The following is a 72,089-nucleotide window of genomic DNA, read 5'->3' on the forward strand; positions in this document are numbered from 1 at the left end:
CTGTTTTTGTCCCTTGCAAACATGAATGTGATTGAAAATATCGATCCTTGTCCTTTTTTCTGTAATACCTGACTCACGTAATCATAATCATGTAAACAATAGAGTACATACAGTCTAAGTCTCTATCCTCGAGCAATGTTATTAAAACGTGTGCATTAACTTCTTTTAACCCCTTTATTCCTACTTCTTATTTGAAAATAAATATCACGAAGTAATAGTTCAAGATCGTATCATAAAAATGATTGATTAGCATTGAAACATATATATCGGATGTAAGTAAGGGACAATTTTATGCTCTTTAAAATATCTCATTCAAGCGAATATTTCTCTGGAAGGGAACTAATAATTTGGGGTGCTTGATTTTTCAATTGACAACCTATTTATTTCTTTTGATCAATGTTTCATAATACTGTCATTGGAACGAAATGTGATCCATATTTATTTATACCGACTAGTTTATTTAATGGTATTAGCAGAATCAATACAAGAGCTTTATTAGTAGGATAATACGACACAAGAGGTGTCTTATATATATTCTGTTTTAATGCCACAAACATACGGCACTATAGTTAAACAGTTCTACATTCTTAATATCACAGACAAGTACTAACAATCTCAAAAGAGTAAATGTAATTGTATATTATAACAAATAAAATATGAAACACATTTGTGTAAATTTCGATTTTATACAAGTGTAAACATTTATAATTAGACCCTTGCCTTACTATGAAGGGGACTGCATATTAAATGATGTAAAAAACTCGGATTCCTTCATGTTCTTTTTGAAGAGTTCAATTATATCGTTGTCACCATTTTTTAAAGCTTCATGCGTAGGAGTTATTCCCCATCTGAATAAAAAAGTAAACAATATTTTCATTTATTTGACGAAGAATCACTTTTACTAACTTAACATGAAAATAGATGTAGCAAGAAAGGAATAAAGTTGAAATGCCGAAGAGAGAACGAAATATGAAGAACTATTTGATTTACAACTTGTAGATCGTTAAATAGCAAACCACCAAACTTTTAATCAAAGTTTTGTTTTGTTAAGCAGAAGTTCTACATGTTCATTGCGCTATAGACTATTGTCAGATGCACCTTAACATCTTTTCTGTCAAAGAAGTCTCAACGAAAAATTTGAGGAACAGTATCAGAACACACTGAAATCTCAAGAGACAATAACAATCAAAACCAAGGAGTAAACAAAGACTCACAAAACCAAAGGACATTTACATCAACAGTCATACATAATAATTAAGAAACAAACACGAACTCCACTAAAAACCGGGAGGGAAATCAGGTGCTCCGGAAGGGTAAGCGTTTCCTTCACCATATACGGCACCCGTCGTGTTATTTCATTGTTGGGTTCGGTAATAATGAAATGTTCTTATGACTGAGGAAGTATATCAGATATGATTTCAGATACACTTTTGTCATTATAGCCAATCAGCTCATGATGGCGACCGTAAAATGTCTTCAGTGATGACCTTAATTTGATTGGTTTAAAGCCCTGTCTTAGCAACTTTTGAGAAAGCAGTATTCCTCGTTCAACAAAACCAACGTACTTTGAGCTAGTTCTAGAGTAACGTATCAATTGAGACACATATACTCTATACGCTGGTGCCGCTGGGATATTGCTACACACATAAATGGAAAGTTGACTTTAGGAACATTAAAAGGTCTAAATATGAGGCAGATTTGTCTGTGTCGGTAGTATCTACAATTTCAAGTTCACTTAGAGATATTAAATGTAAGTGATCACTGAATCTATTATTATTAAGAGATAGTATATCATCAATATACCGAAAGGTGAAATTAAAAGACTGGGCTAATTTCTTTTCTCCTTTCTGTACAACCTCTTGGATAAATTCTGTTTCATAATAATATAGAAACAAATCTGCAAGTAGAGGAGTGCAATTGGTATCCATTGGGATTCCAATGGTCTGTTGGAAGACCAAACCTCCAAATTCAACAAATATGTTGTCAATTAAAAAGTCCAGCCTGGCAGTGATATCCTCGTCGGTATACTTTTTCCTTGACTCTGTATGATATTTCGAAAAGTAAGCTGAATTCCAGCCCAAAACGGGTGCCAGATGTGAAGCAGGATCTGCTTACCATTCCGGAGCACCTGAGATCACCCCAAGTTTTTGGTGGGGTTCGTGTTCTTTAGTTTAGTTTTCTATGTTGTGTCATGTGTACTATTGTTTGTCTGTTTGTCTTTTTCATTTTTAGCAATGGCGTTGTCAGTTTGTTTTAGATTTATGAGTTTGACTGTCCCTTTGAAATCTTTCGTCCCTCTTTTAGAAAGGGCTTTAGTGGAACAATTGGAAGAAACTGCAATTTACCTTTCATTATAAGGATTCTTGTGAAGCTTACGAATCCAATATAAGGATGGAATATTCTGGTCTTTGTCCTTTGGATTAACACCACAGGAGATTAGAACCGATTTGTGATTGTCTATGATCTTCTGTTTCGTATAAAGCGTACTTAGTGTATATGTAGGATTTACAAGTGTGGTATTTATCCACAGTTCCTTAATCAGGCAGTAAATGTAGTGTTTCTTGCAAACAAAAACAATATTGTTTGAGGCTTTGTCAGCTGGAACGATATCATATTTGTCATGGAGGCAATACAACTCTTCTATGACCTGAGATGGAAGGAGCTTTGGTGCTCATTGACTCTTTAAGCTTACTTACTCATTTCTGAATCAATGACCTCAACGATTTAACCCACTCCGAAAGAGTGTCAACCTCAACCTTTTCTCTTTTTGCTTAGTCTTTTGCATAACCGTCAACAGAATCTATTAATAGTTTGAAGTTCTGCTCTGGCGAACTACCATGTGAACGCATTTATGGTCTCTAACAACTTTAATTAGATCCGACAATATGATTATGGTGATGAACTTTAGTTATTTGTAATTGCGAACTTGTAAAAAACTACATGAACTAATAAATATATGATTTATAACTCGTAAATTTATAATTGGCTTAAGGTTATATGAAGAAAATCAAGATAATGTAAGAACATCGATCTTACCTGTCAGGTTTATCGATTTGATATTGATCGATTTTCCCCATGATAAATTCAACTAAATCATAATGTCCTTCTGCAACCGCTAGATGTAATGCAGTTCTCTTGTCATAATTACTACTGCGAAGGAGATCTTCATCCGTCTTTAAGTAGCTATAAAAATAATAAACGTATTGTGTATAACCTAGTCTGTTGTAGTTTGAAGTAACTCAATTATTGTTAACCTAGAAGAAGAGATGGGTCCGATTACTTTCAACGTAATTGATTAAATTACAATTACTTTGTCATTTGTATGATTAAATTAAATTAATGATTACATCATTTCTGAAAGTGTCTGATTACAATAATGATTACATTAGCAAAGTAATAATGATTACATCTGATTACAATGAATTCAAAACAAAACACATTTTAAATGATGTGGTTTGATATATCTAGAGCATTTTTAGAATCGATTTTGTTTGATATATTATAAACTGATAACTTCAAACTTCATCTATTTGATAAACCAAAAAAGTTCACTACGTACACATATGAACATTGTGTCACTGGTTATGACCCATTACACTTTATCATCATTGATCTCTGAATAATTTTGACTTCAATTGAATATAGCTTTATAAACAGTTTGCTGTTCACCTTCTGATCTCTTTCAGACTTTATATGTAGGTCAAAATGCTCTTTATGGAAGTTTAAATATGGATGAAACAAAGTTACCAGTTAAAAACTATGTAAAATTTTAATAGAGATGTGTAATCAAATTGTTAACATAAACAATTACTAAAATCAGTGCATTTCACATGTCCAGTCCAAATACATACCAAAATTTGCTTATTTTAAGCAAGATATTTGTCCAACTTCTAATTAAGTTTGAGCTGATTAGATAAATTTTCACATTTTTGATTGATCTCTCATCATATATATTGTCCTGTAGCTATACTCAATTGGTAGTTACAATAAAAACAAGCCTTAATTAGTTTCCTACCTGTCAATTCAAAGTTGACAAAAATCACAATATGAACTAAAGATTATAATTCAGGGTTAAATAAAGGTTTTACTTAAATATTATCAAATATATATGTTTATCGTTAAATTGTGAATATATGAACAATATATTTTACTAAGGCTAGAGACATATAATTGAAGTATGTCTCTTCTTAGGCTAATGATGACTTTCAATTCTGTAAAAGTTTTTTTCACTGAAATATACAAATCAATTAACATGATTTATAAAGAAAACAAACCTATTTAAACATGTTCAATATTTATCAAATAAAAATAACAAAAAGGTTTATTTATTGACAATAAACTGAGTTTAAGATTTTTTTCATTGTAATCAGAATGTTACCAAAAAGTAATCATGCTTACAGGGTATTTTGAAAAGTAATTGATTAAATTAAATTACATGTAATCAGATTTTTGGCTGATTAATGATTACAATGATTACTTGAAAAATTGTAATCAACAATTACAGCTTATTAACGATTACAATGACAATTACCCCCAGTCTGCCTAGAAGTGAAGTCAATAACGAGGTTGTGTAAGGGGACGACCATTTAACTCTGACGCGTAAATTCTTAACTGTTTGAACTATTGTATTTTGATATACATTTTAAATCAATACTCAATAGTTGTAATCATTTCGGTGGGCATGTATTTTGCAGCTTATGTCATATTAATGTTACTGGAGAGAGAAGGGTTGACGACATCGTTTAGTTACATTATTTTTCCTGATAATCAACCTGTTTCCCCTAAATATGAAAAATCAAGAATTAACAAAAGAATAGGACTGTAGTAGGAAAGTTTGATGCGTAAAGAATTGAAAAGCACAGTATCATTGAAATTAACGTCTTGCCTATATAGAATGCAAATAAAAACCTATACATAATTTGCTTTGGTCTTCTTCATTGGAGTTACATATCATATTAAACAATTATGCTCGGACGTTTACTAATATAAAATAATTCTTTGAGTGATCGTTGTTCTTTTTACCAAATATTCTAGTTAGTTATCCAAGTTTTGAAGATAGCCGTCAGTTGATGACTTTTCAGTGTTGGATCTCTCGATACTTTGTGATAATGTAGATTATTGTGGATTTTCGAATAGTTTTCGGATTTGCAAAAGTAGCCTTGTTGCAAGAATGACTCAGGAATGTGCATATGCATAGCTATTGGGAGAAGACCACGCTCTCTTGACCAAATATTATTTGTGACATACTATTGAGTTGGAGTCAGTATAGTATTTTTGTCTTTATGAACCAGTTAGATTCAAGTATATTACATTTCCAAGTTCATAAAAACCTAGTTTATTCATTTGCTATAAATGGTAGCTGTAAACTAAAATTTAAAATACCTTTTAATTGCTTTTAGATCGCCTTTTGATGCTTTATTTAAAAACATATATATCCTTTCTTGCTGTGATGTATGTTTAAAGTTTTCATCTTCCTAAAATAAGAATAAAAATTACCAAACAAAATCCATAGGTGACCTCCGGTGCCTTGCTTTTGCGTCTTTTCGCATTTCATTTGCGGGCAAACAATGTTGAGATTCTAGCATAGTTCTATTTGTGGGTACCTCTACATAATTTGTCTCTGAATTTCAGCGCATTACAGATCTTAAATACCAAAGATGGATTTCCTTCTCTTTTTGTCTCCAAATGAATTATCGTAAAAACTTTTCCCATAGAATGTGAGACTCAGTTGTTCACTAACTTAACCTATTGTGTGAGATACTCTACAGCATTTATTATATTAGCATCGTATTCAGGATTCAACTCTTAAAACGTTTCCTTTATATTTTTATCTGCAAATTGGCGCAAAAAAGTGTTTTTATATAAGGCAAATGAAATGCAACCCTGTGACGCAAATAAAATTCTGCATTAAAAAAAAAACATTTTAAAAAACAAATGGCGCAAATTTGCAACCGTGAGCTCAAATGTTCCGGAAAGATAAACATTTATTACTAGTGTCACCTATCACGGCTTTGTTCATGGAAAGTTAAAAACAATAAGGAATTAGTCGCATTAAGAAATGGATTAATGGTTTAAAACTTAAGACACTTTGATCTATTGACAAACATGGTTTTAGCAGTGTTATTCACAATGCTATAATCAACAGGTTTAACATTGCTAACTGAGTATAAAAGCTCGGAGCTTACATACATGCAACTATTGATTGATTTTTAAAACCTGCAACATCACTTAGTTTTAGTTTATATACCCATTATATTACAAGATTAGGTAATTAACCCAACCAGAGGTAATAGATGAATGGGACAATAATTAGGATCCAGCATTAACACTTTATATTCATCTTCCTATATCTATAGATCACAGACATACAACACAACTAAATGAAAAAATAAAACAAACGTACAAACTTTGAAAAGGACTTCAAGAATTTTGTTGGTTTTGTTGATAGTGCATACCGTATGTAGTATACACATTTTAGATAAGGTTAACATTCAGTACTGAAAATTTATTTACAAGGGTAAACAAAATATAAACAACACTAAACAAACCCATTGTGTTACTATTGTATACCATGACCTGCCTGCACCACATTCCCAAAATAAAAAAGTGAAAAACCCGATGGCGGGATGTAAAAATACTATGCCACGTCAAAAGTGACACAACCAAATGAAACATAACAGCAAAAAAAACAAAAAAAAACGGGGTAAATAAAGTTAAACAAAACGATACACATCTTCAACACCTGACATCTGTAACTCCAGGGCATCTTGTATTATTTGTAAAGTAGAGTGTTTTTTTTATCTATTAGGTTTTGATACTGTCCACTGAACTTTAAAAGAAAAAAGGACGAGAGGTTTGTTTAATCTTTGCTCAATAATTTGATCAAACAACGATGACGCTTTACGAATTTGAGAAGCAACTAAAAGTTTTGAATATCATATGAGTTTAGAATTGTACATTTCATACACGTGTGAAATTAGTATATTGCTGCTACGATGAAGACATTTCAAAATTAAAATCCGCTCGTTTGTCATAGATTCTGGTACTGAAATGAATATATATTGTCAAATTCGAGTTAATGGTAAAAATGATAGAGAGACAGTTGTAACTGTGGTTTCGTGAGTCGTGAATCTGTCGTTCATGAGGATATGTTAATGGGACACAATCAGCAAAGTTGTGATTGTAAGTCGGCTTCATATCTTGACTTACATCTAGAAATTGACAATGAGGGTCGGTTGAAGACAAAACTTTACGACAAAAGAGATGATTTCAGCTTTCCAATTGTGAACTTTCCATTTCTAAGTTACAACATTCCAGCAGCACCTGCATACGGGGTATATATCTCCCAATTGATACGATATTCCCGTGCTTGCATTTCCTATCATGATTTTCTTGATAGAGGGTTACTGCTCACAAGGAAGCTATTAAACCAAGAGTTACAAATGGTGAAGTTGAAATCATCCCTTCGTAAATTTTACGGACGCCATCACGAGTTGGTTGACCGTTATGGAATAACCGTTTCACAAATGATATCGGATATGTTCCTTACGTCGTAACAACAATCCCCTTCCCTTTCATGAATTTGACCTACCGAATTAGACTTTTTACCCGATTTGTAATCACATAAGCAACACGACGGGTGCTGCATGTGGAGCAGGATCTGCTTACCCTTCCGGAGCACCTGAGATCACCCCTAGTTTTTTGTGGGGTTCGTGTTGTTTATTCTTTAGTTTTCTATGTTGTGTCATGTGTACTATTGTTTTTCTGTTTGTCTTTTTCATTTTTAGCCATGGCGTTGTCAGTTTGTTTTAGATTTACGAGTTTGACTGTCCCTTTGGTATCTTTCGTCCCTCTTTTAATGCTACTTCAAATCGTTTAATACATTTTCCCCTATATTTCATGAGCTTTATATTTTATATGTTCAAATATCCTATTTATTTCTCTTCGACTTTGTTATTTGGAAGCCTTGTGAAGTCAAATATCTTTTATAAATTACAACATTAAGAAATACAGCGTACACTGTTAACAAATCCTGATATCTTTAATTTTTCAGGACAATGCAGATAAAGGAATGAAAATATATATCTGATAATTAGTATTTTTTGAATCAAATTTTAGAATGCAAGAGATGCCCTAATAAGATCTATGAAGATATGACTAGAGATATTGCATTCTTTTATATAATACTATTTGTCTAATGATATAATATATAAACACAACCTGGTGTTAATGTTTCTTAGAAAAAACTTACTTCAACTTGTTTTCCTTTTGCATCTTTTACAGCCGATTCCAGTACATTTTTAACAACCTTAAAGTCTTGTTTTCTAGATGTTTTAATATTTAAAAGAACATCTACAGATGCATTTTTTAAAAGTGTCACATTATTTTCAGGAGCCATGAGTTCCTTCTTCTGCCAATAAAGAATTTTTTCATCCACTAATTGAATCGGTGTTTTCCAAAAGCTGAAAAAGATTAGGCTGCTCTTTATCGAGAATAAATTTCATTTGAACCCTGTAAAAAATGAACACATTATTTTGCAACATAAAAACATTTTAGGTTAATCACATCATATTTATATGAAATTTGATTGACCAAAAGGATAATTTGTAACGGAAAAGTAACACATGATCTCCCGAATGCAAAGCTTTTGGTTGGCATGGATAAAACCACTTCAGTAAAGATATAAAATCGTAGTAATAATCTATTATAGGAAATATAGAATAATCTGTCGTTCGGAACAAATCTTAAATTAAATAGTCGTATGCATATAAGCCCAAATATCACCTATATGTTTTCATAATGATTTGTGCTTTGTTGTTAATAGCGGTTCATTTTTTTTAATAAACCTCAGATTTTCAATTATTTTTGCTACGAGCATCCTTGAAGAGATATCTATAGACGAAATTCAAATCTTGTTGTTCTCCTCTTATATTTAATGCGTTTCCCTCGGTTTTAGTTTGTTACCCCAATTTTGTTTTTTGTCCATAGATTTACGAGTTTTGAACAGCGGTATACTACTGTTGCCTTTATTTATTCAATACAATTGATACTGCTTATGTTTTTACTACCTTGGTCGATGCCTCTGCTGGTGGACTGTTAATATAATCAAATTGATACAGTTGTATAGTTAGAAATAATTGATCATTCATGGTTGTTTTTAAATTTAAAAAATATTTGGTTTGAATGAGGACTGCAAAATTATTACTTTTGGTTCTTACAATCGTTGCTGATATAATGATAAATTCATCATAAACATTTTTTACCTATTTAAGTTCAACAATACACAATAATGTATGTTAATTTTGAGACATAACTAGCTATTCAATGACCATATTAGTATGTTCTTTATGACAAAACAAACTTCTTTTTGATGGGCTTTGACATTCCATATTTCGGGTCTTTGTGTTACCAACTTTTAGGGTTGGTAACTGTTTACGATGCCAAGTTCGATTGTACAGGACTTATTCATTTGGGGACAATGTGCAAGAAAAATCTCTGTTATGTTGTAATTGTCAATCTTAGATGTAATGTAAATGGTTAATATGTACGAAATCACATGTGTTGCTCTATTTTTGACATGATCGGATATTGTTTCTAAACATACTTTTGTGGTAACATGAATTTGTCAACAGTACACGGATGCTCCACTTACCCGTTCATTTGATATGTTCAGTGTATCATGACATTTGGAATGAACATTAGAAAGACAATATCATTTGAAAGATGTGTACAAAGTTTCAAGTTGATTGAACTCCAACTTCATCAGAAACTATCTTGACCAAAAACTTCAACGAAATTTTAAATTGAAGTGGACCAGACGGACGGACAAACGATTAAACGGAAGGACGATCGGACGAACAGATCGACAAAAATAATGGACCTAGGTGGGGCATAACATAGCTAATATTGATGACATCAAAATACTTACCGAATTTTACGTAAAAGCATTATTTTTCATCACTTAGTAGTTGTCACAGGTTTGAATGTCTATAGTTATTGCCACTAATCTGTTCGATGGTATATTGTACTAGAAACCGGCATGTTTTTGACCTCTTAAAATGGTGAATAAAGTCGGGAAAATAGTAAGGGATAATAATTTGACAACGAAAGTGGGGAGGTCAAAAATTTTTAAGCAAAGGATAGTAGAATATCTAAGCACACAACATAAACCATTGTTGTGAATATTTGCAATGGTGCTGTCTTGTTCCAAGAATTTTTAATTCATTGAATAATAATAACTTATTCCTATTTCTCACATCTAGAAAAAAGTAAAATAACAAATATATACTGAACTTTGAGGAAAATTCAAAACGGAAAGCCCTTAATCAAGTGGCCAAATCAAATGATAATAACGACAAACGAATGGACAACAACTGTCATATTCCTGATTTGGTACATACATTTTCAAATGTAGAAAATGGTGGATTGAACCTTGTTGTAAAGCGCTTAACCTCATAGTCGCATCAAATTCCATTATATTGACATATATGCGTGAACAAAGTGTCACAAATAGTGTCAACAACGACACAAACCCCATGAAAAACTGGGGTTGATTTCTTGTTCTCCTGAAGGGTGATCAGATTCTGCTCCACATGTCGCACACATCGTGTTGCTCCACTTATTACAACGCCGGTAACCAGTCTAAATCGGTATGTGATATTCATGAACGGGATTGTAGTAACGAAATAAGGAACATATCAGATATCATCTGTATATCGGATATTCCATAACTGTCAACCAACTCGTGATGGCGTGCGTAAAATATACGAAGTGATGATTTCAACTTCATCATTTTGAACTCTTGGTTAGAGAATTTAAAGGTCACAATTGAGAGGCTGAAATCATCTCTTTTGTCGTAAAGTTAGTTTTCAACCGACCCTCATAGTCAATTTCTAGATATAAGTATTAATCACAAGTCAAAATCAAAAGCTCAAAACACATCAACACGAAAGGAATAGAAGTTTCTTTTCATTAACGGTATTGGTAGATTATTGTATTATGAATTTTCTTTACTATCCTGTCAGCATTTCATATGTTGTTATAATAGTCGAAGGAAGAAAAACAATATGCGTACAGGTAAATTAAGACATATAGTAATTCGCTAAACAGAACATGGATAAGGATTTTTACCTATTTCGAACAAACGGAGAAACTTTCCTTTCATCTAAAAGATATTTGACATCATCTAACTTGGCTTTTGATGCAGCAACATGTAAAGGCGTGTTTTTAAAATAGTCACAGCTATCCATCGGAAAGTATGAAAAGCTGAAAGAAAGAATGCTGTAGAGTGAAATCATGATTATCAAATTTACAAAATGAAAAAAACCATCATCATTTATTCACCAGGATGATTCATTGATAAGATTGGCAGTATTCTACAGTCTGTATGTAATTCTAAAGATTAATAGTTTATATACATTTTACCTAATTGATTAAGTCCAATACCAACAAATGCACAACAAGAGGTACAGTTTGGAAGGTATAACTTATTCGGTCTAATATACGTTTCTAGTGTTTTACTGGCAGGGAGTAGGGGCAATAAGGCCCTTATTTGGCCCAAAAATTACGGCAAATTTAAAAGTTATCATACATATTCTTAAATACATGAAAACTTAACTAAGGTATAAGGTACTAAGAAAAACAAAACAAATTTGACATCGAACAAGTTACCATGGCAACAAATCATAACTTAATTTGCATATTATGTTAAATTTCGTGATTTTCCTTGTTTTTTCATCAAATTTTAAGTATATTTTAGATTGAAAAAGTATGTGCGCACCCAAGAAACAACTTAATTTTTGGTGAGATTATACCAATAATTATAATAAAGCTTCTGTTAAATTATTTTGTTGTTTCTTGGCTGAGCAGGATGTTTCTACAACGTAAATAAAGATAGAAAACTGCATAAATTCTGTATTTTTTATCGTTTTTGTGAAAACAGTACATATTATGACGTAATTGTGACGTCATCAGATAAAAATCTTTATGTTTTTCATTTATATTTCATGACTCAATGAATTTCTTAACATTATGTGCCAATTTGAAATGGCTATCAAACATTTTATTTTCTTGGGCCAAAACTAGGCCTTAATTTTTATCGAGGTTTTCTTGATAATATCAAACTTTACAATTAATTGATAACGATACAAATAACAGTACTTCTCAAATACTAAGGTTAAATAAAATATGATTTTTACTGTATGATAATAGCATTAAATTAACGTAAATTCCATATGTTTCGAATTGATGCTTAGCGGGCTGATATAAAAAGTTTATCACATGCTTCGATTGTTATCACATGCTTTTACGTAACGTTATCGCATGGCATTCCGGTGATACTCCTCAAATTCCGGAAAAAACCCCAACTCAATGCTACGTTCTCTATGAAAACATAACAAAGCAGTGTACAATACAATTATTTGGATACTGGAAAGTATATTGTGTAAAATTATAATAAAAAAAACCCCAAAATACAACAAACAAATTATGAAATAAATGCATTTTTAAAAGTTTCAAACATAATTTAGAAAGTTACTTAAAAAAAGTTGACTTTTCCAAACAGTGTTCATTATGTATACTTTTGTCGATTCGTCCATATTAAAACATTTTTCTTCTCTGCTGAGGCATATGAAAGAAAGATTTCATATCGAATGTATTAAATTTGAGGTCCGACGTCCGTAAACTTTTCACTCTTTGAACTTCTATTTGGGAACTACGTAAAAGGATCAATATATGAATCTGCTATTTTTCCCCATTGTTGAAGCATATGATAAAAAGATAATAACATGTCATTTTTCATATCGCATGTATTATAAACCCTCGGTCAATATCAACCCTCGAGTCATTCGGCTCTTGTGCTGAAATTGAACATAGGGCTGATAATACATGCGATATGAAAAATGCCATGTAATAATCTGATATTTTCAAACATGGTGAACATGTACTTTAACAATGAAACCAATAATGAAACGTTATTTCACTCAAAGTATGTGCAATAGATGCTAACATTTTACGGACATGACAAATATTGATATCATGTCAATAAATTTATCGTAGATAGCAGGGTTAAAATTCTGTAATAGACAGAAGAGTAACATGACTAAAAAAGTGACGAAGGAAAGTTATTTTGTTTCCTATTTAATTCACACAATCATAGGTACAAAGCATCTTTACAGGACAATTTTATCCTATATAAAAAAATCCCAAATTCTTTCTTTTGCACTGATTGTAATTTTGAATCTTAATTAAGTAATATCCCACTGCAGAAAACTTTTACTAAATCATAAACATTACAATACTCAACATTTCCTGGTCTATTAGTATTTGAACCAAGAATTTTATATGCGTTTGTTATCATTGGGCATGGTGTAAAGAGTACGTAGGAAATAAAAACCCATTTATTCACATTTCAATAAAATTAGTGTCAAACTTTGAATATGGATTGTCAATATATTTAGATCTTAAAATTTTAAAACAGTAAAATAAATCAAACATAGAGATGATATAGATTTCTACGAATAAATAGCTAAATGTCACAATATTAAATTTGCAGTGAACAAGCTGCAAATTAATATGACTACGACAACAACATAATATATCTATTTAAGAACACTTAGTAATCCAACTTTCGAATTGCTGACATCAAATGGGTTACTTTAAAACGAAATTACTTAGTAACGCAACTTGGTTATCTTATTTCAGAGGTATCTTGATATGCTAAACATTGACATGCCAGTGATAAATTCAGGTTTTAGAAAGAAAAAGTGTTTATATACCTGTCTTTCAGGTTATGCAGTTGTCCTTTTGAAGCTGCGTCCATTACCATGAGTGTTGTCTGACTACTCGTTGAAGGCTTAAACATGTAATAAACCCATTTTAACATAATACATTAAGTAAATTTTATCTTTGCACATTGAAAATCGTTCGTAAATATAAATCAACGAAAAGAGATCCCTTATGTTCAGATATTTCATATCCTATCATTTATGGTAATATTATATGCAAATCACAAAAATGTCGCCATTCATCTGAAAAGCTAACAAAACATATTCAAAAGGGATATAGTAATAATACTGTTGTCAAGTCATTAATGGTGATATTTTTTTGAAATACATTGATTCACCTATAGAGTCTTTACAACGTAAATAAAGTTCTAAAACCGTTATTATTGGCATTATACGGGTTATCTTCACGTATATTTCATAATGGTATGATACTAAACCTTACGGGAGGAAGTGTGCTTGATTTTCATACGAAGAGGACGTACTCTTTCTATCTGTTTAATTTAGGTCTCGAGTTGGCATGTCAGTTTTTTACCCCACCAAAAACTAGGGGTGATCTCAGGTGCTCCGGAAGGATAAGCACACATGTTTAACCCTGTCGCGATTATGCACCTGTACGAAGTTAGCACGACCTGTCCTCTGTAAATACTTAAAAAATATTACCAAACATGGGTACAAATATCATTGTGGTGTCTAGTTAAAAAAAGTCTCAGCCTGCTCATCTGCCCGACACGGCTTTAAATAAACAAACTTTTTTTTGTTTTGGGCAAAAACTAAAGCGGTAGAGTTAAACTGTATACAGAACAAGTTAATAACAAATATTGTCTTTTTAAATTTTAGTTTCTTGTGTACAATTTGGAAATTAGTATGGCGTTCATTATCACTGAACTAGTATATATTTGTTTAGGGGCCAGCTGAAGGACGCCTCCAGGTGCGGGAATTTCTCGCTACATTGAAGACCTGTTGGTGACCTTCTGCTGTTGTGTTTTTTTATTTTGGTCGGGTTGTTGTCTCTTTGACACATTCCCCATTTCCATTCTCAATTTTATACTATATACAAAAAAGGGGGACTTTGATAACACATTATTAAGTCTGCAATGGTGCAGATGGTAATTGTTGTTAACTATGAACATATACCGATAAGTGATCGACGCAGGCTTTTAGATCCCCTAGTTATGCAAACATAAATTTAATGGGATAATAGATCGTTAAAGAAAATTCTTCCAAAATATATATCAAAGTTCATTCTTACTTGCCTTTGATTATTTCCCGAATGAAATAAGTCTCTGATGATTAGAAAATATCACATTTATCCGGTGTTCACAAATCACGTGAAATCTAGAGTGTATATAAAAAAGAAGATGTGGTATGGTTGCCAATGAGACAACTATCCACAAAAGACCAAAATGACACAAACATTAACAATTATAGGTCACCGTACGGCCTTCAATGTATGAATGTTTGTTCAAATTGGGATTGTCATTAAAATAAGACCAATGATCTCTTCTGTCCTTCCGTGCCACGATTTTTAAGTTTCAAATGAAACTCACATGATACATGTGGTGTTTTTTAAAACCTCTTATTCAAGAAACTGCTTATCGTTTTCAAGGAAAAATTACAAAACTATAAGATAGTTTCCATAATGCACATGTTGTTCTATTAGTAATTGATATAATAAATATATTTAAGAATCTAAAATGTTTATTCATCAGCTTACTCACCTTGACATATGTAGAGTTTTTAAGTTCAGTTTTTGAGGCTCTCAAAAGACTTTTAATTTCTTCTTTTTTAGCTTCATCTAAAGGTCGTCTATTTTCCCTGAAAAGAATAAAAATCTTTTACAAACGTCGACCAAAAGTTGCTTAAATATTTTTTTGACATTTGATATTTTAGTACATATTTAGAATAAAATTAATAGAATGTCATGGTAAATGCGACAATTGGAATAGAAGTTCGAAAGAAGTCAAAAGATGATAAAAAATTAACGCATTTGAATTTCTGTGAATTTTATTATGAGTGACTGTTGTGATATTAAAGTTATATACATTATAATGAACTTAAAGTGAGGGTGTTGTGACAAAGTGTCTTTATACTAGAAGACTTAGAATACTAGGGGCCGTAAAAATGGATTTCTGATTATTATAATTATATATGTATATATTCAATAGTGTGTATTTTGTACAAGGAATGTGCTTTTTAATTTGATAGATGTCTTGAGATTGATACACAGTGATGACTATAGTACCCATATTTTGACTATTTTACCGATTATGTCTGTTTTGTTCACGCATCGTTGTAAAAAAAACGAAATTTGATGCGACTGTCATAAAAGTGAGATGTTTAGCGCTATAAAACCAGATTCATATTTAACTACAGTATCGCATTAGCCTGTGTCGCTCATCTTTATTGACAGATGCTTTAGAAATCATGTAAAATAAAGTTAAAATCATAATTAAAAGTATAAGTTATTAGAAATGATTAGATACTATAATGATATGTCAGATAATAACATAAAAAGGCAAAATTTCAATACAATTATTAACTAAGGCGCAGCAAACCAATAACGGGTTGTCGGATTCGTCTGAAAAATTTACAACAGATAAATCTAAATCTCATACACACTCTGAAGTTACTTCCAAATTTAATCAAACTTGGCCAAAGGCATCACTAGGGTTATCTAGTTTTTAAAATGTATCCGATTACTCCGCCCGACATGGCTAAAAATAGAACATAGGGGTAAGCCAGTTTATGGCTTATATCTCTTAAACCAAAGCATTTATAGCAAATCTGACATGGAGTAAAAATGTCTATCAGGTCAAGATCTAACTGCCCACAAATTTCAGGATTAATCAGACAACCCGTTGATGGGTTGTTGTCTCTAAATCTTGAATATAATTATATATAGAGATGAATATAACATCAAAATTAAAAAAAATGGATAGAAAAGTACCGTGACACGTCTTATAGTAATGTGAATTCACACTCAAATATAAAATGAAACAAACGACACAACATAAATTCAACGTTAAGATGTTGAACACATAGAAACGAACTATAGTATAATAATTGAAACAGCAATAATGTACAGCAAAGTAAGATCTACAAGCAATTCAACACGACCAAAATAGTCAATTGACTTCTTAAGGAGTTATTGCCTTTTATAGTTTTTTTTTTATTTACAATTTACATAAATTTGGTAAATTTCTGTAATTTTTATAAGAATTTCCCTCTGAAACTACTGGGCCAAGTTCATTGTAGACAGATATAGTTGTAAGCAGCAAGAATGTTCAGTAAATTAGGATGAAAGACACATCAGCATCACCAAAACACATTTCTGTCATGCAATCATGTTTGTTATTTATTTGATATGCATATAGACCAAAGTGATCGACACTGGCTCTTTAGAGCCACTATTTTCAGAACAGATGCTTACCTATCAGGTATAGATGTTTCTACGTTTGCTTCATGTACAAGAAACTTTACAGCCTCCAATTGATTTTCAGCAGCAGCTAGATGTAATGCTGTTCTTCCATCATAGTCTCTTAAATTCATATTAACTTTCTTGCTATGCAATCTGTAATTAGACATTTAAAATATGCTGCACCTTAGAAAGCCAAAATAAAAAAGTGAATGAAAGTATGTCAATCAATGTGGGCATAATAAATTGGACAGTAACCAACACAAAGCTTAATATAAATATACAGTTTCAATAATAGACGGATGTACTTTTCTTCTAAATCGTTCTGAGACTTAACAGTTTGCATATAAGATTCACAAAAGCTATCGAAGACTAATGCTCAACACAAACTACTCTAAATTAAAAAAACAATATCAAGAAATGACACACGAGACAAACACTGAATTAACTGTTACTATAAACTATGTTTTATCAAAGTAAGCAATTTGTATGAGAGCAATTTATGACTATGTATTCAAGTTTTGAACAATTTATCACGTCTCTGTGATATCATTTCGTGTGTATTGAATTTGTGAAAAGATTTTTTATCTCGAAATCGGAAAAGGTCTTTTGTCAAGCAGAAATTCATCTCATTATCCTATACGAATATGTACTTTTTATTTACTGACTACCATTTAGCCCTATGAACAAGATAAAAATCACTTTATTTCCCTTAAACCTAAATCTTAAACTACATATTTGCTCTTCTTCTAAGATATTGCGAATAAAAATCATGAGAGCTAGTTCATGGAAATAAGTTCGCATAAAACAGATAATACGAAGATGGAAAATCTTTTTGATATATTCGAGTTACAAGAAAAGACATATTTTCATTTGTAGAGTCGAAAACAATAAAATTTTAAGGGCAATTAAACCATTTGCAATATTTATTTTAAAGTGTTATGCAATGAGAACTTAATTTTAGTTCTTTAGCGGCGGTATTCAACCAACAACTGTAGCTCTTTCAGTAATTTTCCTGTAGTAGCGATCACAGTTTGACCCTCCTCTTCCATTATAGTCCCCCTCTAGGTAGTTATATGTGTATCGAATAATTAAATATTTATAAACTGAAGATAAATACCTTTCAAGTACTTCTATTTTCCCGTTAGCACCAGCATCAAGAAGTTCATAAGTTCTATATTCGTCATTTTCAGTATCTACTAATATCTATACAGATAAAAAAAAAAAGAAGAGTCACATCGATAAAGCTCTGAAAACGATGTTTTTGTCAATGTGTTTAGTGTTCTCGATACCATCCATTTATAAGCCTAAACACAGGGATAAAAAAATGTTTTGGCTTAACAAAATTCTAGTCTTGTGTGCACTTAAAACATGCGCCATGGGTAATGAACACGATTAAAAATGTATGTTATATTGTTAAACCGATTTTTTGATATAACAGTAATCACATTCATTCATTCAAAATTCTGTCCGCAGTGAAAGAGGGTCTTCAGAAATACTGTGAAACTGTTTACTCGCGTAGTGGTATTGTTAATGTTTTTGTCATTTTGGTCTTTTGTGGATAGTTGTCTCATTGGCAATCATACCACATCTTCTTTTTTATATTAATCATAATGGGATTCTTAAAAATTCTAAAGAACTTCTAGACAATTTTAAATCTCGTTTTTTTTCTTTCTGAAATTAGTTCTATTAACACTTTTGATTTTTCAACCCTGTATACCACCATTCCCCCGGAAATAGATAAATCGCCTAAAAGAAATAATCCACAATGCCTTTCAACATAAAAATGGTAACATACGCTATGCATTTATTACTTTGGGATTTCATAAGGCATATTTCGTTAATAGTGACAAAGAAAAAGGTAAAACATGCTACACAGAAGAACAAGTGGTCAGCATGCTGGAGTTTCTTATCGACAACATATTTTTTTAGTTTGGAGGTAGACTTTTCCAAAAAATTGTCGGCATTCCTATTGGAACAAACTGTTCGCCTCTTCATGCCGACCTCTTCTTATTTTCATATGAATCGGAGTTCCTCCAGACACTTGTCAAAAACAAGAGGATCAAAGAAGCCAGATTATTTAATTTCACTTTCAGATATATTGATGATGTTCTTTCCATAAACAATCCGAATTTTTCTGATTGGGTTCCATTAAAATATCCCCCAGAACTAGAGATTAAAGAAACAACAGACACGGCTTCCTCCGCCTCATTTGTAAACTTATATCTCGAATTTGACTTACACAGTCATCTCAGTACCAGAATCTATGACAAACAAGAAGATTTTAATTTTGAAATTATAAATTTCCTCCACCTTAGTAGCAATATACCAACTTCACCTGCATATGGGATATATATTTCCCAACTTATTCGATATTCAAGAGCTTGCAGCTCCTACTCAGACTTTGAAAAACGCCATAAGTGTCGGAGTAGAAAGTTGATGAACCAGGGGTATGTCAAAGAACGTCTCGTCCTTTTTCTAAAAGAAGTTCATCGGAAGGTACCAAGACCTTGTTGATAAATATTCCGTATCAACTTCTCAAATAATACACGATTGTCTTGATGTATAGATGCTGCGTACTGAAGTTGTTTATCATCTTAACAACGTGTTTTTATTGTTCTTTCATTTGTCTTTGTTCTATTATTAATATTACTTTTATTGTTGGATGGTTTTATGTGATATCCGTTTGACGTGGCTCGGTACTTAAACATCTCGTCAATGTGTTTGTATTGGCTTTCATTTTTTAGTGGTTTGTTTTGTGTATGCGACTTTTTGTATTTCTATTGTTCTTATAACGTGACTCTGTACGTTAAAAGATCCCGTCAGTATGATATTGTTCTATTATTTGTCATAATGATATATTTCTATTATGAATTACTATATACGTTGAACCACAAACGTCAAATTCATTTCATCGCGTAGTGGAATCCACTATTTTTGGATTCTTATAAATTCTATATATAACTTTTGGACTAGTTTAAATCTCGATTTATTTCTGAAATTTATTCTTACATACTTTTGATTTTTTAACCCTGTATGCTAACATAGCCTATGTAAATTTTAATATTGTTTGTATGCACATTGAACGACAAATTTGTGTGACGTATTAAATATTTCTGACGTCAGACACTCAAATCAATCAATGTAATCGTAGATAGTAGATATTTTTGTGTTCTGTTAAATTGTTCCTTTTAAAATTGTTTTACGATGATGACTGATGTACCCATATTTTTACTATTTTATTGTTTATCTAACGCATCAATATAAATATAACGGAATTTGATAAGACTGTCATTGAAGTGAGAGGGTTAGCGCAATAGAACCAGGTTTAATCCACCATTTTCTACATTTGAAAATGCCTGTACCAAGTCAGGAATATGACTGTTCTTGTCCATTCGTTTTTGATGCGTTTTGTTATTTGATTTCGCCATGTGATTAAGGACTTTTCGTATTGATTTTACTCTAAGTTCAGTATTTTTGTGATTATTTTTTCAAGTATATGTTCTTACTATACGATGCTTCAAAAAAACTTTGTACACCTCTTCATTACCAGGCTCTTTTGCAATTGATAATGGGGTATTGTTCCATCTAAAATAAGAAAGTAAAATAATGTTACAACTTAGTACATAAATGCTTTGAGCAACATAAAGTTATTACCAATAAATGAAGGCAACAGTAGTTTACCACTGTTAAAAAGTCATAAATCGATTCAGAGAAATTAAATACGAGTTACAAACCACACCAACTATAAAGCATAAACATAAATGTAAATGGACTATTAGATAACAACTGTCCCATATCTTAATTGGTACAGGACATTTATGAAAAAGGTTGAGTTGAATCTATTTTTTGCTTTGCGCTTGATGGCAATGTTATATATACCGCTAAAATGACAAAATTACATGACAGAAATACTACAAATGAATGCAAGAACACTCAGGACAGAGCAATACATTTATACATTATATATTAGTATAAAATTCGACAACAGAATAACAACGAATACCCTACATGATTTAGGACAGTACACCAAAACAGCAAACAAGATTACGAACTGTCTGTGGCATAATTGTTTCAACGCCATAGAAAGTCACGTCACTTGTAAGTTTCAGAAAATTGGATATAAATCACGATTAGGTTTGTAATTATGTTATTTGATGTACTTTATAACAATTGCAAACATATCAATACAGAATTGTTTTAGTGACTGTGCAATAATTGTATTCTTAGCTATGTCGGCATTTCTTTTAAATCAATATGTAAACCAAATAAATCCTGTAGATAAAGTTGCTTTAAACTAAAACCATATAAGTAAACTAGGGAATTAATCATCTTTACTTGTAAATAAAAACAATAGAATTACAACTGCAGGCGATGAAACATAAAACAATATTCGATCAGAAATACAGATAAAACATCATAATTAAATACATGAATGTTGGATGAACAAATACCGAGACACGTCTTAAAACAATGTGAGTTCACACGCAACAAAACAGTCATATTCGGAAATAGGTCATGTTCGGTACTAAAAAGAATAGATGACGTAAATGATAAACCACAATTTGATGACGTAGTTCAATGTCCTTAGTTATTTGTTGAAACAGACACATCGTATGGACCAAGCAGTTCGTAATAGTGTCCATAAAATATACAGAGTGTCATTTCTAACCTTTCCCCTCATAATTTTGTTGAAGCAGTTTCAGTTTTATAATACTGCTGTTTATCCTTTGCCGACTTATATATTCAAATGTCCAGGTATATATAAGGTTTAGCCAGCTATAAAACCAGGTTTAACCCAAATTTTTTTCGCAAAATAACTGTACTAAATTAGGAGTATGGTAAGTTTTTTGTACTTTGTTTCTTTAATTTACAGGGTTTGATTTTGTCAGCTTTTCTGGACTCCCACTTTTTGAATTTGCTTTGGAGTTCGGCAACTCTGATATACTTCTTATTCTTTCATATCACCATTGTCAATATTTTGGCAATGGCACAGTTTAGGTTAACTTGACATTTAAAAATGAATCTTGATTCCAGCTTAATTCTGGTTGTGTTTCATTTGAAAGCTGACATATTGTTATGCAGTTTCGACTTTCACACTACCGTCCTTATATGTTGGTATAGTAGGTCAGAAATAATTATTTTTTTCAACATTTTTAAATAAGTACATTCGTACGAATACGCAATAAAACATCAAGTTTTTATTATCTAACACTTTGAGGTTGTGTATTTTCAGAGTCAACGCACGTTTTTATTTCATGTCGATATTTTTTTTTTAAAAGTAAGTCAAAGTAACCAGAATGATTAATGCACTAATTGATAAGTCTAGTACAGCCTGATTGTATAGATATTTGTCTTTAATCGGCACATAATATCTTCTGGCCTTTCGTCAGGTTTTGTCTTTTCGTCATCCGCATTTTGTACTTTTGTATATCTAATAAGTCAAGCCCCTTCGCACTCGGTTTAACAGCTGTGCTGCTACACTACTGTGCTATTTTAGGTATAGGGTTGAGCGCTCGCAAACGTGGTTAATCAAGTTACATTCTTCATAAACGTGTTTCTGTCAGAAGCTATATACAATTTCTACTCATGTTCGTAACGAACGAATTACTTAGAATTTTCTCCCAACTGTCTTTTGGTTTTCTCATAAACATCTAGTTTCAATAAAATACCTGTCTTTCATATCACGTGCTACATTTTGAAGATTGCACTCGCCCAAAAGAAAATCGACAATATGTTCCTGGTTGTCACTGACAGCGATATGTAAAGCTGTTCTGTTATCATAATCACAAAGGTCCATTTCATAATTGGATTCTTTAAAACTGCAAAAGGATGTGAAAATATGCGGAAAGAGAAATGAAAACATTATGTCCTAAAGGAATTGAAAAACAGATTTTAATCATAAAATCATCAAATTTTAAATGCAACAAACCATATACACATAATGTATACCGGTCATTTTGATAGTCAACAGATATTTTTATAAATTTGAATGCAAATAAACAATAATTTGAACGGGGGATTGTGTAAATATTGTTTTGGTCAATCTTTATTTGCATCACATCTCTGATTGGTATTATTAAAAACTAGTGCATTTTCTTGCAATAACCGACCTTGTCAATTCAACGGTAAATAATAATATGATTCCAACCTTCATTGACATTCACACATTAACATTATGATACGCAAAGAAATCAACATTAGCAATATGCTATTTGCGGTATAGCGTAAACATGTTATTTTTTTCTATTTCGGAGATTTGGTATCATCTATAATTCATCGACGATCGTGCGAATTGCATGTAGGGGATTTTCATGGTCTGAAATTAGTACGGAATCGTATTGTTTTTCAGATAAAAAAAAATATATATGGTAAACAAATAATATTTTCATTTTCTGCAACAAACATGAATATTCTTCACTGATAAACGTATCGTGGATTTTGAGCTTGCCAGTTTGCGATATTGTATTGAAAACTAATTACTAGTATATGTTTGTTTATTTTATCGTAAGGTTGCTGTTTCATACGGGGCGCCGAATGGGACTCTTATGGTTTTGTACAAAATTCAATTTTGTCATAACAAAATCATTTTTGTCTTACAAAACTATGTGCTACAGACTTGTTTTGTGAGAACTTCAATTTTGTGATGACAAAATTCATTTATGTAGACAAAATTCATTTTTGTCATTACAAAATTCATTTTTGTAGACAAAATTCATATTTGTCATGACAAAAGTCAACTTTGTCTAAATGGTATGCAAATATAAACATATTTGCATACAAAATTGACTTTTGTTACCTGATATGGAAATTAAATCACAAAAGTCAATTGTGTGAGGTAAGATTCAATTTTGTTAGACAAAGTTAACTTTTGTGAGACAAAATTCAATTTTGTCAATTTTGTTGAGACAAAAGTCAATTTTGTTAATTTTGATGAGACAAAAGTGAATTTTGTCAATTTTGTTGAGACAAAAATCAATTTTGTTGAGACAAAAGTCAATTTTGTTAATTTTGTTGAGACAGGGCGAATTTTGTCAATTTTGTTGAGACAAAAGTCAATTTTGTTAATTTTGTTGAGACAAAAGTCAATTTTGTCAATTTTGTTGAGACAAAAATCAATTTTGTCAATTTTGTTGAGACAAAAGTCAATTTTGTTAATTTTGTTTTTGACAAAAGTCAATTTTGTCAATTTTGTTGAGACAAAAATCAATTTTGTCAATTTTGTTGAGACAAAAGTAAATTTTGTTAATTTTGTTGAGACAAAAGTCAATTTTGTCAATTTTGTTGAGACAAAAGTCAATTTTGTGACGACAAAATTCATTTTTGTGACGACAAAATTGACTTTCGTGAGACAAAATTGACTTTCGTGAGACAAAATTGACTTTCGTGAGACAAAAATCAATTTTGTTGAGACAAAATTCAATTTTGTCAATTTTGTTGAGACAAAATTCAATTTTGTCAATTTTGTTGAGACAAAATTCAATTTTGTTGAGACAAAATTCAATTTTGTTGAGACAAAATTCAATTTTGTTGAGACAAAAGTCAATTTTGTCGCACATTGGTCAATTTTGTCTCACAAAAGTCAATTTTGTCAATTTTGTTGAGACAAAAGTCAATTTTGTCAATTTTGTTGAGACAAAAGTGAATTTTGTCAATTTTGTTGAGACAAAAGTCAATTTTGTTGAGACAAAAGTCAATTTTGTTGAGACAAAAGTCAATTTTGTTGAGACAAAAGTCAATTTTGTCAATTTTGTTGAGACAAAAGTCAATTTTGTGTAACAAAAGTCTATTTTGTGTAACAAAAGTCAATTTTGTGTAACAAAAGTCAATTTTGTGTAACAAAAGTCAATTTTGTGTAACAAAAGTCAATTTTGTGTAACAAAAGTCAATTTTGTGTAACAAAAGTCGATTTTGTATGCAAATTAGTTCACAGAAACCAAACTTAACTAATTTGAATACAAAATTCACTTTTGTCGCCCAATTTTCAAATTAGGTAACTAAATTCAATTCTGTGTAACAAAAATGAATTTTGTCATGACAAAAGTGACTTTTGTCCGCTGATAGATAATTTTGTATGACAAAATTTTAAATTAGTAGTATGATACAAATTTTGTTAAACTGAACTCATTTTTGTTGAACAAAAGTCACTTTTGTCCGTACAAAATTGAATTTTGAGTACAAAACCACAAGAGTCCCATTCGGCGCCCCGTATTTCATTCATTTATAGTTTACATTTTTAAAGTGATACCGAAGCCATGAACTATAGAGTATGTTTGCACCAGAAATACTAGGATACGATTCGTTGATTATAATACTTATATTCCACCAAAGCTACGGGGCGCCGAATGGGACTCTTGTGGTTTTGTACTCAAAATTCAATTTTGTACGGACAAAAGTGACTTTTGTTCAACAAAAATGAGTTCAGTTTAACAAAATTTGTATCATACTACTAATTTAAAATTTTGTCATACAAAATTATCTATCAGCGGACAAAAGTCACTTTTGTCATGACAAAATTCATTTTTGTTACACAGAATTGAATTTTGTTACCTAATTTGAAAATTGGGCGACAAAAGTGAATTTTGTATTCAAATTAGTTAAGTTTGGTTTCTGTGAACTAATTAGCATACAAAATCGACTTTTGTTACACAAAATTGACTTTTGTTACACAAAATTGACTTTTGTTACACAAAATTGACTTTTGTTACACAAAATTGACTTTTGTTACACAAAATTGACTTTTGTTACACAAAATTGACTTTTGTTACACAAAATTGACTTTTGTTACACAAAATTGACTTTTGTTACACAAAATTGACTTTTGTTACACAAAATTGACTTTTGTCTCAACAAAATTGACAAAATTGACTTTTGTCTCAACAAAATTGACAAAATTGAATTTTGTCTCAACAAAATTGACAAAATTGAATTTTGTCTCAACAAAATTGATTTTTGTCTCACGAAAGTCAATTTTGTCTCACGAAAGTCAATTTCGTCTCACGAAAGTCAATTTTGTCGTCACAAAAATGAATTTTGTCGTCACAAAAATGAATTTTGTCGTCACAAAATTGACTTTTGTCTCAACAAAATTGACTTTTGTCTCAACAAAATTAACAAAATTGACTTTTGTCTCAACAAAATTGACAAAATTGATTTTTGTCTCAACAAAATTGACAAAATTGACTTTTGTCTCAACAAAATTAACAAAATTGACTTTTGTCTCAACAAAATTGACAAAATTGATTTTTGTCTCAACAAAATTGACAAAATTCGCCCTGTCTCAACAAAATTAACAAAATTGACTTTTGTCTCAACAAAATTGATTTTTGTCTCAACAAAATTGACAAAATTCACTTTTGTCTCATCAAAATTAACAAAATTGACTTTTGTCTCAACAAAATTTACAAAATTCAATTTTGTCTCACAAAAGTTAACTTTGTCTAACAAAATTGAATCTTACCTCACACAATTGACTTTTGTGATTTAATTTCCATATCAGGTAACAAAAGTCAATTTTGTATGCAAATATGTTTATATTTGCATACCATTTAGACAAAGTTGACTTTTGTCATGACAAATATGAATTTTGTCTACAAAAATGAATTTTGTAATGACAAAAATGAATTTTGTCTACATAAATGAATTTTGTCATCACAAAATTGAAGTTATCACAAAACAAGTCTGTAGCACATAGTTTTGTAAGACAAAAATGATTTTGTTATGACAAAATTGAATTTTGTACAAAACCATAAGAGTCCCATTCGGCGCCCCGTAAAAGCTATTTAGCTTTTATTTTGAATAAAATGTGAAAAACTTACGATTTCATGCGTTGAATATTTCCCCTAGATGCACAATTCAACAAACGAACAATTTGTATTTGTTTATCTGGTGGTGCGTCCTATTTATGGAAAATACAAGTTTTACTGGAAATTAAAAAAAGTAACACAAAAATACAATAATAAGGACCCCCGAAAAAAAGAGAGAGAAGGAACATCATTTGGATTCCATATCCTTTCGAGAGAAATTATAAATTATGTCAATACATGTATGGGATTTAAAAGGTCAATATTCATCAACATCACATTTATCAACCTTCAAATCTGTTCTTTTTGTTTTATTAATCCTTCGACGAGTTATCAAATTATATGAAATCGATGTTAAGTATCTCAAGGTTACTTTATTTAAGATAATAAAACAATAATCAAGAGATTGCACATGTTAGGGGTATACATACATGCTTTGTATTTTCGTAGTTATTGTAACAATAAAAAAATTAAGAATAAAACTATATAAATAACTCATAGCTGAGAGGGTGATAGAGCAGATTGTTAACTCCGAGAAAACATTGTTAACCGCGGCGAAGCCAAAGTTGACAATGCTTTTTCGAGGGGTACCAATCTGCTCAATCACCCTCTAAGCTATGTGTTATATAATTTATTATACTAAATGTCCTATCATTATTGTCTTTTACAGATTAATTGTATTTTAAAAGTATTTTCTATGACGTCACGTACATATTTATATAAACGTTACATGTATTTTAAAAACAAACATCAAAGTTTACCAATATGTTTTTTTTTTATTTTGACAGCCAAATAATTATTATAAATTATGAGCAAAAAAACCGTAGAACTTAAGCATCATATTGAATTACTTAATGTAAATTAGATTCATTTTCCTTTCAATTGTCGATTTTTGATTGGTCTAGACGGGAGGGTAACATTCAAAACAACTGTCACCCTCTCAGCCATGTGATAGAGTAAATTAACACCCTCGTATTACACGAGTGTCATTCGGTTTATCGAGAGAAATGAGCGTGAAAGAATATCTAACGGCGGTCAAGTATTGAGCGACGATCGTGAAAGTTCTGGTAACGGATCGTGAAAGACATTTAATCGAGAAGACATATGAAAGGTCAATACATATTCTAATTTCATTAATTACACAGACAAATTTACGACAAAATAAAACTGTCTGTCAAAATGGTTCAACATAATGATCAGTATGTGAGAACATCCAGTTTTAAAAGTACATAGTTATTACAAAACAACAAAAGGCAGATTGCTTCTCGACATTTCAATGACATACAAAATGTAAACAAACATGATTTTTTTCACAAATTCGACTAGAAAACCTAATTTAATACGAATAAGGGCATTCTTTTTAAATTAATCAAATGGTTCTTATAGTTATTTTGTATAAACCTAATCTGAAACTTGGTAAATAAAACACTATTTACATAAAAATGGATTTTTTGGATCGTGAAAGATCACGTACCGTATTTTTGAAGATCGTGAAAAGAATCGTGAAAGATCTGATGCTACGAAGACGTTCAAATTATTCTTCAATTATATCATAGTTAATATTTGTTATTGGTATTGAGAAAAGCTATATATTATAGGTCAACATCCTCAATAGGTTTAAGCTTTTCAAAGTATTAATATTTTCAGAAAATGAAATGTAAAATAATTGGATGATTGTAGGATGAAGCTTTTTATTGCCATGTGAAGTACTCACTTATCACTAGTTATAGGATACCCACATTTTGTATATTGGATCCTATAAACTACATGTCCGTCAGACAGGATTCACCTGACCCCGAATTTGCCTTATTTCATGGGTGAAGATTCATTTTTGTGGTCAAGTCCGTATCGCAGATTCGTTAAGCTTTAGGATTACTGTTTGTTGTTATGATTGTGAGGTGTACATTTTCGACTTCTGCAAGGTTTCAACTAACATTGAACCCATTATCATTCATAATTCGGCAATGTTCGTTTTATGTTGTCTAGCCTTTTGGCTATATACCTGTATGCTATAGCGCCATGGTATTTCGTGTATGGTGTACATGTCTGGTTGCATGTTTCATATATGACCATGATGACGTCAATTGTATTTGATATATTGAATGATAGTAAGATGTCTGTTTTTGGCTGTCGGTCAGGGTTCATATACTTTTGACCTTATGTTTCGAATTAATTGGCCAAGCATAACTTTTATATTTGTCCGTTTCTAAGGCACTGTAAGGATCGGAACACATTTATTTGGTCTACGGGATATTTGTAGAGATCTGTATGTCATGGTTCATCTGACCTTGCACTCTTTTTATGAACCATTGACAATCATAATTTAAAAAAAGGATGTGGTATGATTGCCAAAGAGACAACTATCCATAAAAGACCAAAGTAACACAGACATTAACAACTATAGGTCACCGTACGGCCTTCAACAACGAGCAAAGCCGATACCGCATAGTCAGCTATGAAAGCCCCTCATAGTGACAATGTAAAACAATTCAAACGAGAAAACTTACGGCCTTATTTGTATAAAAACAAGAATGTGTCCAAAGGACACGGATGCCCCACTCGCACTATCCTTTTGCATGTTCCATGGACCGTTAAATTGGAATAAATTCTCTAATTTGGCATTAAAATTAGAAAGATTATACTATAGGGAACATGTGTACTAAGTTTCAAGTTGATTGGACTTCAATTTCATCAAATACTACCTTGACCAAAAACTTTAACCTGAAACTTCCACTTTCATTTTCTATGTTCAGTGGACCGTGAAATTGAAGTCAAAAGTCTAATTTGGCTTTAAGATTAGAAAGATCATATCATAAGCAACAAGTGTACTAAGTTTCAAGTTGATTGGACTTCAGCTTCATCAAAAACTACCTTGACTAAAAACTTTAACCTGAACGAACGGACGCACAGACGAACGGACGCACAGACGAACGAACAGAGCCACAGACCAGAAAACAAAATGCCCCTCTGCTATCGTAAGTGGGGCATAAAAATGAACGAAAACCAAATATGTAACAAATAAACAAACAACAACCACTGAATTACAGGCTCCTGACTTTGGACAGGCACATACATTAATAATGTGGCGGGGTTAGACATGTTAGCGGGATCCCAACCCTCCTCCTAACCTGAGACAGTGGTATAACTGTACAACATAAGAACGATCAATTGAAAAGGATAATTTCATCAGATGGACAAAAATAGATTAAGCGCATTCACCGCATTTGACACTTCTAGTAAAACCCTTAATATTATAGACGTTCCATAAAATTAACTATCATAAGTAAAGCGGATGAGACATTACAGCATTTGTGATCTGGTATTCTATAGTCTGTCGTATATAGTTAAATCAATCCACATATGCGTTGTATATACATAAGTTAAGAAAGTACTGTTGCACAAAATGTTGGTTATCGTTCAATCTCAAATTACTCATGAAAGATGCTGTTTTGCTGTAATTTTTTGTTTGATGGATATCATTTTGGTTTAAACGTTGAATATACATATTGTTGGCTAAATACTGTCAGTCTGCCTGAATTGCACTTGACCGATTCTCAGAGCTGAATCATTCAAACTTATTTAGAGATGTCTTAGTTGTTTTTTTTTTAACTTTCGAGGCAAAGTGTTAAATAAAAAAAAAGCTTTCATGTTCATCCTTATCAAAATAAGTACAGGCTTCGACCAGTTGCAGGTTTATCAAATGGTAAAAGATATACTGATTTCTGATTACTAGTAATGTCTGGTCACGCATTATCTTTCACGACCAAAATAATGCGTTGTCTGATCTCTCACGATCAAGTTTGATGGATATTCAACAAATTCAAGGTTTTCATATACAAATTAATGCTTTCAAGAGAAGAACATACCTTAATTTTATTGTACTATCAGATACACCAAAGATTAAATTTCAAATATGTCACGATGAACTGAAACATGACCATTATAGTAACAAAAAGCGTGTTATTTGTAATTAATTTCATAGACATGCATTGCGCCTTTTGTGTTTTTTCATAAAGTACTGCATATTTTGTCTTTCTTATTTCACAGTTATGTTGAGGAAGTTAAACCATTTTGACAGACATATTTTTTTATTCGGATTTGTTCCGCGTTTTGAAAATTAAGAGATTATTTCAAAGATTCCGACCTAGAATTATCATTAAATGTCTTTCACGATCCGTTACCAGAGCTTTCACGATCGTCGCTCAATACTTGACCGCCGTTAGATATTCTTTCACGCTCATTTCTCTCGATAAACCGAATGACACCCGTGTATTAGCCTATCAAAATATGGCATTTTAACGTGACGTATAATTTAATGCAATGTCATCAGTTTTTTGTTGATTAACATATTTTCATTATATCAGTGTTATAGTAAAATCACTACTATAAGGTTGTGGTGCAATGGAAATACCTTGTTCTCTATGGTATGTACAGAGTACAACTTATTCAACTTTTAAATTATATACACAGTATAAATTGTAATGTTACTTTGGTTCCAAGGAAAATTGGTTTTGACTGATGAAAAAAGCATAACATACCTTTACCGTTTTAAAAAATATTCAAACAAGCAAAATACATTAAATACAATGATTAACATAGTTTTTAACATATTATTGGAAACCAAACAGATTGCACACGCTTCAAATTTATTCAATTCGTATTGATGTTTATATAGGGTTATATGACCGTCTGTATCTTCGAAGTTCATCTCGATTAATAGTTTTTTTATAAATGAAATATGAGAGTTTAAGTCAAATCGATGGACATGATTTACCAGCAAATACTCCTTTAAGGCAAATGACAAGAAAGACTTCTCGGAGAAAACGACCTTATAAAAAAATGTATATGCTAGATTTTAAAATTGAGGTTATAGGCAGACGATACAGTTTTGATCTCACGGTGAATGTTTGACGAAAATTTGCATACAAGCTATTTTTGTACCGTGATAATTATAAAATATAATAAAAAATATACCTTCGTGTTCTACTTGGAGAAAAATCAGGTCGATATTGTAGACATTTACTAGACATTTCGGTTTCTTGTAACTTCTGCCTTTTTATATTTCAAAAGATGAACGCAAACAGATTTTGAGAAAAAAAAACATTTGGAATAGCTTCTCTACAAAATTGTGTATTTTTAAATTCTGTGGAAATAACCAATTTATCGCATTGTCATGATTTTAGTCAAAACACAATTTTTGGCTGTATATTTAATTAATTAAAAAACAAATCGTCGGTGAAATGTACCTTGACACTTGCAAGAAGATTGTTAGAACTATATTAATAAGTGTAAAAATAAGTTAGTGATTCCACTTCAACCTTCTTCTTCACTGTGCTTAAACGGTCGTGGGTAACTTAAGTTACCCACAGCCCAATATGGCGGACTCTAAATTTGTTGAGATGATAGTTGATACGAAATCTACTTTTGGCAGCGTTTTTCATGATCTATTTTAATATTGATAGGATTTTTGAATAAAGAAATCACTTACCATCACTACAATTTTTTTAATTTTGACTTCACTTTAGCGCAAGGCCAATATTTAAAAAGTGCATAAGATGTCCGTAACTTATAAGTCAAAAATAATCAGAGTGTCCGTAACTTTATTTTCGGATGTGGGTAACTATCAAACCCCTTAATTATTACATAGATTTATACAATAACGATATGCTTCAAACTAAACAAGAGAAAACAGCAAACCAGAGTGTCACGGAATTTCCGTTAAATTTTAAAAAATTGTTCCCGGGATAAAACGGGACCTTACGGTACGGCGAAATTAATCCAACATTCCTCTAGCTTAATAGATTGTTCATTGATGAGTCATTGGCCTGTGTAGCCGCGGGAAAAAAATGATACCCTTTCCTTTAAATGACGTTGTTGATTGTGAGAAAAAAAATGCCAATATCTACGGAGAAGCTGGAAGGCTATATTGATGATCAGGGGTCAGTTTATTATAGCAATAAAGGTAGATTTAAAATATTCTAAAAGTTTCATTGACCTCAGGGATTCAATAAGATCGGGTATCAAATCATACATATCTTCTTTAGAGGTTTGGGCTGATTCATCTATGTATTTCCGCTGAGGATTGACCTCCGAACTTGTTCTCTTAAGGTGATTTTCATATGTTCACTATTAATGTAATTTCTACAGATGGAAACGGTGAGATCCGTACAATTTTATACATCAGGAAAATCGCAGTTGTTATCCATTTGGTTGAGCTTTGGATTTTTCCATTTGATAAGGGACTTTCCTTTTTGAATTTTCTTCAGAGTTCAGTATTTTTGTAATTTTACTTTTTAATGTCTGTACCAAGGCAGGAATATGACCGTTGTTTTCCATTCATTTGGAGTGTTAAATTGAACTTTTGGCTTTGTCATTCCATAAACATGATAAAGAACTTCCAGTTTGAATATTCGTAGGAGTTCGGTATTTTTGTTATTTATCATTTCTTTTTTTAAATAATTACATCCATGAATAAAGATTTTTTGAAAGTTACTGACATCATGCTAAAGTTACGGACATCCCTATTGGTATAAGGAAAAAAGTTACGGACAAGTTGTTTTGAAGTTACGGACATCATCAGTGATTTGGCAAATCGTGCTGTAATCGTTTATTTTGAAGTAACAAGCCACGTTTTACATTGCAGAGTTTCCCTAAAAGATTCAATTAACTTTTTAATTACCGAACATTTCTTTTGTATTTATGGTATTGTAATTATATAGGAGCAAACTTCCTAACCGAAGCCAGGCGGCTCCATCTTGGGCTGTGGGTAACTTAAGTTACCCACGGCCGCTTAAGCACAGTGTTCTTTACCTCAATTTTGTATTGCCACTGCTAGAATTAGACACTTTTTAAAAACTTTGTTTTTTTCGTTGAGTTAGTTATTAAACACGTTTATTTGAATATCATTTAGACTTTAAGAAAAATCTTGTGATATAAAACTATATTTTGCAATGTATTATCATCAATTGAGAATTACCTCTGACAAGCATGAAGCTTCCAGTAGTTTATCCATGTAGTCACGTAGTTTCTCCCTTATGCGCCGATTGACTTTATTCTCGTTATCGGGTACATACTCAACAGGTCGCTTTTGCCTGTAAAATGACATCAATATACATTGTTGCATAGAAACGGTTTCAATCTTATGTTGATATAATTAAAAATTGAATTCAATTAAAAAAAATATACTGAGACTCAAACTCCCTTTAAGCGTTATAAAGTTCGTTCCAAATCTTTCAAAGCGCACACACATAATTTTACTTCATTAAGCTAATTGACTCTTACAGATTATACAAATAATTGTTATAGAAGTTATTCGCGGATTTAATCTCGATTAAAATACCGGGAAAGGCAAATGCACACTTTCATAACATTAAGATAGTAGTTTTTTGTTGTTTCAAGCAATTTTAAAAGCTGAATTTTGAAATGGTATTACGCTAAACTGTCAATGCTGGTTAAATTTTGTCAAAAGGTGAAAAACATCGATGATGTATTGGCTTTTTAGTCAATAATTCAACTAATTTGAATCCGTATTCATATTTAATTTAATTTTACCCTTAAAATAGGGATGAACTACGCATCGGCTATGCATGTAAAGTTATTAGAAATGAAAGAATGATAATTTTTAAAAGTAAAATTAGGCAGCAACTGTTTAGATCCTTTTCATTGACTTGTTCTGCTCACGAAGAAAATCTTTAGAATACTGCTAAAACGTCAATTCACTTATTTTTTCATGAAATTTAACAGTCCTCGATTATCAGTTATAAGAGAGGGACGAAAGATACCAAAGGGACAGTCAAACTCGTAAATCTAAAACAAACTGACAACGTGCTTGCCTGTGAATTTATATTTATGTTTATGTTGACTTCTGGTCAAATAATATACGGATTTTGTCGGCGATCATCTAAATGAATGCGCTTATTCTAAATTAAAAAACGAAATGTTGATAAATATTACATATCTACTTAGGTAATTGTTTCTTTATATAATTTGGATATACTTTAAGGTATGCTATGAATAAGATGTAAGGTTTTAGTCGAGTGGTTGAAAATGATTTTGACAGCTATGTCCCCTTTATGGTAAAGTTGACACCGGTTATTACACGGGAAGGAAATGTTTATTTGTAAAGACATTCTCGTGCTCTTTCTTTTTTAGTTTAAAAATACTATAACGTTCACAAATTATCAATTCATTCAGTTTTGTAAACAACTTAACGAGGAGAAACAGACAACAATACTTTAATACCAAATTTTAAAATTTTAGTTTAGGAGAACAATTTAAAAAAAAACCCATACTTACATCCATCTCACAAATGGAGAAACCTTGCACTCCTCAATTAGGAAATCAACCACCTTTTCGATACCGTTTACCGCCGCTGCATGCAAGGCGGTTCGACCTGCTGAGTTTGAAAGGTCCATGTCTACACCTAGTTGTTTTAATCTGCAGAGAAAAGGAAAGAACCATATCTTCTATTATTGATGTAAACATCTTTTCTAAAGGATCATACAAAGTAATGCACGATACAATTACCGAAATAACAAGTGAAACTGGGAGCTACTGCTAATTAATGATACCCCGCCACAAGAGGATAATATTAATAATGTAAAAATATGCAAGTGTTCGGTAAACAGGAAGTTGTCAAGTGATGAATCTGAAAACGCATCACACGGTATAGCTGACTTATATAAATCCTGAAACCAAATTTCAGAAATCCTTGTATTGTAGTTCCTGAGAAAAATGTGACGAAAATTTTCAACTTGGCTATCATGTGTAAAATCATACAAGTGTTCGGTAAACAGGAAGTTGTCAAGTGATCAATCTGAAAACGCATCACACGGTATAGCTGACTTAGATAAACCCTGAAACAAAATTTCAGAAATCCTTGTATTGTAGTTCCTGAGAAAAACGCGACGAAAAATATTCATGGGACAGACGGAAGGACAGACAGAGGTAAAACAGTATACCCCCCCTTTTTTTAAAGCAGGGGTATAATTATATCATAAGTACTTCTGAACCAGTGACGATTCCTCAACAGATTTTATCTATTGGATCACCAACAGTGATGGTGATACAAGGCTGACAATATATGTATATATAATTTGTCTAAACATCAGCCCAGCAATGATAGATCTTTAAATTTGCTTTCGCAATTTTTTGTTCTTCTCTCGCCGGGATTCGAACTCACGCTACTGAGATATCGTGGCACCAAATCGCAAGCACTGCATCCGAAGCGCTAGACCAGTTCATCACATACGCTACAATAATAAAGCTTTCAGTGGCCGGGTGTTACCTTTCCTCGTCAGTTGTAATCTAGGGTCGTAATACAGTACATGAAATAGTAGGCTGGAAGTTGGGATTGTTACCGATCAACTGAGTTATCTATATTAAAGAGTCCTACAAATTAATGCAAGATGCATTCAAAAAAATAATTATATTATAAGTACGTCTAAACCAATGACGAATCTGCAACAGATTTTATCCATTAGATCAGCAGCAGTGGTGGTGCTACAAGGCGGACAAAACATTCCTTATGAATTATTCGTATAAACATTAGCCAAACACTGTAAGATCTCTAAATTGTTGTTCGCAAAGTTTTTGATCTTCCATCGACGTGACTGGTCAATTGATGAAATATAGTAAATAATTCCTTAAAACAGGGTTATTTCACATAAAGAAATACTATATATAATGTTTAAAATTTTTACAAGTTACATAATATTTTTCCAACTATTATTAGTATCATAAACATAATTGAATATTCATTGATCACTGTCATTATTGCTAAGTTTTAATATGGACAATATCATTTTTAATCATGGTTATATATGTTATGTACATGTTGCGATTTTGTACAGGTTATAACATGTACAAAACAAATATACATGTTATAACTTGTACAAAAGAACATTGAACATGTTATATAACGTGTACAAAATATTGGTTAAATGGTTTTAACTTGTTCAAAGATTAAGATTAATCTAAATGAGGTAAAATAGAAATTTAAATTTATTAATGAATAAAGAACAACAATCAATAATTCAAAAAGTTTCAGAAACGTATGCTTCATGACTTCATGTGTCTACATGTAATTGTATGTTTTATGAATTCCATCAGTGTGATGCTATTTACTAAAAGCATATATTTCCTTAATGACAATACATTAGATACTCGTAACTAAATTCATCTGAAAATTTTAAGAACAATTTTGCGTAATACTCCCCCCTCGTTTTATAGCATACAAAAAACTAAAGTAATGTCTCTTATGTTTACTCCGTAGAAGCAAGAGAGAGCTGATATTGTTTTTATTGAACCACGCTTCAGTATAAGTATCTTTGGATCTACTCTTCACATATTTGGCCTTCATCATGACTTATGTAAATTAATATCTCAAATTATTATTTTTTTGATAAATTATAAGATCATTACATGAGGCGAATGTCATTTTGATGTTTTAAATATATATCCTCTACTTTGAAAGCAGGTATTGATGCCCTTCGGCTGTCGTTTTCTCTATGGTCAGGTTGTTGTCTCTTTGACACATTCCCAATTTATATTAGACCTGACCGACCATGCGAGGGCTGCATAGTAAGTCAAGGCTGTTAAAAATTCCCTTAATCAACATCAAACCTCACACGTCTTTCGTCGACAACAGGGTAGTGAGTAGTTGTTTAGCTCCGTAAGGATTGAGAATCGTTGCAGTATATAAATCTAGATGACCGTTAAACTATTCCTACTCACTTAACTGACTTCAGTAGAACCATAACTCACTTATTGGCAGAGTATGCATTTTATTTTAGTAAATTCAATCTTTTATAATCGTCTATTAAAGAAGACATAAAGGCGTGTACTTATTTTATCACCAAAATTCAGGCAACTGCTAAGGCACAATAGACATATTTACACTAGTATACAAATGTGTCCACCATTACGTAAAATCACACAGGTTCCTGTTAAATTTGACATTATAATTTAAAATATACTTTGACGTCACAATTAAAAAGTGATTGTTGCTTGACGTCAAACAATGATTCGGAGTCGATCTAACGTACAACTAAATACCAAGAGTGTAAATACGTTTATACCTGGAGTGTGGTAAAAGTATTTCCCTTTTTGTCAAGAACGACCATATCACTCTATTTTCAGCACCGAAGCCGGTAAAAATTAAAATATTTGGAACTCTGGTGAAGAGTATGATATCTTTCTTGCACATATTAGCCGGTAGGGGAATTTTTATATCATGATAAAGATCCATCTTCAACTTTCATAAACAGGCCCATCCCTTCTTGTGCTTTGGTTGTCCTGTTCATTTTTTATGGTGGATCTTCTGTCAAGACAGATGATGTCAAGACAGATGATGATGACTCTATATTAAGCAAACGGGAGACTCTCATAAGTAGGGTTTATTAGACGTTTACTCTCTGAGGTCCTTTATCACTCTCCTATAACTGGTCTTACAATTACCCCTTCCGGTTTTCTGAATTGATACTTTGGCATAGGAGAAACCAAAAGGGTATTAATCCCTCACAAAGTCTGGCCATACAAAATTAGATCCTGATTTTGTACGTGAGGCCATTTTCATTCAACCAAAGTATAGAAAGCATTTGCATGAGTACTTTCGCCTTCTATCTATGATCCTAGGGTTTGCAATTTCTTTAGATGAACATCTTAGCCAACCTTTCCCTTTCAAAGCGTTGTTGGTTAAAGCATCCACTGTGAATGCGGATGTACACATGACTGATGGGACAACAATTACACCGAAATCAAGAGATCACCTGCTGGTAATAGATATGCTTGTCTAAAGGTAAAACAAACAAAAATAGTATAATTATTGATATTCATCTTTCTGCAGTGCTGCCTTCAGAGTAAGATAATTTTTGACAAAATATTAAACTCGCAGTCGGAGGAAGAGTAACTCGCTTCCTTGATCAATTGAATTTGAAAATTTCACACTAGTGTGTTATTCTCCAGCGGTCATCCCAGTAACAGAAACTGACAAAGGAGACGATTTTAATTTTGAAATGATAAATTTTCCTTACATTACCGGCAATATACAAACTTCAATTTATGTATTACTGAAAAATTATTACACCAGGGTTTTCGATATTACAAACCAATCAAAACATTTACTAAATTTTATCATCGGTATAAAGACATCATTCGTAAATATAGCTCAACATGCAGACTTCTTATACGTTCATGTATTTCACATCCAATTGTTTATGGAAATATTCTTTATAAAGCACAAAGGTGTCAGTATTCACCTCAGAAACTTACAAAACCTTTGAATAGACTTATTAAGAAGGGATATAATTACGATACTGTTGTCAAGTCATTAAAGATTGCATATTTTGGCGTTAATATTGAGTCACTGATAAAGTCTTTGCGTCGGAACTAAACACATTTATTCTAAAAACAGTTGTTGGCATGACACGGGTTATGTTCTTCTCATATATGTTATGATGGTATGATACTAAACCCCTAACGGGAAGGATTGTGCCTGATGTTCATATGATGAAATCATAATTTTTCAGTCAGTTTAATTGAAGTCTGGAGCTGGCATGTCAGTAAACTGCTAGTAGTCTGTTGTTATTTATGTATTATTGTCATTTTGTTTATTTTCTTTGGTTACATCTCCTGACATCAGACTCCGACTTCTCTTGAACTGAATTTTAATGTGCGTATGGTTATGCGTTTACTTTTCTACATTGGTTAGAGGTATAGGGGGAGGGTTGAGATCTCACAAACATGTTTAACCCCGCCGCATTTTTGCGCCTGTCCCACGTCAGGAGCCTCTGGCCTTTGTTAGTCTTGTATTTTTTTTAATTTTAGTTTCTTGTGTACAATTTGGAAATTAGTATGGCGTTCATTATCACTGAACTAGTATTTATTTGTTTAGGGGCCAGCTGAAGGACGCCTCCGGGTGCGGGAATTTCTCGCTACATTGAAGACCTGTTGGTGACCTTCTGCTGTTGTTTTTTTATTTGGTCGGGTTGTTGTCTCTTTGACACATTCCCCATTTCCATTCTCAATTTCATTCATCCACGTATGGAGTATACATTTCAAAACTCATTCGATTATCAAGAGCATTCAGCTACAACCTTTACATTGTAAAACTTCATTGGTTTCAGAACAAAAAAATAATGAAGTTTTAAAATCGTTTTACAACTACATAACAATTTGTAAAAACATATAAAAAAAAAGCACCGGAGTCTAAGGCAAATTCATAAAAGAGGAAGCCTATCAAAATCAAACGTAAGCACTCACCAGAAAAAAAAGAAAAACAACTGCCATATTCAAGACTTGGTAGAGGCATTTTCAAAAGAAAATAGTCGGTTAAAAATGGTTTTATAGCTAGCTAGCTTCCCCCTTATATGACAGTTTCGTTAATTATACAAAACTTGGTTGGCCACCCATACACACAAATAAGTTTAATGTGACAACAATTGCGATCCAGCAGCCAAAACTGTGTAAACTGGACAATGACGCCACAATTAAAGTTTTTGTCGTTGATAGTATATAGTGAATAGGAAAAGGTTTATCGATTTGTTTAAGAGACAAGATGTGTTGAATATTTCAAGTAATGGTTGAAATCCATTCCGTAGATCTTAATTTTATCTGCATGCTAGTGTGTGTATGTGTGTGTAAACAGCTAGAACCCTTTTGGTAAAATATGATTTTGTATATTAAGCTTAATGAATATTTACACATACTTCGTATTATACAATACATTATCGAGTTCAGCTGCGATACAAGTATTGGATTAAACAGAGTGAAATTACCTTTTAAGAGTGTGAATTTCTCCATTTTTCGCTGCATGTATTATTTCTGTTGCACATTTTTCTCTGAAATGTTCCTAAAATTTATATCAAATTATATTAGAAACTATGCAGTCAGTATTTATTAATAAAAGGAATCATTTATTTATATTTCATCAATAAAGTATTCACATTTTAAAACTTTTTAAAAGTTTTATCCAGTTTTGATTTTATATTTTTATCAAAAACAATATTGCAGTCAACAATTTCAATGTTATAATGCATAACCTCACCGTTTTGGTTTTCTTTGTTTTACATTGGGCTAAAAGTTTGATAACTCCGATGTAGTCCATGTCCTTTCCATCGTATGTTTGGTGCCATTCTGCATCTTCGCGTGCTGTACGATTCCATCTGAAGATATATTTTCATTAAATCATACATTGGTATCAATTATGTATATCGGCACATAAACATCATACAAAAATATATAAATCTGCGATAAAAGATAAAATACTCATCGCGTTCAAAAAATTACTTCATCAGGTTATCAATATGAATCACTAATTGATATTTTTATTTCATTGGAATATATGAAATTTATGACACATGTTTTGAGTGTATCATAATATACTTTTCAAATTCTTACAGGTTTAAACTGCTTTCTTAGTTTTACCCTCCGATCAAAACAAATGCAGCATTTAATAATTCAATCTGTGTTGCTTATTTTGTTTTAAGTATTCTAATGACGGTAACAAAAAGGGTATAATTTAACATTTTTTAAAAAATTTCTTTGAATGTCCATATATGTAACAAAAAAGATGATTTAAAATATGATGGACAATTACGGTCTCTTGATATCACTATAATAAAATTTAAAATTAGCAGTCTCTATAACGATTTCAAAATCAAACTCTAAGAATGTTTCCAAGGTTAATTGTTCTCGTCTGACGCATTGCTGCCTTTCGCATAGACATCGTTCTTCTGGTATCGACTTCATCCATCTCATCTGCTTTATTTGGTAGTTCATCTTTACGAACCTCTAGCGGATAAAGTTTTACGATCCAGCGAGACGTACGACCACTTTAGTTCTGATAATTGCAGATCTGATTGATAAATCGTTTTCAACAACCAATTCTTCAGGAATTGATATTTTCCACCGAGTTCGTGGTTTGTGGTAATGCACTTGCATAATATGTTGATTTTGTTGTCTCTACTCTATTCATGAAATTCTCTAACTGTTCTGGTTCTCTGTTTTGTAATTACAATTATTTTGTTTGGTAAGCTCTCGTTATCATGTTTCCATGGCAACTTAGCTACGTACCTGTTATTTAAAATTTTACTAATGTTTACTGATAGATATTCATAAAGTCGATATTTTCAACCTCCGGTCCAGAATCGACTACTCCTACTGCGGCTACCGATTTACGATTCAAATCTGGTGATGTCCGACTAGACAACATGCAACAGTTTAAAACAAGTTTGAACTTAACATCTGTCGGACCTTTTCCTCTAATTACGGTATCATCTATAAAATCCCAGGTAAATCTGCACCTATCAGTTAAGATATACTAAAATATTTTTCGTGATCGGGGGTGCCAATCGTAGTCCTTTTAGATGTTTGCAATCTCGAGTATAATTTACACTTAATCGGACTTGCTATAGTAGTGACTGCTAAAACATGAACGGGTATTTTCTTTCCTTCTATTGGCTCAACGTATATTATTGCTTTCGGTTAATGTCGAACTTTAATAGTGCATGTATTTCCAAATGTAGAAATATTTAATACTTCGGTACATACAGTCCTTATGCCAATTTTGAAGCTAATTCCTAGGTCACAAAAGAACGCCGTGTTCCCTAATCGAACAATTTATACGTATTCATTCCTAACTCCAACCGGGTGCTACGGTGGTAATCAGTAATACGCTAGAACGAGATTGTATCGTGGATGAATGGAAAATTGTGGCGGTGGCAATACTTTCATTGTTGACTTTGATCTGACGATTTATCAAAGTACAATTTGTCGGTATTTTGGATAAATAAACTGGTATAGTGCTTTTTTGTTTCGGAGTCGACGACGAAATTGTGATCTACATTCACATGAGCGATGCGTTCACAAACAATTTAATTATATTTTCTTGTGTTAAATAATTGTAATCCGGTGTTCATATTCTGGAATCTTTTAGCATTTTTCGGGGTCGTGCAAATCGTAGCAATAAATTCAAGGTTCCTGACGAATATTTGTGCTTTGGCGGATTTCTGATCTATCTTGTATTTGCCGGTGTTCTCTCTTATCGGTGTTTGTCGAAAGTGGCGCTGTAGACGGAACATTTTTAAAAACTTCATCGGTTTCAAATCTAACTTGTATTTGTATGTAATCTCTATTATTGGCGCTTGTCAAAATCCCACTGTAGACGGCAAGGTGTCAATAAATACATCGGTGCGTTTTACTTCGGGTTCTAAAATTGTGATTTTTTTCAGTATCCCGTGTCTTAATTCTTTTATTTTCCCAGTTATCGGATCCGTTTTCTCTTGCTAAGTTTTGTCTTACGGCTTACGGTAGCGTGTTGAAGATTATTTGGACGAGTAGTGCTCCATATGAGTCTCCCGATCTACCAAACGATTCTAGACCTTTTATATATGCTTCTTGTTTGTCGTTATATTTTTGGACACTTATAAGGTTATATTGCGGTGCAGGAAGTTCTGACAGGGCTAGCATGTAAGCATTTGTGATTTTGTGTGGTTGTCATAAACGTTCTTTTAACAATTTAATAGCTTCCGTATAATTATTGTTGGTGAGCGGTAGTCCATCAATACACCGAACGGCTAAGATGCGATTTAAAAACATGTGTATTTCTGTATGTCAGTAAGTGTGGAAGTATAGTGTACAGAAGATTCGAACAAGTCCCCAAAAGTTTGCCACTGACTGTTTCTCCTGTAAATGTAAGGAAGGCGAGTTTCGGAAGTTGGCGATTTTGCGGAACGAGGTACATTTGTTGTTGAACAAAGCTATAATTATTTTGTACTGACCTATGCTGATTCATATTTCCGTTGAATTATTTGTCAAGATGTTAATATTCGAACTTTGTGAATTTGAGTATTTAATACGTATGTGTCTTATTTTAGTATTCAGAAATAGTTTATTCTCATCTGTCTTTAGAATTTCATCCTCAACATCCTCATCCTTGGTTATACTAAGATTTTTTTGCGAAAGTGTTTCTAACAGTTCTGACTTTATGCTATCTCCAAATCCTCCTCTTCATCATATTTCAAAACTCTTGTCACATAGCTTTAATTGCCTGCACTCACCACTTTCAATTTACTTTCAAGGACGTCACGGCACCGAAATACTCAATAGTTAGCGTTGTGTTACTTTTATGATCAAAATCTAATATCAAAGGTGCCAATGAAATGGAACAAAATAGCGTCATAAAGATAACGTAAATACGGCAAATACAACGTTACATTATTGCACTATATTCTGGACAATCACACTACACTTCCTTTTTTCTAAATCATAAAATATTGGAAAAAGCGATATTTTACAATAGTCAAAACAACACAAATAGTCATGCTGCAAATTACTGTGTAGCAAAATGATTATTATTCCCTAAATGAGAACAAAGGTAGTATACCGCTGTTCAAAAGTCATAAATCGGGTTTCAAACTTAAACCGAAGGAAACTCATCTGCTATAAGAGGAAACAACGAAATATCAGAAAAACTGGAGTGCAAAACAAAAAAAACCCACACAATGCAGTACACGCAGAAACAAACTGCAATTTTTCTCACTTGGTACAGGCTATATAAAGAAAAATTGTGGTTTGAACCTGGTTTTGTGGCTAGCTAAAACTTGCGTTTTTATGCAATGTCAAATATAACACTTAAACGACAACATTTAATTACAGGACCACAGCACAAATAAATGAAAGAACATTTAGGACAGAGAAATACACAAATAAACAATACAATAGCACATATCGACATACTTATAGTTATCAAATGTACCAGGCTTATAATTCAATACACCAGACGCGCGTAACGTTTACATAAGACTCACTAGTGACGCCCACTTCAAAATAATAAAAAAGCCAAACAAGTACAAAGTTGAAGAGCATTGATGATAAAAAATTCCAATACCGTTGTGCCAAGTACGTCTAAGGTTATCTATGCCTGGGAAAAGGACATCCTTAGTATTAAGAATAATTCATACTTTTGCAAACAGTATATTTATAAAATGACCATATAATTGATATTCATGTCAACACCTAATATAGTGGATGTAGCTACCAAACAACAGTACTGTGAGGATAACCTTTAACAACAAATTATCATTTCTTATGATTATCTAAACTAGGATATACCTATCAGTTGCACCTGGACTACAGAAATGGTGATCTAGAAGGTATTTTACAGCTTCTTCTTTGCATTCACAAGCAGCTAAATGAAGAGCACTGCGCTGGTCATAATCAACATCATGCATTTCTACGTACTTCTGGTGTGCTATTCTAAATCAAATAAAACTATATATATTATTTTGATTGTAGAACGATTTGAATATAACTCTCCAGTAATCAAGTATTATTGATAATAACGCTATTCGTTAATAATAGTAAACTATTAAACACCATCACGAGTTGACCTTTACGGAATATTTGTTTCGCAGATGATGGCGGATATGCCACTAACTACAATCCTGTCCCAATTTCCCTGTGTTCTACCGAGTTACGCACATCTCGGGGTTTGTTCTTCCGTTATAAACACGATGGCTGTTAATAAACTTTAACCTAGTGTCTTCCTAGGAAATATTAGTATTTGTACAGTTGTACTTTATATATTAAAAGTGATGACGTGTTATATAAAGTAAGTATAAAGAATAATTAATTGGTAGCAATGAATCATTTGTCTCTTTGCGTTTAAAACTTTTCTGATGGAATAAAGGCCTGTTAGTTTACACTTCACATGATTACATTATAGCTCTTACCGCCGTAGCTCAACAACGTCCCCGTGTTTAGCGGCATTCAGGAGTTCAGAAATTTTTACTTCATAGTCCTCATTATATATGTTGCGATCCTACAAGATATCAATTATTTCGTTAAAGTTGATTAATTCTTAACTCTGGTTATTTTACTGTTTCTAAAAATAGAATAGAATATTTTTTAACAATAAATCAGTATCTGAAATCGAAAGTACAAATATTTGATTAATATCTTATAATATTAGAATATCTACGTTTATATAGAAAAAAGAAATAGTTGTTTTATCTAATTGTTTTATCATTTCAAATTTTCTTGATACTCTATTACAGATAATTGGGCCGACAAACGCAATCAGTAACACAGATCAATATTTGCAGTACAAAAAAATGTTGTATAAAAATTAAAATCACAAAAATACTGAACTTAGAGGAAAATCAATTCGGAAAGTCCATAATCACATGACAAAATCAAATAACAAAACGCATCAAAAACGTAATGGTTATCTTGAACGCAGATTCTCTTCCTGCCTAATCGATAGCAGTAGTATTGTTTGTTCTATTGCTAGTTAACTCACTGGTTCATTGTCCTGTTTTCCCGAAATCTGTCTTGAGCCAAATCAAAAACCTTTCATTAATTATATTTAAAACCGTTTCTGTACAAAACTTCAGCTAGTTTGTTTTAAAGGTTTTTTTAACTGTGGTATATTTTTCTGTCATCAACAAGTGAGATACTACATTATCTATTTACGAACATATGGATAGATGAAGAAATACCAACTGAATGGGACAAAGGAATCATTATAAAACTGCAAAAGAAGGGAGATCTGAAACTCTGCAACAACTGGCGAGGAATATCACTACTTTCAATACCTAGTAAAGTATTCCTTAGAGTCATCAAGAATAGAATAACTGATTCCATTAACAGTAAGCTGCGTGAAGAGCAGGTAGGTTTTAGAAATAACAGAGGCTGCATAGACCATCTATTTACCCTCCGAAACATCATAGAACAATCCATAGAGTGGCAGAACAAAATAGTACAAAACTTCATTGACTTCCAAAGAGCATTTGATAGTGTTATAAGAGAATATATTTTGGAGAATTATACAAACTGACTTCAACAAACTGGCCGCATTCCACAATACCTGCTTAAGAAGAATATGCAAAATCTTTTGGCCAAACAAAATATCCAACCAGGAACTATTCAAACTGACAGCACAAAGAGACATAAGAGACGAAATAAAAACAAGAAGATGGAAATGGATAGGTCATGTCCTAAGGAAGGAACCAGCAAACATCGCTAAAGTGTCACTGAGGTGGACTCCAACTGGTAAGAGGAAAAGGGGGAGACCTAAAGAAACATGGAGAAGAACAGTGGAAAGCGAGATGAAGGAGGTTGGGATGTCTTGGCGAGAAGTAGAGAAGAAAGCACAAGACAGAGTGTTATGGAGAGAGCTAGTGTTGGCCTTATGTGCATCAAAGCACGAAGAGGATTAAGTAAGTAAGTATATTTTTCTGTAATCAACGATTTTATTGTCACATCATTTCGATGTTCACTTTGTTACGATTAATAAAGTCACAATAGTATACTGCTGTTCGATTTAAGCAAAAACAAAGCTGGATGACAAACAGATCTAACTTGCGAATTTGCTGATTTTGTTTAGAGTGAGATCAGTAAAATACACTTTGAAATTTGGATCGTTCATCTGCAGTCACGTGAGGTGGAACATACATCGGTGTTCATAATCACTGAACTAGTATATATTTGTTTAGCGGCCAGCTGAAGGACGCCTCCGGGTGCGGGAATTTCTCGCTACATTGAAGACCTGTTGGTGATCTTCTGCTGTTGTTTTTTCTATTGTCGGATTGTTGTCTCTTTGACATATTCCCCATTTTATTTGTTGTTGATTAAGAATATACTGAAGAGACTCCCATCTAAGATTACATAGACATACGCATCTTAATAGGTTTGCTGGAAAATAACACATACAATTATACACCGAGGCGTCGCTTGGCCTTATATTTAATCGCGACAGGAGGTCTGTGTTCCCAGCAGCTATCGATATTTTGGCGAATGAAATACTATGATGTGTACTATTTCTACAAGAAATCTTTTTTTAAAGCTGTTTCAAACTATGAGCAAATTAGATTTCAGACTCAATTCGAGCTGAGTTGCTAAAAAAATTAACTACTTGTATTCATAAATGTCCCCCTCGTTGCACTGGTTTCCTATTACCAAGGGGGTTTAAGTCATTTTAAAAAGTCAATCGTCAATCATTTAAGAAGTTGTCCGAGATATTGCTGATATAAAAATCTATAGTATGAGTTTTATAAAAATCTGACAAGAGTTGAACCCGTGAGAGCGCTAACGAGGCCATCTTTATAAATTCAATATTTCCAAGAAACATACCTTTTTAAAAAGGCGATCGTCCTCCATTTTAAGAACTTGTCCGATATACTGCTGATAATAATCTAATGTATTAGTTGTATTTACATCTGGCAAGAGTTGAACCTGTGGCTTCTTATGATTTGTAAGCATACATAAATGATTTTTTGTTTTTGGTGAAAATCATATATTGTTATTATTTTATGGTTTCCTAAAATTTCTTGTACCATACAAAAATTTCTTGTACCATTTTAAAAATTTCTTGAGGTATTTTTTTTACACTTAGTCTATTTCAATTTATTTGTTACTGACATATATCTTGCTTGGATAATTGTTGCTTGATGAACAGGTTTTGCAAATATTTTATTTCTATTAAGTTCGTATGCGAATAAGACTATTTTCATATTAACAACATTTGACTCCGAAATTTAGATTTTTTGACAGGTTTCCTTCTATTTGATATGACATCCTGTTACCAAGTCAAATAAGAGCAACGTAAAGACTGCAAATTAAATCGGTACATTTTCGGGGGAAAATTTACTGCTTGATATTTTTTCACACGACAAAAACGGCGGAAAAAATCAAGCTCTCCCTTCAATTTACACCCTTTATATACTAGATTTCGATTTTATTTGTTTTGGTTGCTCTTGCTTGATCTAGTACAATAATGTCCAACAAAGAAAAGGTAACCCGTCGAAAAAAATACATAATCCGAGGTCACTAGTAGGTAATATGAAAATAGTCTATTAACAATTTATACAACTAGTACGTGCTGCAAAGAAGGTAGACTGCAGTGGAGGTCCAAAAACTTTGACTGATTCTGAAAACGAGGGTTTCTTCTTAGGGCAAAGATTAAGACGGTAACTTTAAATGACGTCAGCAAAAATGTGATTTTGAGAAATTGAAAAAAATACCAACTTAAACCGGAAAAAATATGCTATAATATTTATATTGACTTATATTCATCGGAGGCAAATTGTTTACTTTAGCTATGAATATCCATGGAGGCAATGTTTAGGGAAATTTCCAACAATGTAAGTTGAAATGTAAGTTGAAAGACGAGTAAGTCGGTAGCAGTTCACAATGATAAAAATTATATTTTTAGTAATAAGTATTTTATTATGGTATTCTTTGAAATTAAGCTATTTCATTCGTTCTTTATACTTTGTTTACCGAGCTCGAGACATATTCGCCGTGGACACAATTTCGCCGTTTTATGATTTTGAGGTGTAAAAACTTCAAAGGATGGTTGAAATGGAAGAAATATGCCGTTAAATTATATTTTTATAACAAATATGATTATTTTTGAAAAAGAGACTAAATTTCGGCACTTCCGGCAAAGGACCGAAAAATTTCATGAATGACAAAAACCATTTCAAAGAAGCATTCCATAGTAATTCTTTGATTGATTGCCCTAAATTTTAGTTTTTTTTACACCTTTCAAATGTCTGCTATACGTCTATAATGAAATTTATTTGATAAATATTGTTTAAAGCTGCAGTTATTTGGTTTTCAATAGATATGTAAAAACGGCGAATATGTGTCCCCCGTTGACAAAAAATTCAGAAATTTCAAACACCCTTTAATCCAACTTTTCAGATGATTTTTACTCAAAACAAACGCGTTTTCAAGCTAAGAATATTTTGCATTTGAAGTTATCTTCATATAGAAATATCAGTATACTTCAAAAACATAAAGACCTGAACATAGGCTGAAGAAAATATGGTAAGATATGGCGAAAATGAGACCCCCCACTCTACGTAATCATTTTTATTCGTTTGATACCAAATTCGTTTATTTCATATGTTCATTTGGACCACGAAATCAAATGTACAACTAATTTGGATTAATCAACAGGGGTTATAGAAGACATTTGCAAAACAAATAAATCGTGAAAATGTTTTCCTCAATCCACAAAGATTGGTGACCTACAGATTAATGAACCCGAAAACCACGAAATAGGTAAAAAAACCCACGAATAGTTCTATAATAGGAAATATAACGTAATGTTGGTTCTTAATATAAATATATAAACCTAAGAATATCCCAAGACAGATCGTTAAAGTAACATGGTTCACAAACATTCGAAAACTATAAAAGACAGTCTGTTGCTTAAACAAAGTTTATGATGGTTGATTCTTCATAAATAATCAACTGGTCTATCATAAACATATTTAATTTGCTTATAGCAATCTAAGTTAGTTATGATAACATGTGAGCCGTACTGTGATATGAGTGAATGATATAGTGTTCAAAGTTTTTCAAGTGGTATGAAATACTTTCTGTGAAACAGAATTTACAATACGATGCAACACAAGTCTTCTATTTTTATAAGCATGAAACAAGACAACTGATATCATATTCTTAAATTTTATACTAAGAAAAGATGAAAAAATTGCACCTTTACAATTTTGAAACGGAATGGCCTAATGAAATCCGATTCACTGTTAGATATTTGTAGCATTGAACATTGCACTGCTTCTTTTTATTAGGTCTTTCCTCTTTTCTTTGGAAAGACCTATTGTTTTTCTTCTTCTGATTATTTTTTTTTCTTTCGCCTAATTTTGTGCTTGCAATAAATATTTGTTTCGCAATATGTCTCTTAGATATTAGGTATATGATATCGAACAGTTTATGCGTCTTTAAAATTTACCCTGCGTAACCGAATACTTTTCTTTGTAGGAGTTATCCCCTCAAACACTGTTTTCCTTGTGTCAACTACGCCTTCCCAACCGTAAAGATTACGACAAATTAATTTTTATAAAATTGCTCGTTATATCTTTCACATGAGTTGTTGAATTTTAACCGAAAAGACATATGAACACTCCATATTAGAGTTATTTCCCATTATTCATTTAATATAAGTGATATGCATTTCTATCTTGTAAACCATAAGTGAAAGAGACCTAGGATCTTTTGATTTGAGGTCCTTTGTCCCAAAAAATAAAAATTAAATCAAGGTCAAAGGTCAAGGTCAAGTTCTTAATTTAGATGTTTGCTTATTTGGCATTTTCTCAAACACTTTGACAGGTATATATAAAAGAACAAGTGCAAAATGTTTGCTTTATTGTAACAAAGATATGTTTCATTTTGTCTGAAACAATCCAATTGCAACTTATAGAAGTTTATGTTCCTGAAATGTTCAATTATAAGGTTAATTGATTATTACTTCAACTTGGTTCATTGTAAAGCCATATGACCTTTTGCAAAAGGTGTGGTGATATATGACCCTGACAACCGGAAGTGACCTTGAATAAACCGGAAGTAGCCATGTTTGCACTTTTTTCATAAAAAAAGTACTCGGAATTCATATAGTTTGACTACAAGTGACATTCTGTAAACCGGAAGTGGTCAATTATATCCAGGTTCACAGGCAAAAGTATATAAAACTATAAATTGTTGGAATCAGTGTGCAAGAAGCTATCATATGAGACCTGAAGTAATATTTACTTAACCGGAAGTAACACATTATTTCCTTTAGTTCACATTAAAGCATATCAAAACCATTTATTTGTCGCACCAGTCTTGCTTCTTTTCAAAATTTCTTTGATGTAGAAAGACCTTTAATTGTTCTCTGAACAATTGGTTTTTGATTGTATATATATATGCCTTAAAAATTACAATAAAAGTTTGATGTTAGCGTAGAAAAACTAAAAAAGCAAGAATATCGAACTCCAGGGGAAACTCAAAACGGAAAGTCCTCTATAAAAAAAGCTTACATCAAAAGCTCATCCCCATCAAACGCATAGAAAACAACTGTATTTTTTCTTTATATATAACGAAGTAATTCTAAATAATGTAATTACCACACCTTTTGTATATCATAGATGAAAACCATGCTCAAAGCAAAAATGCAACCTAAAAAAGAAGATATTCTACTTTGAAAAGAAAACCAACCTTACAATACGCATTCAAATTTGCTACTATTTGGTATAGTAAACGTGGAGGTTTTGAATGAGGCAAGGAATTTTTGGCGATTCCCAAATTTCAAAAGAATATTTACGAAACTGATATCAGCAATGAAATAAAAATTTATTATCTTATTATCATAACGAGTTACTGCCATTCAATACGCATTGCGATAACTTGTATCCAAAAAAAAAAACCAACAATATGATAAGGATCATAAATGATAACATGACTGTCGCTTAATTGTCGGCGAAATATCTAGATAGAGATCATATCAAGCATGCCGTTCTCCTTTGGCATTATTTTCAGTGTAATGTACGTCTTTATACAGTTTGTTTTATTGAAAGCGATCGCAAACCAGTTTAACTTAATTCCAATACTACTACTTTTAAATTGAAAAATTGGTTTGTATTCGTAGAATTATGTTTAATATCAGGAATCAAATTCATCACAATTCATTAAAAAATTGGCGACGGATCAACTCTTTATAATGTAATTTATTTCAACGTTATTTTGAATAGATGTTTTTTAAGATAAATTCAAGATCAAATAATTATGTAATATCTAATGGTTTTACCAAACACTGGAACCACGAACAAAGCAGTCAATGCGATTTTGGAATCCACATGTATCTTCTCTAAGTAAATAAAAGTGCTAAAAACTACAAAAAAGTTGAATTAAGTTTTAAATAAATAAAAGAACACTTCACGTGATGCTATATCATTTGCATATAAGGATCCATAAATATGTTTTGTGATATAATTCCCGAACTTGATGTTTTTGAAAGTAAAATTTCTTATGATATAAGACTTCAAACATTTGTGTGCGTAAAAAACCCAGATTCTAGATGTACCCTCTGCAAAAATCACCCAAAACCAAACATTTTAAAGCTATTAGCTATACATTTGTAAAAACGTATGCAGGTAGATGACATAAGAAGTATAAAACAATAGCCAAATTAATATGTGGTCAACTTTGCTTGAAGCAGTTGTGACCTTAGTTTTATAGTAATTTCATAATTTATAAACGATGATTTTTTTTATAAACAGTCGTCTAGGCTTTTCAGTATAAAACATGTATTGTCTCATATCTTATCTAAATGTGTTGCAATCATAATGGGATACATTGAATTTATTGCTCACGTATTATGAAATATTGATTTTCATAAAAATAAAAAAATTCTCTTAATTATCATAAGATATGGAAAGAATTGTATGATGTTTATATATGTAATTTGCAATACCTCGGTAACAACCTGGAATAGAAACCGGCTTTGAGAAATTGTAAATGTTTTTGTGGCTAACGGTTTCAAAGTTATATGAAACCTCAAATTAAATTAAAAAAAATGTGCATATGTTTCCTATAACTAAATGAATTCTTTTCATCATAAAACTTATGTACATATACCTTTTTTTGAAGAAAATTCTTAAAGCAGTAAGTTCGGTAAGGGCCATATTTGACCCCAATTATAAAGTTCATAGTTACAAGATAATAAATGTTTTAGTTTGCCTTAAAGACATGTGTGAAAGTTAATTAGAACTTTTTTTGCCAAAGTTTAATTTTAACACATTGATTTTTACATCTCAAAAAGGCCAAGATAAGGGATATGGGTGAAATTTGACAAAATCAGCTGATTTCAACCAAATTAAGGACCCTGAAACATAGAGGGCAGGCGTCGACAAACTTAATATTTAAATGAGACATGTGAATTGTCTTCACAAACATTAATAGATCTTTGTTGTCGATGTTTGCGCTCTATGTTTCCTGTCCAATAATCTATGGAGTTTACCCATTTTCATGAATTTTGGTGAAAAATCAATATGAGTACAACTTGTGACGTCATAATGAAACGCAGAAACGTAAATTTTTCAACAAAATGGCTTATTTCCTTACTAGTCACTTAATTAGCTAAAATTAATTGTAATATTGGTCAATTAATCCGAATTTGAAATTTACGCTAAAAAAGTAGGCCATGTTAGGACATACTCCTTTGTCCACATCTAGAAAAAGGTTACTTTTTTAATTGCTTGCTTCGAGCAGCAAGCAATTCGCTGACATATTTTCCGTTTTGAAGTGACCTTAGCGTGACCCTACTCATAAAAAAATCCAGTGATCGCTATACGCATGGAACTGACATTGAATAAAACATTATCTGATTTACTTATTATAAAAGTGCGTAATATCCAAGCTTCTTTTTGTATAGTTTACTATAAGGTGACAATCTTTAAACTACGGCTTCAAAACACGACATTTGAGTAGCTGCCATATTTTCACCTCATAAAAGACAGAGAAAAAAAATGACGATTATACGATCTGTTGGCGGTAAAAAAAAATCGGTAATTTTTTTTTGGATAAAATCGTGCACAGAAGACAAAGTTTATGATAATTACATGCATTGGTTCAAAAATTGGATAAACATTATTTTCCACCAATCACTCGTTTCATATGACTAAAATACCCTATACACTTTCCCATCAAGTGTCGATTGCGGTTTAATGGAATGCTCAGAAACGAAATCAAGATACAAAGGGACGTTAGAATTGAAACACGTTTGTAAGGAAATGTTAAACTGTCTTCACGTAAAAGATCTACTGCACATACTCTTTCATAAGGTTTTGTAGAAAATATAGTCGTAAATGTGGTACAACATGTAATTTTCTATATTAACGTTATAAGTCTTACACATAAATGACACATCATACTTTAAAAATTATGCACATTTCATTGAAAAGCTAGACCAATTGTTAACTGGTACTTCACAACCCAAGACGAAGGAAGACACAGAGCCACTTTAAATCGTTCCTCCTTCTGCTCTGAATATGTTAAGAAAGTCTTCATGTATTGAACGGCACGTAAGTTACATATCAATTAGGATAATTTAAAACTCAAGCTTTCCTGATGACGGTAAATCCAGATTTCCTTGGGATGCCAGCAGTATATTAAAAATATGAAAAATAAAAAAAAATAAAAAAATATGAATACATCATACTGTAATCGTTTTGATAATAAAGTGTTGACTAAGGCCATATTATATAACAATTCTAAACTTGATACTAAACGCTTTTAGAACCCGGTTAAATTTAAAAAAGAAGCATTCTATTTTTTTAATACAATTTATGTTAATATGATGTTATAACAAGTTCTTAGTAAAAGAAAGCTTTTCGTTTGATTGCTTTTGTATTGTATTGACAGTTGGAATTTAAACTAACAACAACCAATGCAAGCATTCGATAAATATTTGTGAGGGTTATAGCAGTTTCATAGCTTATGAACTAATCCTGCCGGCGCACTAAATTCAATCGTTTTTGTAGTGTTTTTCATTTACACCGACATTTATTCATATCAACACAAACGCTAAGACACTACCTTCAGATTTGAAATAAATAAGATGATGGAAGGAATATTTTTACATGCAATACAATCTATAAAAATGGTTAAATGTAAGTTTTATACGAAATATAATCATACCACAATTGCCTAAAAGCACTGAGGCAAGGAACAACAAATATATGTATTTTCGTTTTCGTTCCATGTACATGTGTCGTCTCAGGATATACCACCCACCTGAATGAAATAAAGTACATTAGCTGCGAGAAATACATTAAATTAAACTAATAAACGAATATATAACAGATATGAACTAACTACAACCACTGAAATAAGTGCACTGATTTGAAGAGGTACATGACGAATGAGGCAGGATTAATCATGTTTATAAGCACCAAACCATCGCATTAGAAGACACAGTAGCCTATAGTACAAACTACTAACAAACAATAAAAATAAGTTGAAACATTGTTTTCGTTTACTCGATACAAATTAGAAATAAGATATATCCCACCACGTCGGACACCACCAATATCAATGTCGGCTAGACATTGTCAAGCTTGGGTACATACACAAAAAAATGTTTTGCTTTATACAGCTCTTCACAATTTAAAACTATGATAAGCTGCAAGCAAAAAGTTCAACAAAAACACACAAAAATAGAAAACCATTTAGGATGTACATATTCATTGGAACAAAATATAGCATAATAACTGACGATATTTTTGTAATGATGTTTCATGGAGCAGAAATGGAATTTTGTGAGTGTATGTAAGTAAAGTGCTCTGTTTTAGACATGAACATCTCGGATTGCTTACTATATGTTAACTTGAGCGATTCCAACAAACATATTTTAAATTCCCCAAAATGAGTATTATTCTGTTGTGTTATAAATTTGTTATATGCGTATACTCACCAATAAAGCAGAAGAAGGAAAATATGGCAACGATGATAAATATGAAATAAGCGCCAGTGTACTGAATATCTACCAATTCTGAAAAAAAACCCTCAATATTCTATTTAGATTGACATGTTTAAATGACACTTGGGTGTCAAACGACTACAATACACCGGATGAAATATGCAAGGGATGAATTATAAAATTCAAATAAATTTCCTAATAAAAAAATGCGACATATAACAACAATCAACTTTCGTAATCATGATCCATTTCTTAAGTGCAGTATTGCGGAGCATTTATCGAACGGATATGAACTCTGCCCCGGACATTGTTATTGAAAATACATACCATCGCTCGATCGACAGAAACGATCAGGTAAGTTTTTTTGTTGTTAATGTATGTCCTAACTTGCATGATTTTAAGAAAATATGTGCCGCATGCGAACAGATTACGATATTATAAGCTAGATCTGTCCTGCTTTATGAAATATAAGAATAAAGGGATATCATTTATAAAATGAATATCACTCCTTTTATTGTAAAAGAGTAAGGGGAAGAACATATTGAAAAATGAAAGTTCGAATTAATTTCTAAAAATTAAATGTTTAACTTTTTTTAATCAATGCTTCACTGCACAAACATTATTTGCAGAAAGACCTACAAACGTCACAATCGACTATACAAAATCCAAATATCTATAGTGGAGTCACACATATCATAAAGAAATATGAATTTATCAGATAACAGGCAGTTGTATTTTACAACTCTAAAGACGTTAAACAGTTTATAAATCGTATAAACAAGAGGTATTTCAATATTTATACTCACCGTTCGTTTCTATTATTCTAAGTGTAGATGTATGCCGGAATGGTAAAGTAACATGCTCACTAAAAAGAAGATACACACAATGTTTAAATGTTAATGACATGAACGACGAAAATACAATATAATCAAAATTATAGAAAGGAATGTGTTTGGATTACTTCTGACAATTTGATTTGATTAACTTTGGGCCATAACAGGCGGAATACCAAGAGGACAATCAAAACTCGCAAGTCGAAAAGAAACCTACAACGCAATGGCTACTAGTAAATCGGAATACGACGAACAGACGTACAACCAACGCGATATTCAGAGTATTCGATACAGTTCTGATCCCACTGTGAATGTTTGACTATAAAAGTTGGTATACAAGCTTGATGTTGCCTAGTTAATTCAGATATGTATTAAAAAATATACCTGCATTTGTACTTTTAGAGATAAATGGGGGTTAGAAATTTAAGACACTTACTTGACATTTTGGTTTTTTGACATTTTTATCCATTAGAAAGACATACCTATCTTTTAAAAGGTTAACGACAGCAGATTTTTGCGAAGCAAATCGAATATCTTCTCAATTTAACTGTTCTTTGTGAAACAATTCTTGAAAAGCTATTCATTTCCATCACATTTGCATAATTTTAGTCAAAGAACTAATTTATCTAATTAAAAAAAAATCGTCAGTGAAATGTCCATAAAATAATCATCATACATAATGAAGACATTTTTTTAAAGAAGGGTAAATGGACTAGTTTTCACGTCATATACGTTAGAATGATATAAATCAGTCGCAAATGCATCGTTTCCCGATATATCACAGTTTGACCTCGTAATTTTTTACACTTTTATGAGCCTTGCTGAGAATGTGGGGGTCCCATAAAAATTGAAAAAAAAACAGAACTCCCAACAACATTTCTTGTACTATATGGGATTAAAATTGATTCAGTACAAATGGTTGCTCGTTTACCTGATAAAAAATTCAAAACTTTTACTATTACTCAATAAATACAAATGTTAACGTAGTGTTACCTTAAAAGAGTTATTGGGTCTTTTAAATTTTCCTGTGGGGTCATTGTTCCAGGTAAAGCTTTCTTACGCAGATTATTTGATTTAACTATGGGTCATATATCTCCACATGATAGAATAAAGTTAAATTCTGATGCAAGGCTTGATCTTAAAATATGGGATTTACTTATTAAAGATTTTCATGGTAAATCATGTTTTTATATAACAAATTGGTTTCCTCAGATGTTTTGAAACTTTATTCAGATGCTGCTGGGACACATTATGGATTTGCTGCTGTTTTTGGCAGTAAATTTTTTGCAAATGAATGGCCACAGGAGATAAGAAATTTACCCATTACAATAAAAGAACTTTTTTCTTATTGTTTTGGCATTTGATATTTGGGGTTCGTTGTTAGCCAACCATAAAATTTTGTTTTTAACCTATAATACAGCGGTTGCTGCAATTATAAATAAAACATCTTCAAAAGGAAAGAATATTATGAAATTTGGTCCGGGGATTGTTAATAGCTGCTTGAAAATACAATATTAATTTTCTAGCTCAGCATATTCCTGGAAAGACCAATGTAATTTGTGACCTGTTGTCTCGTTTTTCTTTTGAAAAAGTTCATCGAATAGCTCCATGGCTAAATCCTTCTTCTGTGTACATTCCACCTGAATTTGTGAATCTGAAACTAATAATGCTCATTTGTTTTTCTTTTTTCCAACATTCTGGACTTACTAGATCTCACTAGTAGAGGTCAACATGGTTTGCTCTACAGTCTATTGTACATTGTAGTATATATGGGTAGAGGCCAATATGGCTTGCTTTACATTTGCTTTTTATTCCAACATGGTGCTTTTATAAATAAATATTTTTCATTTTATTTTTTTGTTTTTTTCTATATTTTGTTCTAGTGAACAATTTTACATGACTATTATTAACAATTTGTTTGTATTTTCACATTATTTACGTCTATATGGACAAAATAGTTCAACATGACTTGCTCTGCATTTAAGTGGTCATTAAGGTCTTATTTTCCTTAGCTTTATATACTGTCTTCCCTAGTTCTGGAAAGGGAGTTGTCAGGCGGGGATCCCTTTCAGGGATTTGTGGCGTTTTCTTTACCCCACCTTTGCTTTTTAATGTCATTGTCATTTATTTGCTACTATTGATATTGTTAATATGTCATTCTTAATTAATTATAAATTTTGAATATATGACATTTTGATCAACTTGAGTTTGACATTAACAGAAAACTTAGCTCGGCCTTCCCATAGGTTTGTTGAACATCATCTTTAAGAACCTTGGCTGAATTTTTGCAAAAAGTTACAAAATTTTTTCCAAGTTTCAAATAATTAATGTTTCTTCTTTAAGAGAAATTAATTGAATGACTGCATGTCCAAGTTCATGAAATAATCGGATCTTAATTTCCCTCCCGAAAACTGGCTAATCCATTTCCTTATTTGACCATAACATGTATTCGGTGTGAGCCAAGGCTCCGTGTTGAAGGCCGTACTCTAACCTATAATGGTTTAATTTTTGAATTGTTGTTTGGATGGAGAGTTGTCTCATTGGCACTCACACCACATCTTCCTATATCTAATAACTGGCCTAACGGGTGTCTTTTACTTTGCTGCCACCACCTGTGTTTACAGGTACACAGGGAACCTCAATAGACTAGAATAACTAGTCTAAAACAGAGAATGGTTTAAACACGGATGTGTACTTTATATTACTAGACCAACAGGGTTAAAACACCTCTGACACATTAACTTCACTTTATATTTAATGAGAAACTCAAATTGCGAGAACACTATGGGTAACGAATATTCAAATACGTAATAGTCTGTGTATCTAAACGCACTTTCTATCGTGTAGTTTATAGAACAGCATTACACTGTAAAATAGAGGTTGCACCTCTATAAACTGGAATCGCATATAAACTAACACTCAAGAAGTGGAAACTTCCAGGACAGTACCATCAGACTATTCCACAAATGAATATTATCTATATAACAATCGAATAGTCTCTTGTCTCAGTCTAACAAGAAGATCTATTCTCTCATGAGACAGTCTAAGGACAACAACCAGAGACCAGTTGGACAACAATGGCGTATTATATGTGTTTTCAGCAAGGAAAAGTAAGATAAATGTGAGCATAAAGATGTTTTATCAGTAAATTCATGAATTGTTCAGTAAACAATATTACACAGTTTTTATCTAAATTATTTGCTACAGTCTTCAATCAACTATCAAATATGCTATAACATTAACATATATAAATTATATCTATGCCATCTTCTAATAAATTATACATTAAAAATAACCTTAACTTGTTATATTTAATACTATGACTTCAGCCTCCTGGAGTAAGCACAGGAAGACAACTTCAATCGCTGAGATTGAGATTATTTACAAAGCAGTTTAACTATTCTAGCTTCTTACAATTCCTAACCTAACAAATATTCAGAATTAACAAATATTCTCTCTGAATGCTGGAAAATCTCAGCAAACAGGATACTTAACAAAATGTCCTTAACAAAATGGGAGGGGAAAGGGGAATGGGGAAGGCATGTAACTTTATTCCGATTAACTAAAAGAAACAGGTTAGCAAATCTAGCCTGAATAAATAGACCAGCTATTTATATGTACATGTACAATTATATTAAATCCATTTTTGATTCTGATCTAAGTCTTAGAATACAAAGACTTATAATGAACAGAACAAGTCCAAAACGTTCTAAACTGCAGTAAAACTGCTTAAACTACATGAAAATCATGATAGAAATAAGATAAACTTCAGCTATCGACTGTATCAACTGACCGAAAATCTGGCAACATCACTGTAGGTCTGACAAAGTAGGAAGAGCCCCTGATGAACGGGTGCAAGCCTTTTATACCCCGATGAAGCTATCGGGGCAACGAACGGTTCTTAACGGGGAAATGAACGGGGAACTGTGAACGGGCCTGACAAGAACGAAAATAATCCCCGATTGCTAGAATTAAGTACATAAAAACGTAAACAACATGTTAACGGAACATAAAAATCATCTTAGTATCATTTACAATCACAAACAATATCGTTTTAATACAATAATCCTGGAATAATCAATCTACGGCGCTGTAGTATTCATACACTGTTTTACGCTAGTGGTACATAAAGTTCACTGAGGTTACACACAGGTCACCTCATTTGCATTATCAATACACTAAAATCATTGTGCCGGAAATGGCGACTGAAGTGAAAGTGAAAGTTTACTACAAAAGTTATCTCGTTTATACAACAATAAAAATGGTTTTACACTTGGAAAACGGATTACATAGAACACTGAAAACATAATGAATTGAATTAAAAAGGTGAGAACCGGTGTCAAACTTTATAATAGTATAGCCAGACTATTTGCTGGGTATTAAAATGAAGATTCAAGTCGGTATAAAGTTTAACAATTTAATAAACGATCCAACAAGAATATAACGATGTTACAATATTGAGTCCGGTGTTTACGGTTTAAGAACCTATCCAAAACTGAATATAAATTATTTCTAAGAAGTATATAAAACAGAATGACAAAGAAATACATGTAATAAGGGATTAAGCAATTATTGTCTATTGTTCAGATAATCTGCTAAAACTGTCTTTGACACGTAGATTCGAAGTCCATTATCGGATTAGCAGAAACATACAGTTTAAACCAAAAGATAATTGTGTAGGAATATTTGAGCTAATAATGACAATTAAAAGATATAGTAATTAAAGTCAGAAAGATGATAGTCCAAATAATTAGCATGCTTCTCGTCCGGTCATATTTGCCCCTCTCGTCTAGAATCACGTCCACGGGATTTGAATTTTTCATAACTAATATCGTCTTCCACGGTATTGAAAGTTACGCTTATTTTTAAGATAATTTCCTGAATTTGTTCGAGTGTTGTTTTTCAATTGTTCTAGTTCATGTTCGTAATTTTTGCAAATTGCCTTTAAATCAAGTTCACTTTTTCTAACTGCATTGTACATTTCTGAAACATCACTACACTGTAATTTCCAGTTTTCTTTTTCTACTTTAATCTCAGTGATATAGTCTGTAATTTTGTCGTGTCCTTTCTCATATCTTTGTACGGTGTTCTCCAGTTCGACTATTTTAGCGTCTCGATTTCTAATTGTTTTTCGAAGCTTCCGAACGTTTTCTTGTTCTTCTTGCAATTCCATTAATGTAGATGTATGGTTGAAACTTTCGTCTCCCAATTGCGTTTTTAAAGTTTCAATTTGGTCCCTTAGAAAACAATCACTATTGATAGTTGAAATGAAAACAGTATTCCCGGTTTTGTTAAATGGAAGTTCCTGAAGTGTCCGTTTTCGATCAAAATAATCTTGAAGTCTTTTAGAATCTCTTTCCTTTTTCTTAATTGATTTCTTATTGTTACAATTTTCCGTTTGTGTCGAAATTGAAACAGTTTTAGGTTCATTCGTATGAATTTTAACTCGGCCAACACGAGTGAAGCACTGTCGAGCAAAATGTCCTGGTTTTTGACATTTGAAGCATTTTGAATTTCTTGCGGCACACAAACTCTTGTTGGTATGTTGTTTTCCACATTTTCCACACATTTTGATAAACTCTCTTCTTTCTGGATTAACTCGATACGGCATATAATTCCACATCCATGCTGGTCGTAAGGAATATCCGTAATAATCCATTGTATTGATATTACTGTCCAAATATAGTTCGTCCGAAATATAATAATTCTGGGGTAAACTAGTCACTTGTGAGTCACTTGTCCTTGGGGAAATTTCGCTTGGCTGCGGAGGTAACGGAATCTTGTGTTGATCTATAAAAGATAACACTCACGAGTCTCTAAACACCATGTATAGCCAGACTATTTGCTGGGTATTAAAATGAAGATTCAAGTCGGTATAAAGTTTAACAATTTAATAAACGATCCAACAAGAATATAACGATGTTACAATATTGAGTCCGGTGTTTACGGTTTAAGAACCTATCCAAAACTGAATATAAATTATTTCTAAGAAGTATATAAAACAGAATGACAAAGAAATACATGTAATAAGGGATTAAGCAATTATTGTCTATTGTTCAGATAATCTGCTAAAACTGTCTTTGACACGTAGATTCGAAGTCCATTATCGGATTAGCAGAAACATACAGTTTAAACCAAAAGATAATTGTGTAGGAATATTTGAGCTAATAATGACAATTAAAAGATATAGTAATTAAAGTCAGAAAGATGATAGTCCAAATAATTAGCATGCTTCTCGTCCGGTCATAATAGCCAAACATCGAATCGTAGGCGATAACAGGTGCTCGACATGAAAATACACATGTTTTCCAAGGAATTTCGCTTGGCCAAGTCATTACAAACACACCTAGGCCTCAGGCGGGAGATAAAGTTTCTACACTCATGATGTACGTACTGTCCTAGACCCCAGATGGCTAATCCTCAGATAACAGTAGATATAACTTAATCCTCAATGATTATCGGAACGACTTAAATATTGAAAATATGAGTTTTTAAATGTTTAAGAATATTTGATCGTTGATGTGCTCAACTTTACATAAAGTTTGGTTCCGTCCAAAAATTTTCCTTGTCCAGAGGATTTAAATGATTTTGATGAAGGGTTCGGAGTTCTTAGTACTAAAAAAATCTTAATATAGAAACTGATATTGTCCTTCAATAATCTATATTTTCTTTAAGTCACATGTAACAAGTTTCTGTTCATAATCATGTTGAGGAAACTATGGAACTTATACATGTACATATTTTCAAATTAGTTCTTTGCTTACATTTTTTATATTATTTCTTACAGTATAAGCGACAAAAAAGATTTTATCCTGTGATTTTTAAATTGACTTTCGGGTTTGGTTATAATTTACTAACCGTTATCTATTGAAAAAAACAACACTTTATAAATAATGAAATACGTAAAAATATAAATGACACAAAAGAGCGATATACATTTTTGTGTATATTTCCATGATTAACCACCGTTTTTTTTTGTAAAGATTTTAGCTTTTTTTTCAAATTTCATAATCGGCTCATGCTATTTTCTTTCCAAAGATGTAGCCTATTCTTTTATCAAAAATTTCCCATCGCACTTTTGCTGTGCGATTGTCGAAGTTCTAATGAAATGCTGGTCAAAGTCACTGAACACAGTAAAGCTATCGGCGAGTAATTTAGTAGCAGTTCAATTCTGAAGAATTTTGCACAATAAAGGATATGTACACGTTTTTACAGTAAAACTTTGCAATTTTTCAAAGTATCAAAGGACTTTAATTTATTACGACTTATTCCATTTGTCGAACAAAGTTCTGATTTAAAAATACATGAGCATTTCGTTTTTATTTCGGGAAATTAGTGTCTTTACATCCTTTTTTTTGTTGCTTTACTTCTGTAAACACCAATAATAGAAACTACGTTATAGTTACTCTTCGAATTACAAAAACTTACCTATGGTTTGAACAGCGTCCGTTAGCATCTAATATACTACACTTTTGTATGCAGTTGTATCCTGAAAAGTGACAATATTTATTTGACAAAAATAAGAACAAAATAAAAGAAATGTGTCTGATTCATGAACATAAAAGTTCTTTTTAAAAAAGTTACGTATATATATACACTGAAGAGACATTTATTGTCGAAATCCGGATCTGGTGTACTAAAATATATTGACACCGTATGTTTGTGGCATAACACCGCGGCCACAAGTTTAAAAAGTTTTTCTGTTTAGTATTAAATTTATTTTAAGATCCATTTTGTTACATCTTGTGATCAATTTTATTTGGCAATCGCCAATGGCAGTCAGCAGGGTTAAAGAACATCAGTTGTTCGACCTGTTAGTCAAATGCGTTTTGTTTAAATATACTTTTTCACTTTCTTGGTCTTTGGAAAATGTTGTTTGTGCTGTTTTTAGACCCTTCTACAATGAAATTTGTTTAACATGCACACGTATAAAAATTGCGGTTTTTATCCAACGCAATCATAGGTTTGAACGTAGTTTTCAATTTAGACTCGTTTATATTTTTTTGTTTGGGCTTTGTATCATATTTTCCCTCCGGTTTATATGATCCGTTCATCCTATATTGACTCTTTAAATTCAAGAGTTTATCTAAAAATGAGCTTACTTTTTATATAAATGAGGATACTCTTTATATGGCCTTCCAAATACCGTTTCGACCCCTAACATCACTGAAGAGACATTTATTGTCGAAATCCGGATCTGGTGTACTAAAATATATTGACACCGTATGTTTGTGGCATAACACCGCGTTCACAAGTTTAAAAAGTTTTTCTGTTTAGTATTAAATTTATTTTAAGATCCATTTTGTTACATCTTGTGATCAATTTTATTTGGCAATCGCCAATGGCAGTCAGCAGGGTTAAAGAACATCAGTTGTTCGACCTGTTAGTCAAATGCGTTTTGTTTAAATATACTTTTTCACTTTCTTGGTCTTTGGAAAATGTTGTTTGTGCTGTTTTTAGACCCTTCTACAATGAAATTTGTTTAACATGCACACGTATAAAAATTGCGGTTTTTATCCAACGCAATCATAGGTTTGAACGTAGTTTTCAATTTAGACTCGTTTATATTTTTTTGTTTGGGCTTTGTATCATATTTTCCCTCCGGTTTATATGATCCGTTCATCCTATATTGACTCTTTAAATTCAAGAGTTTATCTAAAAATGAGCTTACTTTTTATATAAATGAGGATACTCTTTATATGGCCTTCCAAATACCGTTTCGACCCCTAACATCACTGAAGAGACATTTATTGTCGAAATCCGGATCTGGTGTACTAAAATATATTGACACCGTATGTTTGTGGCATAACACCGCGGCCACAAGTTTAAAAAGTTTTTCTGTTTAGTATTAAATTTATTTTAAGATCCATTTTGTTACATCTTGTGATCAATTTTATTTGGCAATCGCCAATGGCAGTCAGCAGGGTTAAAGAACATCAGTTGTTCGACCTGTTAGTCAAATGCGTTTTGTTTAAATATACTTTTTCACTTTCTTGGTCTTTGGAAAATGTTGTTTGTGCTGTTTTTAGACCCTTCTACAATGAAATTTGTTTAACATGCACACGTATAAAAATTGCGGTTTTTATCCAACGCAATCATAGGTTTGAACGTAGTTTTCAATTTAGACTCGTATATATATATATATATATATATTATTAAAAGTATATTTTACATCATTATTATTTTTAAGATAAGTTCATCAATAATATGTTAATTTCAGAATAAAAATAGGATAAATAAAATGAAATCTTCATTACCTTCGTCAAGTTCCATATTTATGCCACAGATCTTTTTGTAGCAAAAGCAGGCTGGTAATTCAGACGGAGAACAACATACACCGCCATTCATAGCATAACCTGCTTTATAGTCACACTTGCATTTTCTGTCCTTACGATCAGTCCCAGGGTCACAAATTTCTTGTCCTTCGCCACTACATGTTGTCTTTATTGATAAACATTCACTTATTTCGTAAGACTTCACAGGCCAAGGCTGGAATCTATCATCTGGACAAGGGTCATAGTCTATAGGATTTCCAGTGGCATAACTATTAAATCTTGGATAATTACCTTCAATCATTTCAAAGTGTATTACAAAAGCAGTCATGAAACACTCATATGCAAATTACGAAACAAATAATCATAATCACAATCACCAACATGCCGTTATAGCTTACTGCTAGTGTGAGCTAAGACTCCATGTTGAAGACCGTACATTGACCTATAATGGTTTATTTTTTTTTTATAAATTGTGACTTTTAAAATTACTTGACAATGTTTTTGTTGTTTTATCAATGGCGTGTTTGAACCATTAGTTCCGTAGTGTTATCTTCAATGACATTTCTTTTATCCAAGTAGATGTTGTCATAAGACTCACAAGTGTCGCTCAAATGAAATAAAGCCAAAGCACTGATTTTCGGAGTTTGCAACATACATTAAGCCTCGACCGGTGGAGTGTTCAAACTGAATAATAATAACCCATCAAAGGCATTAGACTTATACATGTAATTTGATACGCCGTACGCAAAGGCAATCCCTATTAGGGCTAAACAACTTTCATGTTTTGTGAATTGTAACATTTATAAAATAGTTACACTACACAAAAGATAATTGCAAGTGTCATTTTTATTTCATTTTGTTATTTACTAGTATGTATCTGAAATCAAATTCGAAAGTTGAATGGATATTTTGCGTTTGATCTGTTTGAACAAGAAACATATTTGGATATGTTTAACACTGCCATAAAGCGCGAGGTTAGGCTAGACACAATACAAGGTTCAATCCACCATTTCTTTCTTACAAAGGCATGTACCAAGTCTGGAATATGGCAGTTGTTGTATAGTACCTCGTTTCTATGTATGTTGCATTGTTGTTTGTTTCCCCTGATTTGTTTTCACTCAATAGATTTTTGACTTTTGAACAACGGTTTACTACTATTGCCATTATTGGGTATAAGTTCTAAAGCAAAACAGGTATCGTTAGTCAGGCTGATCTCATAAGTATTGTCATAAAAAGTATAACCAAAAAAAAATGATTACAAAAGACAAATTTCTTAGTCAATTTTTCTTATTTGTAGTTAATGAAAGAGGGGCGAAAGATTCCGAAGGGGCAGTCAAGCTCCTAGATCGAAAATAAATTGATAACGCAATAGCAAAAAAAAAAAATGAAAGAAAATAAGACAAACAGATAAACAATTGTACACAAGAAAAAGCATAGAAAACTGATGACTAAGCATCACGAAACCCAACAAAAACTTAGGGTGATCTAAAGTGATCCGGAAGGGTAAACAGATTCAGCGCCACATGTGGCACTCGTCGTATTTCTACTGTTCTTACAAGTTTGGTAAATAGTCTAATTCGGTAGGTCACATTCGTGAAAAGGGAAGGGGATTTTAATAACGACATAGGGAACATATCCGATATCATCTGAGAAACGGTTATTACATAACGGTCAACCAACTCGTGATGGCTTCAGTTAAATGTACAAAGAAATGATTTCAACTTCACCTTTTGGAAATTTAGGTTTAATAGCTTCTTTGTGAGTAGTAATTCTCTATCAAGGAAATCATAATAGGAAATACATTCTCGGTAATATCGTATCAATTGGGAGATATATACCCCGTTTACAGGCGTTGCTGAAATGTTGCTACATAGAAATGGAAAGTTCAAAATTGGGAAGCTGAAATCATCTCTTTTGTCGTAAAGTTTTGTGTTCAAGCTCATTGTCAATTTCTAGATGAGAGTCAAAATATGAGAAAGACTTAACTGTTCTGTTGTATACTTTATCTCTAGTTCAATTGGATATATTCGTTCAACATAGTTACAAAATTGTGATTTATTTATTGAGAGAACACCCAAGCATCTGTGTTTTTGCTATGCTTACAGCTTCCACAAGTATATGTTAAGATAAATCCAAAATTTTCATTGAATTGATAACTTACCTTACATTCATGAATGTATTTCATGAGAAAAGGTGAATAAAAGTTTGGGTAGTTTTTGAATGTCGTATATTTTGTTTTCATAATTTATTGTTGATTTCATTACAATTTAAGCATGGTAGAGTATTTTATAAAATAAAAATAAAAATGAAACACGTTAAAGTTATACCTGGAGGAAGTTGTTTATAGTCGGAACAGGCTTCTACTATTACGAATTCTGAGTCAAATAAACAATGATACTTTTCAACTGGCGCACAATTCACTAATTCCGATCTTGCTTGTCTTTCTAGAAGTGTACGTGGACAGCGACCACCTCGTGTGGGGTTAACTATCCCAAGAAAGTTGGCATTTATTGTTATCAATGGTACCTGTAACAAATAACTTAGTTCAGAATTTTGATAAGCATTTGGTTAATGGTTAACATGCGAAATATGTTCAATAGCATACTATTTTACATCGTCACATGTTCACATAATTTCTAATAACTTGGAATATTTGACTGGTAAAATATCAAAACGGACGAAGAATATCCTCCGGGTGCGGGAATTTCTCGCTGCATTGAAGATCTATAACTTTTGGTGACCTTCTGCTGTTGGTTGTTCTATGGTCGGGTTGTTGTCTCTTTGACACATTCCCAATTTCCATTCTCAGTTTTACTATTTAGTTTTTAAAATATGAGATGAAATTCTTTTAATCAATGTTCTTACAATTTCAAAATGTGATAACTACTACATGATTTACCGCCGAACATTAGAAAATGAATAAACTTAACTATACTATTCTGTTACTTACAACTAGTAATATAGTAACAAATTCCATCAGTTATCCTGGTACCTTTGATAACCTTTTGCCATCCTAAAAGGAAATAAGGGTGTTGTTATCTTTTTTTTGTACTTAAAACATTAATGGTTTATAGTGTAATATTAGTAACAACACTTACGGTACCAATGTTGATGCACTATATGTGTATTTTCCCCGTAGGTCGATAGACTTAATTTGTTTTGGTTTAGACACGGATAATTTTGCATTCATTTATTTGCAACGTTGGTAAATATTATACCCACTTATATCTCTGATACAAAAAAACAACACTAAAACATTAACTTAAACTTAAACTTTCATTAGCATAATTTAGGTTAATATCCTCTTTGTCGCTCTATAGTGCAACATAAGATATTGAACTGACTGCATTATCTTATATAGTTCTAGTGTACGAACATTGCAAGTCGGAGTTTACGCTAAATATAAAACCCGATTATATTTAGGAGGTTGTCTGTGCGAAGTCAAAATTAAAGTTGTGTCTAATTTGTTTAGTTAAGAAGAAAGATAAGAATTTAGTAATAACCTTTAACTCTTCTTTCCGCTATATAGATGACGTTCTTTCACTATTAAAATAGTTCAAAAATTGGTGACTATGTTGAACGCATCCATCCCAACGAACTACAGATAAAGGATACAACAGATACAGTAACGTCGGCCTTATATCTTGACTAACATCTAGAAATTGACAATAAGGTTCGGTTGAAAACAAAATTTAACGACAAAAGAGATGATTTCAGCTTTCCAATTGTGAACTTTCCATTTCTAAGTAGCAACATTCTAGCAGCACCTGCAAACGGATTATATATCTCCCAATTGATACGATATTCCCGTGCTTGTATTTCCTATCATGATTTTCTTGATAAAGGAAGCTATTAAACCAAGAGTTCCAAATGGTGAAGTTGAAATATCCCTTCGTAAATTTTATGAACGCCATCACGAGTTGGTTGACCATTATGGAATAACCGTTTCACAAATGAGATCGGATATGTTCCTAACGTTTATAACATAAGCAACACGACGGGTGCCACATGTGGAGCAGGATCTGCATATCCTTCCGGAGCACCTAAGATCACCCCTAGTTTTTGGTGGGGTTTGTTTTGCTTATTCTTTAGTTTTCTATGTTGTGTCATGTTTTCTTATGTTTTTCTTTTTTCATTTTAGCAAGGTGGTGTCAGTTAATTTTCGATTTATGAGTTTGTCTGTCACTTTAGTATATTTCGTCCATCTTACAGAGAATCACCCTTTTTAAATTTACCTTGGAGACCGGTTTTTACTTTTTTGCAATTATCGAAATTTCTTTTTCATTTTTATGATAAAAACACATATAATATAGACGCAGCATCAATAATGATATATAGATAGGAGTGAGAATGACTAACATTTAGAATTTGACATTCATGCTGAAGGCGAAAAATACAGTTGACTTATTATTTATCTTTGATATCTTATAGTTCGTTTTTCTATGTGTGCTACTTTGTCGTTTTTGGTTTTTGTTGCACCTCGTTGTTTTTGTTGTTTTTTCTCTTATAGTTGATGTGTTTACCACAGTTTTGTTGCCCGGATTTGTTTACTCTTAATTGATTTATGATTTTCAAACAGCGGTATACTACTGCTGACTGTATTTTTTATGTGCAATCTTACATATAAAAGTTGCAGGAAGACATGCTTCTTTAAATTTGTCATTTTGGGCCCTTTTATAGTTGACTATGCAATATTGGATTTGCTCATTGTTGAAGGCCGTACGGTGACCTATAGTTGTTAATTTCTGTGTCGTTTTGTCTCTTGTGGAGAATTGTATCGCATAACTCTTTTAAATACTGCTGATCTGCACTGATTTTAAAACTTGGTAACCTTTGATATAAATTTTTAAAAAATCTTGGGAGATGTACATGTAAAATAGCTTGCAAGACCGAACGTACAGATGCACGCATACACAGATGGATGAACGGACGCCGGGTATTTCTATGTCAACAGCAACGCGTCGCGCGAGGGACAATTACAGTTATAAATGACTAATCAATCAGTCACAATTCAGAGAAGTGTCATTTATACAAAGTTGTAAAGGAATCGGGATTAATTTCAGAACAAAATATATCAACACGCAATTTAAGTTGTATTCTTATTGAATGATTTTATTGATAAATAAAACCAAAGTAGTAAACCCGTTTTCAAAGTCATCAATCGATTTAGAGGAAACAAATCCGGGTTACAGATTCGAGGATACCATTTCAATTATAAGAGGAAAACAAAGGAAAAACAGGACCCCTGAAGTGCAACAAAAACAAACGCGAACAGATATAGAAACGAACTATTTGATTACAATTGCCATATTCCTGACTTGGTACAGAACATTTTGAGAAAAAAATCGTGATGAGGTGAACCTGGGTGATGGTATAACAAACCTCCCGCTTTATGACAATGTTTAAAATATATCTTGAAAACACTACGTAAATTTAATGATAAGACACAAAAATAAAAACTATATGGACAATTTACTTGCTACAGGTTTGATCTTGTAATGTGTGCACTTATCTATTTATATAATCGAAAGAAACATATTAATTCTAAATTTTTTAGTATTGTAACTTAAGCTGAATATGAATGTATTCACAATTACCGATAAACATGTAGTTATTATAATTGTTAGCCTCTATCTTACCAAATTTCTCCCTTCTGTTAATATTGCTTTTATACATATATATATATAACTTCCCTGTAATAATTTATAAATAA

At 32.0% G+C, this 72,089-nt stretch overlaps 3 protein-coding genes across 3 annotated transcripts; all 3 read right to left on the reverse strand.

The window, feature by feature from the left end:
• Positions 1 to 313: 313 nt before the first annotated feature.
• Positions 314 to 5,484, reverse strand: LOC134709758 (uncharacterized). Its single transcript, XM_063569908.1, has 3 exons — positions 5,383 to 5,484; positions 3,037 to 3,183; positions 314 to 848 (listed from the first exon to the last, which is right to left on the reverse strand). The coding sequence occupies exons 1-3, from the start codon at positions 5,427 to 5,429 to the stop codon at positions 725 to 727; spliced, it is 318 nt and encodes a 105-aa protein (XP_063425978.1). The 5' UTR covers positions 5,430 to 5,484; the 3' UTR covers positions 314 to 724.
• A 2,752-nt stretch (positions 5,485 to 8,236) lies between these two features.
• Positions 8,237 to 27,096, reverse strand: LOC134711054 (alpha-latroinsectotoxin-Lt1a-like). The gene is made up of 9 exons (XM_063571483.1): positions 27,018 to 27,096; positions 22,872 to 23,021; positions 20,709 to 20,787; positions 18,320 to 18,405; positions 17,215 to 17,355; positions 15,503 to 15,599; positions 13,776 to 13,852; positions 11,131 to 11,265; positions 8,237 to 8,462 (listed from the first exon to the last, which is right to left on the reverse strand). The coding sequence occupies exons 1-9, from the start codon at positions 27,023 to 27,025 to the stop codon at positions 8,237 to 8,239; spliced, it is 999 nt and encodes a 332-aa protein (XP_063427553.1). The 5' UTR covers positions 27,026 to 27,096.
• Positions 27,097 to 40,773: 13,677 nt separating this feature from the next.
• Positions 40,774 to 57,130, reverse strand: LOC134711055 (uncharacterized). Its single transcript, XM_063571484.1, has 9 exons — positions 57,075 to 57,130; positions 56,263 to 56,340; positions 55,488 to 55,583; positions 52,597 to 52,680; positions 51,922 to 51,968; positions 45,734 to 45,822; positions 45,114 to 45,257; positions 41,047 to 41,164; positions 40,774 to 40,851 (listed from the first exon to the last, which is right to left on the reverse strand). Exons 3-9 carry the CDS (start codon positions 55,555 to 55,557, stop codon positions 40,774 to 40,776), a joined length of 630 nt encoding a protein of 209 aa, XP_063427554.1. The 5' UTR covers positions 55,558 to 55,583; positions 56,263 to 56,340; positions 57,075 to 57,130.
• Between the last annotated feature and the right edge of the window lie 14,959 nt (positions 57,131 to 72,089).

Source organism: Mytilus trossulus, chromosome 3 (assembly GCF_036588685.1).
Source record: "Mytilus trossulus isolate FHL-02 chromosome 3, PNRI_Mtr1.1.1.hap1, whole genome shotgun sequence".
In the NCBI taxonomy this organism is placed as follows: domain Eukaryota; kingdom Metazoa; phylum Mollusca; class Bivalvia; order Mytilida; family Mytilidae; genus Mytilus; species Mytilus trossulus.

Coding starts and splice junctions, on each gene's coding strand:
- LOC134709758 (XM_063569908.1), bottom strand. CDS start 5,429: ATGTTTTTAAATAAAGCATCAAAAGGCGATCTAAAAGCAATTAAAAG. Junction 3,184..5,382: donor GATCTAAAAGCAATTAAAAG/GTATTTTAAATT, acceptor TTATTTTTATAG/CTACTTAAAGACGGATGAAG. Junction 849..3,036: donor CAAATCGATAAACCTGACAG/GTAAGATCGATG, acceptor TTTTTTATTCAG/ATGGGGAATAACTCCTACGC.
- LOC134711054 (XM_063571483.1), bottom strand. Junction 17,356..18,319: donor AAAATAGAAGTACTTGAAAG/GTATTTATCTTC, acceptor GTCTAATTACAG/ATTGCATAGCAAGAAAGTTA. Junction 8,463..11,130: donor TCTCCGTTTGTTCGAAATAG/GTAAAAATCCTT, acceptor AATCTTTTTCAG/CTTTTGGAAAACACCGATTC.
- LOC134711055 (XM_063571484.1), bottom strand. CDS start 55,557: ATGTACATGGAACGAAAACGAAAATACATATATTTGTTGTTCCTTGCC. Junction 51,969..52,596: donor GTTCGTGGTTCCAGTGTTTG/GTAAAACCATTA, acceptor CTTCTTTTTTAG/GTTGCATTTTTGCTTTGAGC. Junction 40,852..41,046: donor AAACAAAGAAAACCAAAACG/GTGAGGTTATGC, acceptor TATAAATTTTAG/GAACATTTCAGAGAAAAATG.